General features: G+C 38.3%; 1 protein-coding gene across 1 annotated transcript; it reads left to right on the top strand.

Annotated features, from left to right (window-relative positions):
* Window positions 1-30925: 30925 nt before the first annotated feature.
* On the top strand, window positions 30926-55293 carry fgf2.S (fibroblast growth factor 2 S homeolog). Its single transcript, XM_018243334.2, has 3 exons — window positions 30926-31746; window positions 42343-42446; window positions 53767-55293. The coding sequence occupies exons 1-3, from the start codon at window positions 31569-31571 to the stop codon at window positions 53950-53952; spliced, it is 468 nt and encodes a 155-aa protein (XP_018098823.1). The 5' UTR covers window positions 30926-31568; the 3' UTR covers window positions 53953-55293.
* The last annotated feature ends 16796 nt before the right edge of the window (window positions 55294-72089 follow it).

Genomic DNA, 72089 nt, shown 5'->3' with positions numbered 1-72089 from the left:
TGCCTTTAGTCTGCTAAAATCATTTAAACGTTAAATAAACCTAACAGGATTTGTCACCAGCAAAATGTAAAATAGCAAATATACAGCAAGAGGCTAACCTGCAGCTGTCCAACTAATTCTACTCCCAAAGCCAGCAGTATAGTAAGGAGTTAGTGTGTATAAACTACAGCTAATAACATTATATCACAGAAAGAGTTCTGCCTCAGGGTTACCAGGTCTAATTTTCAAAACCAGCCAAAGTCAGCTACAAAACCAGCCCAAAACTAGCCAAAGGGCAAAAAATAGCAAAACATGTACAGTGAAAAAAAAGTCTGAAAAATAAATGAATATATGTCAAAATACACAATTTTCAAATTTTCACTGTTTTGTAAATTTTTCCATGAAGACAGATTTGCCCGTCATTTGCGTAACTATAGAGGGGGGACCAGGAGGTATAGGGGCCCCATGAGACCCTAATACATATACAATTTCAATAAATATTGGTAAAACAGGTCAGCCTTAAAACATTTTGGTGGCCAGCAGATTTTTGCCCCAAAATTGTCTGAAATTGAGGAAAATCACTGGAAAATGCGAGAATGCTTAAGAGGGATGAGAGACTGGCGTACAGAGCCCAAAATCTGGTAAATCCCAACTTCTACACAAGTCAATCCCATTACATGCTGGGTATTAAACTTGGCAGTTGGCAAATTGTTAAACAAAAACTACATTACCCAACATGCATTGGGAGACACAGGTTTGGCACATTAGGGCAAGAAAAGACTTTGGCTGGTTTCCAAAGTACAAACCAGCCAAAGGCCCAAGAAGTAACCCAAATCCGTACCTTGGCTAGTTTGTACTTTCAGAACCAGCCCAGGCTTTAAATTAGTAACCCGATTTGGCTGGAAAACCGCCAACCTGGCAACCCTGCTCTGTCTCATGTTTCTACCTGCTCAGATAAGGAAGTGAACTGCTTCTTCCCCTGACATCACATCCCTCTCTGTCTCCGCCCCTGGGCCCCGCCATCTTCTGCTTTAATTTATTCCTTTTCACCTAAACATAGCTGTACCCATCTCTAACCTAGACCAATATAATTTGGCTGCTGGTCATTCGGATCCCTTGTCATGCAGCCCTTACGCTTATAGCTCCAGGGCTTTCATTTCTGAATAATGGGTTACCAGATAAGGGATACCTTTATATAGATTTAAAAAAGGTGACTTTTGAGGAAAATGTGAAAAAGAGAGAATGTGAAAAAGAGAGAATGATCCTTATGTGAAAACCTCCTGACTGACATTGTCTGAGTCAGGCTTTATCTGTGTCAGGCATTCCCCTATGTTCAGTCTGGCTCTGATTCACCCTTTGTTTTGCACTTTTACATACAGATAACTGACAGATCTGAGCAGAACCACCCAGCAGTGTATGTTAGCTACAGATGCAGCCACTTTGGTTTGTCTGTTTGACACAGAATAACTAAACACAGATATCCCATTTATCTCATTTAACACAGAAAACTGTGTCACAACATCCCATCTAATTAAAGCATTCACCATTGTGAACAATGGTGCTTTGGTATGCTAATGAAAAGGTTAAATGCATTAAATGAGTTAAGATAACTTTAGATAACACAGTTTCTTCAATTAACTCTGAGTCATGACGCATTTAACTCACAAATCCAAGTGGCTTCATCTGTAGGTAACACTCAAAGTAAACTTGCTTTAGTATCCAATAGACACACAGATTTAAAGAAGCAGAGACTGATACAACTTAGGCCAGCATCTGAGACAGCCTATAGCTAACTAACATGCTATCAATTTGGCTACCTCCAAACCAAGTCCATCTTATTAGCCTGTATATGGGACCTGCCAGACTGATTTATCTTTTCAGTATCTATTGCGCAGATTAGAAAAACCCAACAGACCTTCAAAGCCATCCATTATGATATGATCATTGGTGTGGAGGCCAAACAGTTGGACCAGTCTTATTTGGCTCGCAGTTGGGTTGCTAGTACTCAACCGAGCATATCTATATTTATCTTTATGCCTAGTTTTAATTAGAAATAGGCAAATTCTCTTTCCAGTTTCCACTATACTGTACATTGAACATTATGTATCCTGCCAGGCTGCCAAACCCAGACTTGTCCATCAGACCTTGATAGTGAATTGTAATTAATTCTTTCAGAAAACATTTACATTCTATGATGTAAGTCAGCATCGGACTGGGATGTGGGGACACGGAAAAAAACAGGTGGGCCCTAGCCCTCCCGCTCCACATGACCGCTGCTCCGGATCTCCACCGCTAATAGCATAAAGAATCCAGGTACGCTCTGGTGGGGCAGAGGGAAATTTGCTGCTGGGGAAGGGGCCCTGATATAGCAGCCCTGGCCCAGATGGAGAAATTATTTAGAAAAGTAAAAATTTTTAATTAAAAATAATGTAGCTGGTTCTATAAGTAAGCTTCTGAGGTTTAGGTTCCTGAATTTCAGTTAAGAACCTTTTGGCCACAAGGTGGCAGCTGTGCTGATAAAATGACAAAGCCTAAACACAGAAATGGTGTCAATTATGCTTCATAAATTTGTGGTCTCTTCAACTGATAAATTAAAATTGTTAATGGGAGTATACTGTTAATTTAAATCCTACCTGCTATCTTTAAAAATACTCATAATATTCAAACAGATTAAATATTTCATAACAGCTGCTATCCAGCATTTATACTGTCCCCAAGCTTTGTGCAATGTGTATAAGATATATAATGTAGGAGTGGGAGAAAGGGGTAAGCAAATTAGCAAAAGAAAAACAAAGAGCAGTACCAGGAGCAGCACTGTATTAGTATGGCAAATGTCATTTTGGTCTAGCTAATTGTAACAGGATATTAGATATTGGGGAAGTCACAATTTTACAATTACTTCTATGTAACCCAAGATGCAAAATTAAAATTGGAAAGATTTCTTGAAATCCTTTTATGATATTTTTTCATGATTCAATATCTACCACTGCGTGTGCAAATAAGAGAAATTTTCAGACTCTTGCCTGGTGTCATTTGTGATGTTCGCCATGAGAGTGACATGAGTTGTGCCTATTGACACAGGGAGCAAGGAAACCCTCCAGCTACCACCTGGTCAGGAGGTAGCTCCAGGATCGCCTGCCTGAATAAGTGCAGCAGAACACAATTTGGACCAGAACGCAGGTGTCACAATCGGCACCCCAAATTCAGAACAAGTGCTTGGATCCCTGGTCACTGCTTTGCTTCCGCCTGTAGCAGCCGCCTTTGGCCTCGGGAGGATCCCTCAGCTACTCAGATGCCGCCAGGTCTCAATAAGAGAGGAGCCAAGCAAGAGTTCTGGATGAGCAAAGGGGCACAAATGTTTACAGTACAAAGGATTTACGACGGAAGGCCGGGTCGATACAGGCAGAGTTCAAGGAAGGTCAGACAGGTTGTGTCGGTACCAGGCAGAGTACACAGGATAGTCAGACAGCAAGGATCAGGATTGGAGTGTATAGAATAGTCAGGCAGGCAAGGGTCAGGATTGCAGAGTTCAGAATAGTCAGACAGGCAGGCAAGGGTCAAAACCAGAATACACAATAGAATTCACTAAGAATAAGCACCCAGGAACTAATCAACTGGCAATGAGTTTTAATTCAAAGCCCCTTTAAATACCTTTGAATTTTGCTCCAAATCGCATCACGCCGCCATGCAAAACCGTCCGCGCCATAGAGGAACCCGGAACCAGAGGGAACAGAACCACTCGGCGGGCGTGCAGGGTGCAACTATACAGAAGTGTAAATGTATCAATGTCAATGTATGAATTCAAATGAGCTTTAATTCTATCTTTGGGGCAGATTTACAAAAGGGCAAAGTTGTTGTCGCTAGCGAAAATTCGCCAGAAATCCATTCCGCAGGCACATCGCCAATTTACTAACAGGCGTAGAGGACAATTCCTCTAGTATAGTTTTGCACCCTATCTCCAGGGGTATTTTCACTCAGGCGAACGATCGTTACTCCGCAAATTCACTAAAGTGTGAATTTTACATTACGTTACCTCATTTGCCAGAGTTTCCTTCACCACCTTAGACCTGGCGAACCAACAAGATAAAGCTACATCCTCCTCAATCTTATGTCAGTGACATCATATTCTGTATGCCAAAAAGACATACAAGTTCTAAAGAACAAAAGCATTTTGTGGGCTCTGACCATTACTTGCTGTAACAGGGATGCCATAATATGTTTGTCAAGGCCATTTTGGCCTTGCAAGAGTCACCTCAACATAATCATGGATGCAAACAAAACCAACAGTCACACTCAACCAAGAGTAAAGGAAGCTGAGATACAGACCCTGAGAAAATGCAACATTATTTTCCTTTAGAACTTAACTGAGGGGAAAGTTCCACTATTTGAAATAGGAAAGTCCTTGAGTGCAGGAGATGACTGAATATGAGCCCTGCAGTACTCCGGCAGGGAAGGATGTGGGCAGAAAAGTCTACCTGATAAAATGCAGTGTTACATAAAACACCTACTGTATGTAATCCTTGGGTAAATCAGACACGATTTGTCTGTAGCTGCGTATAATCTTCAAAAACCACCAGACCGCAGTCTGCATGATTACAGTTGAGCCAAACAAGTGAAAAGGTTCAGATGCTTGTTAATTCTGATTTAGCTTAATAATTTCTAGAACACGGAAGAATGACAATAAATATATACTATTTTTTTTGCAGCTAGTGTGATTGCTTTTTACTGTAAATGCACAACCAGTGTCGGACTGGCCCAATGGGATACCAGGAAAACTCCCGGTGGGTCCAGGTGTTAGTGGGCCCTTCTGCTCACTTAACTATTTGCCTTGTATGCCTGTACAACAGCAACAGTGAGAGACTGATTATATTTAAGAAGTGATTAAAAGAATAAAGAAAGTGAATGACAAAAGAAGGAAAAATAGCTTGGAGAGGGGGCCTGTGGCCAAAGGTTTTTCTGGTGGGCCCAAGGCATCCCAGTCCAACATTGTGCACAACTGTACTATCGTCCTTGCAAATGTTGACGCTGGCATCAACAACTGGGGCAAGAAATAGAATAAAGGCTCACTAAAGATAACCAATGTTTCTTTCCTTTGATGTTTCAGAACTGGTGCACATTAAAGAATGTTATTTTTTTCAGCTTTATGTGAGGATGCACTGCTTTTTTTAGATGAACTTGAAAAAAAAAAAAAACATTATAATAGATTCTATGTTACTGTTTAGTGTATGTGTCAGCCAGGACACTTTCCTTCTTATTAGATGGGGCACCAAGCAGACCTCAGATGTTATGTGTCAGCCAGGACACTTTCCTTCTTATTAGATGGGGCACCAAGCAGACCTCAGATGTTATCATTTTCCTGGTGCCTGAAAGCAGAACTTTACTTACATAGCAAAGCCTCGTTATTAGGAAATGCTATTTAAAATAAAGAGTTGTTTGTTTAAAGCATGCCTCGAGCCTGAGATAGCAGGTAAACATGTAAATCCACACTCCTCAAAAGTATGCAGCACCTTGAACAATGATCTAACTTCTAAATAATTCCTCCACTTAAATTTGGCCTTGCTAACAACAAAGACTCAACACATTGCTCAATATACCAAGCACAGTGTTGTGGGAGCTCTCTTTACATAGGACAAAAACAATCCTACAAGTGATACAATTGACTAACAAATGTTTTGTTCTTGTGTATGATTTAAATAAGTGCCAGACGTCAGAAATGCCAGAAAAGTAGCAGAGGTCCCATGACATATCTGAGGAGAAACATACTGACTGATCTGAAACTCCTGCTTGACTGCTTAAAAGCCATAATTACGGTAGGTTTTTATTTTGTTCCACTCCTCTGCATGCTTTCATAAATGCTCGCACAGGTATGGGATCAATTATCCAGAAACCCATTATCCATAAAACGTGTGTATTATAATAAATAAAGTACCCCCAGTTTCAAAATATGAGGATATTAGGATATTAGAAGTTACCTTGGAGTTCCATGACCTGTATAAGAACATATATGGTCATGAAACTCCTCGGTAACTTATAATAGCTTTATATTTTACAAGAGGGGGTACTTTATTCACTATATAACACACAACAGCTATAAATATCTTGTAAATTTTATTCTTTATTTTTATATGGTCATGAAACTCCTCGGTAACTTATCACTATCACTATATAATTTATATAAATATAATTATAGGAAAATGCTATAATAACCAACTTTTCAACATGCATTAACAATGTTTAGTTATTTAAATTCTCTCTGTTTTACAATTTCCTACTGGTACCATTGAAAAACTGTCAGCTCATCATAACTGTTCATCATAACATTACCTATCTAATCCCCCATGTTCTTTTTTGAGGCAGCTGCCATATTAGAGCTTCAGTAGTATTAGTTAGCATTAGAAACTCTCACTGACATGTTGAGAAGGGACAGTCAGGTTGGCTAAACAGTCAGGTTTAGGAACTTCAGGGAACAATTACTAGCAAAAGCAGAACTATCAGAGAAAAACGATCAACACGAGCTATAGGTAACTTTTGATGTACATTAATATTTTGAATAATAATTTTTTAGTGTCAGTATCACTTTAAATTAACAATACACAAATTGACACTAACATTAGTTAGGTAAAACATTAGTCATTGCAATTGTTGCTGCAAACCACTTTGGGAATACAGCATCAGAAATCAATATAATAATAAAAAACAAACAAATAAGGACACAATTTTCCTGGTACAGTAGCCCAAAGAAGCAAAAACAGTAAGGGTTTATAACATTACATCGCAAATATCAATCCAAGTGAACATCCCCATTTTAAAAAATTATTACATTTTTCCCTGTAATAAGAAGATAGTAACTTGTACTTGACCCCAACAAAGATATAATTTATACTTATTGGAGGCAAAACAGTCCTGTTTCGTATAATTAATGTTAAAATAAATGGCATTTCATCATCTAGCAGTAATAAAACACTGGGTTTGGCAGATGCCAGGAGAACACTGTGTGCCTGAATGCTGAATATACAGTTAGGTGGGGAGGCATATTGGTCCGGGGCTCTTTTACATAGTTTGGGCTTTGGTCTCTAGTTCCGTTAAAAGCAAACCTTAAGGCTACAGTGTACAAAGACATTTCTGTGCATCATACATTGTGGCAACATTTTGAGGAAGCTTCTTTTCTGTTTCAGCAAAGTAATGCCCCCATGCAAAAGCAAGCGATGGGAGTTGAAGAACTTGACTTCCATAAAGAACTGACCTCAACTCAAATGAACACCTTCGGATCAATTGGAATGTTGACTGTGAGCCAGGGTCGAATGGAAGAAAATCTCTCCAACAATGTTCCAAAATCTAATGCAAGGCCTTCCCAAAAGAAAAAAAAAAGCTTATACAACAGCTACATTATTTTAGCTTATCAGATCTCATTGCCCCCACTTCAAAACAAGGCAGGGTAGAAGGCACATGATGTCCAACACAAGAAAGTGATGGGGCAGAGTAGAGGAAACAATTTAGTTTTAGTAAAAATCTTTTTAAAAAGTTATTTAAAGTCAAACTGAAAACTAAAACGTGGAACATGTTAATGTCACTTTAAAATAATGTGTCTAGTTGAATTTAATGTACAGCTATTTCTGGTTTATATGTTGTTTTATTTCAAATCTCAGTGGCTTAACTGCAGGATAGATTTGCCTGCCACTTTATAATGCAGCAACTAGTTGGTGAAGATGCAGTACCTGCAAATGATGTTTGATAGAACTTTTAAATGAAGCATTACTAGGTAGAACTTTTAAATGAAGCATCACTCAGCAACCATCGTATTTTACAACATATCCATTATGAAGAACAAATTTTGTTTAAATGAGGGCACATAGAGCTACTCTGAAACAAATAACATATTGTGTAGTGAAAGGGCTGACTGTTAAGTCACTTAAAAAAACTGTTCCCTAGAAAATAACTGCAAACATTAAAGAGAAAATATTATTTCAGAGGATTTCTTATGAACAAGTGTTTCATTTGATACATTTACTAAGGCTGATTTTTTACACATGCTTTCCTGGCTAATGCTGTAAGCAAACATGTTTTTCTATTAGGTAAAATGAAATTTATAAAAATGAAATTTACTGTTGTTCAGAAGAAGGAATGCTCTAATTTCAGCACTGTATGCAAATGAGCTGTCAGACGGCAATAAGATAGTCAGAAGAAGGAAATACAGTATGATAAGCAAAGTTATCAAAATGCGTCAAGAAATACTGTAACCCAAACTCAAGCAGAGGGTCAGGGCAGGCATCCACAGCCCAGGTACTCCAGTCCTTATAGTAGTACCCCCATCAGGGGCCATAGAACTCTTAGAGACAGATTTAACAGGGAATTTTTTCAACAGGTGTTCTATGGCATGTCACTTTTTTGTTAGAATGTATTAATTGATACAAGCTTGTGGTACTTGGGCAATTAAACACAAATAGTGCTTAGTCAACAAGGTGCTTATAACATTTGGCCATATTTAAATTCAGTCTGTTGGAGAAGAAATAAAACTTACTAAAAATTATTTTAAAATGTATACATTTTAGATGTTTAGGTTAACTTTAATTCATATTTTTTTCAGGCTTTGTTCCACCCTGCTATGCCTGAAGGATAATAGGGGTTGGACTGAGCCAGTCCAGACCCACTTCCTGCGAGAAGCCACTAGTACAGCTTCTAACCTCCCTCCCTGGCCCTCCGTGTGCCTGTAAGAAGGAGAAGGTAGGCGCTGAGGTGCCAGGCCCAGAGGTGGTTATGGCTCGAGCAGTGGGGCACTTTGTGGCTGGAGTTTGGGGCCCAGGGAGGGGTGTGGTGGACCCCAGTCCAACGCTGAGGATAATATTATAACAATTACTCCAGTATATATTAAATCATACACTAGACATTTTTAATTTTGCAGTGACAGAATATTTAAAACAGTTTGCAGTTCAGACGAGAAAATGGATTTGAGAGGAAACAGAAAAGTCAAACACTGGCATGGCCAGACTCCGCACCACATCAGAATGCACTTCACACCGGAGAGTCAAACATAGAAGTTTCAAATGATCAAACTTTTATTGCAATTTGCACAGCATGCTTTGGATCACAGGATCCTTCATTGGGCATTTATTGTGACATTAACCCAAACCAGTATTTATACACAATTAAAAACCAGCACGTTTGCCAGCTTCACCGTGTGCAGTGTCTAACTGGGTCACTAGAGGCCTACCCAAAAACCTTAGAGAAGGGGCCCAACAAAAAACAGACAAAGGGCCCACTCTCAGTACAGGTATGGGACTGTTATCCACAATGCTTGGGCCTAATGTTTTCCAGATAATGGATCTTTCCATAATTTATACAGAATTAAAAATTTCCAATAAAAACAATATCTCCTTTAAAATAATATGAACTATATTATAATTAATACACTGTATTATGAACAATACATTTTATTATGGCCTAATACATTGGTACTGTTAATGGTTCCATATACCTTACACCAAACTGTATTGACACATGACCTGCCATGATGACCTCACAATACAGCACCCAGCTGTTGCTGAGGAAATCCAGTTCTCTGCACCTGTTTTGTCACATGACATGTCATTATGACATCACAATGCCAAAGAAGGATATATAAACGTCACAGCCACATATGTGTCAGTCTACATTGAGAATCGTGACTGGCAGAGGCAAGTGTATTTTAGAGCAATTTAAATAGATTTTTAGCTGTATTCATTGATTAGTAAGTGTGATTTATAGAGAAATCAAACAGGGAAACCTCATACAGCACACAACAGCATTCAGTTGCTGAATAAAATAAGTGCTGGTATATTTCTATATACATAAGTAACCTTATAAATGTTGAAATCATTTTCAGATGATGCCGTCTTGGTTTTGTGGGGGGGATTTTAGCTAACTTTAAATATGAAAATTAGGATTGGATGCATTCTGATCCGATATCCAGAAACCCGTTATTCAGAAAGCTCTGAATTACAAATCCAAATTTTTTAAATTATTTCCTTTTTCTCTTTAATAATAAAACAGTGCCTTGTAATTGAGAGTCAAACATAGAAGTTTCAAATGATCAAACTTTTATTGCAATTGAGTGCACAGCATGCTTTGGATCACAGGATCCTTCATCAGGCTTTAAGTGTGACATTAACCCAAACCAGTAATTCTACCCAGTTAAAAACCAACATGTTTGCCAGCTTCACCATGTGCAGTGTTGAACTGGGACACTAGAGGCCCATCCAAACACCTTAGACCAGGGGCCCACCCAAAAACCTTAGACCAGGGGCCCACTCTCAATACAGGTATGGGACTGTTATACACAATGCTTGTGGCCTAATGTTTTCCGGATAATGGAACTTTCCATAATTTGTACGGAATTAAAAAGTTCCGATAAAAAAGAATATCTCCTTTAAAATAATATGACCTATATTATAATTAATACACTGTATAATGAACAATACATTTTATTATGGCCTAATACATTGGTACTGTTAATGGTTCCATATACCTTACACCTGTTTTGTCACATGACCAGCCGTGATGACCTCACAATGCAGCACCCAGCTGTTGTTGAGGAAATCCAGTTCTCTGCACCTGTTTTGTCACATGACATGTCATTATGACATCACAATGCCAAAGAAGGGTATATAAACGTCACAGCCACATATGTGTCAGTCTACATTGAGAATCGTGACTGGCAGAGGCAAGTGTATTTTAGAGCAATTTAAATAGATTTATAGCTGTAATTATTGATTAGTAAGTGTGATTTAAAGAGAAATTTAGTAGATCTTAAAAAATATAAGATATTATGACATTTCAAATTTAATTTGTTAATGTTTTCTGTGATTTACAATAACATGATGCTATCACAATAGCAGGGATGTACCGAATCCAGTGTATTGGATTTGCCTTTTAGAGCCATCAAACAGGGATACCTCATACAGCACACAACAGCATACAGTTGCTGAATAAAATAAAACACATAGTGCTGGTATATTTCTATATACATAAGTAACCTTATAAATGTTGAAATCATTTTCAGATAATGCCGTCTTGGTTTTGTGGGGGGGATTTTAGTTAACTTTAAATATGAAAATTAGGATTGGATGCATTCTGATCCGTTATCCAGAAACCCGTTATTCGGAAAGCTCTGAATTACAGAAAGGCTGTCTACCATAGATTCCATTTTATCCAAATAATCCAAATATTTAAAATCATTTCCTTTTTCTCTGTAATAATAAAACAGTGCCTTGTAATTGAGAAGCAAACATAGAAGTTTCAAATGATCAAACTTTTATTGCAATTGAGTGCACAGCATGCTTTGGATCACAAAATCCTTCATCATGCATTTAGTGTGACATTAACCCAAACCAGTACTTATACCCAATTAAAAACCAGCACGTTAGCCAGCATCACCATGTGCAGTGTCGAACTGGGACACTAGAGGCCCACCCAAAAACCTTAGACCAAGGGCCGACCCAAAAACCTTAGACCAGGGGCCCACCCAAAAACCTTAGACCAGGGGCCCACCCAAAAACCTTAGACCAGGGGCCCACTCTCAGTACAGATATGGGACTGTTATACACAATGCTTGTGGCCTAATGTTTTCTGGATAATGGAACTGGGCCCACCCAAAAACCTTAGACCAGGGGCCCACCCAAAAACCTTAGACCAGGGGCCCACCAAAAAACCTTAGACCAGGGGCCCACTCTTAGTACAGATATGGGACTGTTATCCACAATGCTTGTGGCCTAATGTTTTCTGGATAATGGAACTTTCCGTAATTTGTACGGCATTAAAAAGTTTCAATAAAAAAGAATATCTCATTTAAAATAATATGACCTATATTATAATTAATACACTGTATTATGAACAATACATTTTATTATGGCCTAATACATTGGTACTGTTAATAGTTCCATATACCTTACACCAAACTGTTTTGTCACATGACCTGCCATGATGACCTCACAATACAGCACCCAGCTGTTGTTGAGGAAATCCAGTTCTCTGCACCTGTTTTGTCACATGACATGTCATTATGACATCACAATGCCAAAGAAGGGTATATAAACATCACAGCCACATATGTGTCAGTCTACATTGAGAATCGTGACTGGCAGAGGCAAGTGTATTTTAGAGCAATTTAAATAGATTTTAGCTGTAATTATTGATTAGTAAGTGTGAATTATAAAGAAATTTAGCAGATCTTAAAAATATAAGATCCGGTATTATGATATTTCAAGACATTATAATTTAATTTGTTAATGTTTTCTGTGATATACAATAACATGATGCTATCACAATAGCAGGGATGTACCGAATCCACCGTATTAGTATTTGCCATATATATATCTATACTTTCTCTAAGTGATGAAGTTTAAGACAATTGAAAATCTTACAAATGTGACAATTTGTAAAAAATTTTGAGTATTCCAAACATGAGGCTGTTAAGCCTTTTAGAGCCATCAAACAGGGATACCTCATACAGCACACAACAGCATACAGTTGCTGAATAAAATAAAACACATAGTGCTGGTATATTTCTATATACATAAGTAACCTTATAAATGTTGAAATCATTTTCAGATGATGCACGTCTTGGTTTTTTTTGGGGGGATTTTAGTTAACTTTAAATATGAAAATTAGGATTGGATTCATTCTGATCCTTTATCCAGAAACCAATTATTTAGAAAGCTCTGAATTACAGAATGGCTGTACCCCATAGACTCCATTTTATACAAATAATCCAAATATTTAAAATGATTTCCTTTTTTCTGTAATAATAAAACAGTGCCTTCTAATTGATCCAAACGAAGATCTAAATCTTTATTGGAAAATTTAGTTTATTTAATGTTTATATGATTTTTTAGAAGATTTAAGGTATGACGATCCAAATTACAGAAATATCCATTATCCAGAAAACCCCAGGCCCTGTGCATTATAGATAACAGGTCTTATACCTGAATTCAGAAAAAATCTGTGGTAGAATATTCTGTATATAAAAACTGATGGATTTAGTGCTTTTCTAGTATATATATCAGGAATGCAGGCCTTTGCCTCTTCTTTAGTTGCTTTTGTGACAACATTTAGGCGGTTATTTATTAAAGTCCAATTTTTTCTGATTGTACTTTTAAATGGGAAAAAAAAATTCATTACTAATTTTTCATTATTTATTAAACACTGATGGTGTTAAAAGCCCAAATAAAAAAAGTACTTCAACTCAGACCTGCCAAGTTCATGTAGAAGTCAATGACAGATATTTAGAAGATCTACTGATCTGCCCTGGGTTTCACAGTAATTCGGGCATCAAATCCCTATAAATTGCGCTATTCGGTAGGATTTTTTAATGATTTTAACAAGTTTACACCCGCACAAAATTGTATTGATAAATAGGGCTATTTGGTCAGAGTAGTTTTCTGGAAATTATGAGAACTTTTTGGCTTTTGATAAATAACCCCCTTAATGTAATCATACTGATGTTACATCTTTCTATTACCCAAACTTATTTCTGCAGAAAGGCTTTTTGGATTAATGAATCATTATATAAAAATAATATATAGAAAATCAGTAACACACACGTATGACCATAATTCATATAATCAGTATAATCATCTTATTCATGTTTTGCAGCCAACTTTATATTAAGATTTGGTGGCTGGCAGAGATGAGGAGAGGGTAGGAAATGTTGCCATTTAGAACCAAAATTCTTTATTATTCATGCTCAAATAATATTTTATATTATTTGTTATATACAGCAAACCATTGTGTATAGTTGTTATTGCTGCATTACATTAGCAAACAAATGAATGAGTAGCTTTTGTAAGACTTTTTCTCACATTAATATACTTAACTCATTATAAAGTGTATTTTTTTCCCTTTAGGTTAAGGTTATATCATGGCCTCTACTGGAAACGTTTCTTTTTTTAGACGACTTCTTAATCGTTTCAGAAAAGCATATACCATACAAATATTTAATTGTTTTAAAAAGCGTAATCGCAACAGAAAAGAGACCAGCAAAGATGAAGTTGAAGTAATTGTACAAACTTGCACCAAAGAAGAAGAGATAATCAACAACATCTCAACCACATGTATAAAAGAGGAAGAGAGACATGAACCTCCTGTTAATTGCAACAAACCAGAGCAAGAAATAAGCAAGGACTCTGATACTTACAGAAAAGAGGAAAGCGAGCATGACATCACATATGCAAAGGATGACCAGGAAACCAATTCCTGCGCAAATACCTTTGCAAATGTGGAACAGGAAAGTGAGCCTTTGGTGGAAGCAGAAATAAAAACCCGAACCTGCAAAGATGAAGTTGAAGTAATTGTACAAACTTGCACCAAAGAAGAAGAGATAATCAACAACCTCTCAACCACATGTATAAAAGAGGAAGAGAGACATGAACCTCCTGTTAATTGCAACAAACCAGAGCAAGAAATAAGCAAGGACTCTGATACTTACATAAAAGAGGAAAGCGAGCATGACATCACATATGCAAAGGATGACCAGGAAACCAATTCCTGCGCAAATACCTTTGCAAATGTGGAACAGGAAAGTGAGCCTTTGGTGGAAGCAGAAATAAAAACCCGAACCTGCAAAGATGAAGTTGAAGTAATTGTACAAACTTGCACCAAAGAAGAAGAGATAATCAACAACATCTCAACCACATGTATAAAAGAGGAAGAGAGACATGAACCTCCTGTTAATTGCAACACACCAGAGCAAGAAATAAGCAAGGACTCTGATACTTACATAAAAGAGGAAAGCGAGCGTGACATCACATACGCAAAGGATGACCAGGAAACCAATTCCTGCGCAAATACCTTTGCAAATGTGGAACAGGAAAGTGAGCCTTTGGTGGAAGCAGAAATAAAAACCCGAACCTGCAGCGATGAAGACAAAAGAAACAATACCTTGACAAACGCAATAGAAGAGGAAAAGAAAAATGAGGTTTCACCTATTACAATTTGCAAACCAGAAGAAGAGAGAAACAATGACTCCACCAATTGCGCAAAGAAGGAACATGAAAACACCTCCTCCACTAGCTGCCTAAAGGAGGGAAATACCAAAAAGGCTGCAAGGAAACAAAGGAAAAGGAGAAAACAGACTACCAAGGTTGAACAAGAACAAAAAACTGATCTCTGCACAAACAAACCAGAGGAAAACAAGCTCTCAAACAACGGTAGAATTGAAGAAGAGAAAAATGGGGCATCTGGTTCTTGCAAAGCAGAAACAGAGAAAAATAATGATTCCACCACTTGCCCAAAGGAGGAACAAAAAAATAATTCTGAAACCACTTCTTGTGTAAAAGAAGAACAGGAAAATGAGTCCTCCACTATCTCCTTAAAAGAGGAAACCACAAAAAATGTGGACAATGTGGAGCAAAATACCCAAGAGAAACAAGAAGAAATACCAAAACCAGAAGAAACAGACAAAGTCACTAACACTGACCTAAAGGCAGAAGATAGAAAGAAGCCTTCTACAGTCTGCAAAAAGGCAAGAGAGCCAAGGGATGATGTCTGGATCCCTGAACTAAAACTAACTCAACAACATAAAAAGGACCTGAATAGTAATGTTTGGTTAAATGAGATAATAATCAATGCAGCTCAGCACCTGCTAAAAAATCAGTTTAGGTGTGAGGGGCTTCAATCTTGCACCCTTTCTAAGGCTGAATTTAATTTTGTACAAGGAGCTTCTGTACAGATACATTATGACAGCAAGAGAAACCACTGGTTAACAAGCTGCTTTAAAGCAAATCATGTAGAGATTGCTGACAGTTTGCAATCGCAACAAATTCCCAATCTAATCAAGAAACAGATATGGCATTGTTATCGGAATATTGTAAAGGATCCCATAAGATCAATGAAAATACTTACTGTTGATCGTCAACTGCACGGTTATGATTGTGGGGTTTATGCTATCGCCAATGCATTTGAGTTTTTGTCCAGTGGTAACCCCATGTGCAGCTATGATCAGAAGAAAATCAGAAGACATCTCATTCGTTGTTTTGAGAAGAGAGCGATGACTGCATTTCCTAAAGTGCATCATGAACCTGCACCGGAAATAGCAATACCGGGCAGCATGAAACAAAAACCCGGCAAGAAGGGAAAGATTGGGACAGGACAATCCTTCCCAAAATATAAAGATGACTGGCTCCCTGAGCTCAAGTTAATGCAGAAGCATAAAAACATACTGCATAGCAACGAATGGTTGGATGATACAATCATTGACGCAGCTCAACAACTACTAAAAGAGCAGTTTGGGTGTGAGGGACTTCAGTCCTGCATCCTCTGTGAGCTTGAATTTGATCCTGTTAATGGACCTGCCGTACAGATACATTGTGACGTCAAGAGAAAACACTGGTTAACAAGCTGCTTTAAAGAAAAGCACATAGAGATTGCCGACAGTCTACAACAGCAACAACTTTCCAAGACAGTCAAGAAACAGATATGTCAATGTTATGGGGAAGTGATGTGTAATCCAACTAGTACAATGGAAATACTCAATGTTAATCAACAAACCAACAGTAATGACTGTGGACTCTATGCTATTGCCAATGCATTTGAATTTCTGTCCAACGGTAATCCAACTCTCAATTATGACAATGAAAAAATGAGAGAACACCTCATTCGTTGTTTTGAAAAGGGAGAGATGACTGCATTCCCTAAAAAGCGTTATGAACACAAATTGAAAATAGCAAGTTTGGAGCATCTAGAAAAAGCCAAAATTTTACTCCAAGAAACAGTTAAAAAGAATGAAGAGAATTGGAACGGTAACGACGATTGGATTCCTGAACTCAATCTGAAGCAGAGGAATAAAAAGGATCTGCAAGGTACTGAATATCTAGATGATACAATAATTGATGCAGCTCAGAACCTGCTAAAAAAGCAGTTTGAGTGTGAGGGACTTCAAAGCAGTCTACTTTCACAATGTGAATTTATGGCTGTTAATGGACCGTCTGTACAGATTCATCATGACAGAAACCATTGGGTAACAAGCTATTTTAAATCACATCACGTGGAGATTGCAGACAGCTTAAGGAAAAGTTACCTTACTGATACACTGAAGAAGCAAATAAGAGAATGTTATCAGGCACTGGTGAAGGATCCTGTAGAAACTATAAAAATACTTGATGTTGATCAACAACCAAACAGTTATGACTGTGGGGTTTATGCTATTGCCAACGCATACGAGTTCCTTGCCACTGGAAATCCCACCTGCAACTACAATAATAGGGAAATGAGAGAACACCTCATTCATTGTTTGGAGAGGAGAGAAATAACTGCATTCCCTAAAATGCCTGCCACGGAACTGTATGTGATATACAATAAAAAACAGAGAGTGTACAGATAAGGAATTTAAGGCAAAGACCAGCCAATCAACATATTCTCCCAGTGACATTTAAGTTTTAAGTATTCCAGTGGGAGAAAGAGAAAGAAAACTTTTCAGCTGGAAACCGGATAAAGCTTCATAGAGGAAAGAACTAAATGGTTTGGGGCTCAACAGAAGAATGTAAACATCTTACATAAACTCTAATAAAAATCTAAGTGTTTAACTTTGTTTCTATTTATTATGGTATTCTATTCATTCATGATTCATTATTTTATATGGCGTAAATCAAGAGGGCATCTAAAGAATGGCATGCTGGTAACCCCTAAAATGCTTAAGGTGCAGTCCCCATTAGAGATTCCATCCCCAATTGCTGACTTAGGCCAGAGCCTTTGTGGTCTGCTCACAAATTAGGGCCTGAAAATGGTTCCTGACTTTTGTTACTGGCTGGTAGGTGTCTGGGGTGTGTGGCTTTAGCAACGCATTTGGCAAAAAAGCCTACAATCTAGAAAAGGATGTCAGTCTTGAGGCCTCAGTGTATGAAATATTTACATGAAATATCAAATAGTATATTCAGATTGTTGAGTCTTCTTTCACTTATAAAGCAACAGTCCACTCTTACTTTATGGCTGAGATTCTTCTGAGAGCAATCTCACACACGTAAAGGATTCTATGCAGCAGTCCTTTCCTGGTTTGTGATGGAGATTGTATCTACACAAATGAGGAAAAAACTAATGACGGTTTCCTTTTTAATAGTTCCATTCCTAGTATGGTGGCAAGAGACTGGCGTATTGCTAATGTGGTGCCTCTGTTCAAAAAGGGATCTCATTCTCAGCCTCAAAACTAAAGGCCGTTTAGTTTGACATCAGTAGGAAAGATTTTCAAAAGGGTATTAAGGGATAAGATACTGCACTTAATCACAAATCATAATACTATGAGTTTGTTCCAGCATGGTTTTATGCACAACAGATCTTGCCAGACTAATTTAATTGTCCTTTACTCAGGGACAGCAGTATAAGTTATATACTTAGACTTTGCTAAAGCATTTGATACAGTAACACACAGAAGGTTAAATTAAGTAATATTGGCCAGTTTCGCCTGTAAAGGCTTTCTCAAAGGCCTTTGAGCCTTTGAGAAAGCCTTCACATGCTAAATGCGCGTCAGGCTTTGCTCCACTGTGAGTCTCAGTATTTTTGATTGCATTGGTGGGGGTGACAGTACGTTAGAGGGTGGCGGAATGGTGGTAAAAACGTTTTCTATTTAACCCTTTAAGTGCCACAGAACATAGAATCTACGTTCTGTGGATCAAAGGACCAAAGTGCCACAGATTGTAGATTCTACGTTCTGCAGCACTTCCGGGTTTGCGAGCGGAGGAGCGGCTGTTAGAGCCGCTCGCTCCGCTCCTTCACGATCCCCTGCCCCTAGACAACGAGCAGAGCAGGGGATCGTGTGGCCCCTGGGGCGCGATCGCCCAGGGGCCCCAAAGCAGCAGCAGGGACGCGTTTCCTATGCGTCCTGCTGCTGCCTGCGCTGCACTTCCGCCCAGCTCCGCCCCCCCATGGCTGCTGTCCGTTGGAGCTGGAGATCTGCTGCGTGGGACCCTTTCTCATGGATCTGATGCATCTACCCCAGGTAAGTGTAACATTTACACACACAAAAACACCAACACACACTTATTACAGTAATATACACTTACATTCACACTTACACACACTCACACATAGATTTTTGGGGATTGGGGGGGTCACACACACTCACAGCACCCATGTACACTTGCACACGCGCACACGTGCAAATAACATGCAATTTACCCGTTGTGCACACGCATATGTACATATATGGCTTTGTGGCTTTTTTTTTTTTTTTTTCTTATCGCATCGTCTCTTTTTGGGCTAAAAAAAATGTTTTATTGCCGTTCCGAATAGCGTATTCGCTAACCGTACTGTGCAATAGCTTTTGTATGTTATTTTGGTGGTTATATTTGGGTATTTTGGTGCATTTTTAGCCATTTTATTGAATTTTTAGCCATTTTATTGCATTTTCAGCTCTGCATTTGTGTTGTTCACTTGTTTCTGTCCGTATAATCGATTTGGCCCAGCTAAAATATTCAAACGGTAATTCTGGTGGCCGATTACACTAGTGTGAAAAAAAAAAGCATTGATTTTTGTGGTTTTATTAGTTTTTGGTAATTTATTTGCATTTCACACTGTTCTGTGTTAGTTTGTTTTGCCTATGTAAATTTTATCTACTATATATCCATTTGTGGGTCTCTGTGCGCCACATAGTTTGGTATATCTATGCATATTGGGCATCAAAGTGTTCAGTAGACCCCTGTCGTTCATATTTAGGATGTTTTATGCTGATACGTTACGAAATGTGGGGCATATAATGGGGTAAAATTCAAGCTTTGTGACGATTTTCAGAAATTTGATAAAAACCATTATGTTCAGCATTGCTTTGCAGTTTGGCAGTTTGCAGTAGAAACACTTATTTACCCATTTTGGATTCGTCAGAATGTGTACTTTCTGAAAATATATGGTTTTCTGGGGTCTCTGTACTGTTAGGGGGGGTCTAATGTCGCATAATACACACACCAGGTGCTTATATTGCAGCAGCCAGCGCGTCAGCTGTGAAAATGTATATACATATTGTCATTTGGGGGTCTCTGTGCGCCACATACTTTGGTATATCTATGCATATTGGGCATCAAAGTGTTCAGTAGACCCCTGGTGCTCATATTTAGGATGTTTTATGCTGATAAGCTACGAAATGTGGGGCATATAATGGGGTAAAATTCAAGCTTTGTGACGATTTTCAGAAATTTGATAAAAACCGTTATGTTCAGCATTGCTTTGCAGTTTGGCAGTTTGCAGTAGAAACACTTATTTACCCATATTGGATTCGTCAAAATGTGTACTTTCTGAAAATATATGGTTTTCTGGGGTCTCTGTACTGTTAGGTGGTCTAATGTCGCATAATACACACACCGGGTGGTTATATTGCAGCAGCCAGCGCGTCAGCCGTGAAAATGTCTATACATATTGTCATTTGGGGGTCTCTGTGCGCTACATAGTTTGGTATATCTATGCATATTGGGCATCAAAGTGTTCAGTAGACCCCATGCACTCATATTTAGGATGTTTTATGCTGATAAGTTACGAAATGTGGGGCATATAATGGGGTAAATTTCAAGCTTTGTGACGATTTTCAGAAATTTGATAAAAACCATTACGTTCAGCATTGCTTTGCAGTTTGACAGTTTGCAGTAGGAACACATATTTACCCATATTGGATTCGTCAGAATGTGTACTTTCTGAAAATATATGGTTTTCTGGGGTCTCTGTACTGTTAGGGGGGTCTAATGTCGCATATTACACACACCGGGTGCTTATATTGCAGCAGCCAGCGCGCGTCAGCCGTGAAAATGTATATACACTATTGTCATTTGGGGGTCTCTGTGCGCCACATAGTTTGGTATATCTATGCATATTGGGCATCAAAGTGTTCAGTAGACCCCTGGCGTTCATATTCAGGATGTTTTATGCTGATAAGTTACGAAATGTGGGGCATATAATGGGGTAAAATTCAAGCTTTGTGACGATTTTCAGAAATTTGATAAAAACCGTTATGTTCAGCATTGCTTTGCAGTTTGGCAGTTTGCAGTAGAAACACTTATTTACCCATATTGGATTCGTCAGAATGTGTACTTTCTGAAAATATATGGTTTTCTGGGTTCTCTGTACTGTTAGGTGGTCTAATGTCGCATAATACACACACCGGGTGATTATATTGCTGCAGCCAGCGCGTCAGCCGTGAAAATGTCTATACATATTGTCATTTGGGGGTCTCTGTGCGCCACATACTTTGGTATATCTATGCATATTGGGCATCAAAGTGTTCAGTAGACCCCTGGTGCTCATATTTAGGATGTTTTATGCTGATAAGCTACGAAATGTGGGGCATATAATGGGGTAAAATTCAAGCTTTGTGACGATTTTCAGAAATTTGATAAAAACCGTTATGTTCAGCATTGCTTTGCAGTTTGGCAGTTTGCAGTAGAAACACTTATTTACCCGTATTGGATTCGTCAAAATGTGTACTTTCTGAAAATATATGGTTTTCTGGGGTCTCTGTACTGTTAGGTGGTCTAATGTCGCATAATACACACACCGGGTGGTTATATTGCAGCAGCCAGCGCGTCAGCCGTGAAAATGTCTATACATATTGTCATTTGGGGGTCTCTGTGCGCCACATAGTTTGGTATATCTATGCATATTGGGCATCAAAGTGTTTAGTAGACCCCATGCACTCATATTTAGGATGTTTTATGCTGATAAGTTACGAAATGTGGGGCATATAATGGGGTAAATTTCAAGCTTTGTGACGATTTTCAGAAATTTGATAAAAACCATTACGTTCAGCATTGCTTTGCAGTTTGACAGTTTGCAGTAGGAACACATATTTACCCATATTGGATTCGTCAGAATGTGTACTTTCTGAAAATATATGGTTTTCTGGGGTCTCTGTACTGTTAGGGGGGTCTAATGTCACATATTACACACACCGGGTGCTTATATTGCAGCAGCCAGCGCGCGTCAGCCGTGAAAATGTATATACACTATTGTCATTTGGGGGTCTCTGTGCGCCACATAGTTTGGTATATCTATGCATATTGGGCATCAAAGTGTTCAGTAGACCCCTGGCGTTCATATTCAGGATGTTTTATGCTGATAAGTTACGAAATGTGGGGCATATAATGGGGTAAAATTCAAGCTTTGTGACGATTTTCAGAAATTTGATAAAAACCGTTATGTTCAGCATTGCTTTGCAGTTTGGCAGTTTGCAGTAGAAATACATATTTACCCATATTGGATTCGTCAGAATGTGTACTTTCTGAAAATATATGGTTTTCTGGGGTCTCTGTACTGTTAGGGGGGTCTAATGTCGCATATTACACACACCGGGTGGTTATATTGCTGCAGCCAGCGCGTCAGCCATGAAAATGTCTATACATATTGTCATTTGGGGGTCTCTGTGCGCCACATAGTTTGGTATATCTATGCATATTGGGCATCAAAGTGTTTAGTAGACCCCTGGCGTTCATATTTAGGATGTTTTATGCTGATAAGTTATGAAATGTGGGGCATATAATGGGGTAAAATTCAAGCTTTGTGACGATTTTCAGAAATTTGATAAAAACCGTTACGTTCAGCATTGCTTGGCAGTTTGGCAGTTTGCAGTAGAAAGACTTATTTACCCATATTGGATTCGTCAGAATGTGTACTTTCTGAAAATATATGGTTTTCTGGGGTCTCTGTACTGTTAGGTGGTCTAATGTAGCATAATACACACACCAGGTGGTTATATTGCAGCAGCCAGCGCGTCAGCCGTGAAAATGTCTTTACATATTGTCATTTGGGGGTCTCTGTGCGCCACATAGTTTGGTATATCTATGCACATTGGGCATCAAACTGTTTAGTAGACCCCTATGTTTATATTTAGGATGCTTTATGCTGGTAATGATACATGGACAATACGATGCTGGAAAGTTGAAGCTTTGAGGCAATTTTCCGAATATTTTACCCATTTTAGATTCGGTAGAATGTGTACTTTCCAAAAATATATGGGTTTGGGGGGTAAACATATATTTCTGTGTTTTTACCCCACAAAAATGCAGTCAATGTGTTGATTTTTCATTAGCTGAAGTTACCCACGGGACTGTTTGTATGCGCTAACTTCATTTTGGGGCCTCTAAATGCCAGATACTTTGGTAAACCTATGCACAGTGGGCACCAAACTGTTTGGAGGACCCCTGGCAATCACAATCTGGGTGCTTTTTTGTGATACATAACGATACATGGGTGATATGGTGCTGGGAAGTTGAAGGTTTGAGGCAATTTTCAGATATTTCACCAAAACCGACAATTTTGGGAAAGCCTTGCGACTCAGTAGTTTGGAGCAGAAAGGTATGGGTACCCATTTTAGATTCAGTAGAATGTGTACTTTCCAAAAATGTATGGGTTTGGGGGGTAAACATATATTTCTGTGTTTTTACCCCACAAAAATGCAGTCAATGTGTTGATTTCTCATTAGATGAAGTTACCCACAGGACTATTTGTATGCGCTAACTTCATTTTGAGGCCTCTAACTTGCAGATACTTTGGTAAACCTATGAACAATGGCCACCAAACTGTTTGGAGGAACCCTGGCAATCATATTTAGGGTGTTTTTTCTTGGTGCGTAACGATACATGGGTGATATGGTGCTGAGAAGTTGAAGCTTTGAGGAAATTTTCAGATATTTCACCAAAACTGACAATTGTGGGAAACCTTGCGACTCAGTAGTTTGGACCAGAAAGGCATGGGTACCCATTTTAGATTCTGTAGAATGTGTACTTTCCAAAAATATATGGGTTTGGGGGGTAAACATATATTTCTGTGTTTTTACCCCACAAAAATGCAGTCAATGTGTTGATTTCTCATTAGATGAAGTTACCCACAGGACTATTTGTATGCGCTAACTTCATTTTGAGGCCTCTAACTTGCAGATACTTTGGTAAACCTATGAACAATGGCCACCAAACTGTTTGGAGGAACCCTGGCAATCATATTTAGGGTGTTTTTTCTTGGTGCGTAACGATACATGGGTGATATGGTGCTGAGAAGTTGAAGCTTTGAGGAAATTTTCAGATATTTCACCAAAACTGACAATTGTGGGAAACCTTGCGACTCAGTAGTTTGGACCAGAAAGGCATGGGTACCCATTTTAGATTCTGTAGAATGTGTACTTTCCAAAAATATATGGGTTTGGGGGGTAAATATATATTTCTGTGTTTTTACCCCACAAAAAATGCAGTCAATGTGTTGATTTCTCAGTAGCTGAAGTAAAGTCCTGAACAATTTGGATGTGCTAACTTCATATTGGTGTCTCTAAATGCCAGATACTTTGGTAAACCTATGCATAATGTGTATCAAACTGTTCAGTGGACCCCTGGCAATCATATTGCAGGTGCTTTTTCTTGGTACCTAATATAGTTTGGGATATGCGGAGCAGCAAAATAAAACCTTTGAAATGATTTTTCAAAATTTTGAATTTTATTTTGAAAAACCGCTATGTTCAGACAAGCTTTTCTGTTTGGTAGTTGGGAGTAGAGAGACATAGTTACCCATTTTGTAATCGGCAGAATGTGTACTTTTCAAAAATGTATGGTTTTCTGGGGTAAACCTATGGTTTCAGGATTTTTTGCCTTGGAATCTAAAGCATGCCGTTTTCTGCCTTAGTGCTTTCAAAATTCAGTAATATACTGCCGGGAGTTTTTGCTGTACAGAAGTCCTAAATCTCCCTAAAACTATACATATCTGGTATTGGCACGTTCGAGAGACATAAGGCTTTCCAAATCAGTTGGATTTTCATCTGTAAAATGAAATATTTTTCTGGTATAAATTGATATACGATGAAAAATGGTAATTTTTCTTTTTTTTTTGGTATTTAGCACTATAAATTTTTTTGCACAGGTGGAAATACATGAAAACTCAGGCAGATTTAGAAAGCTCAGTTTCTACCGAAAAAAACAATGTATAGTTTTCCTAGGTAAACTATAGGTTTCCCCTCAGAAAATGCCCCTAAAGTGAGAGAGCACAAAATGCTTAAAAACGGCTGGCATTTCGCGTAACCAAAATGTGAAATTCTGCTGGCACTTAAAGGGTTAACAGAGGTAACGCCGGACAGACCCTAGGTAATGTGATTATGCCAATACAGACTCAACTTGTGGGTAACCATTTGTTTCCAATCATTGGAGCTGGATTTATACAAGTAATAGAAAGAAGCCCTGCGTGTTCAGACCAAGGGTCTGACAAAGGGGCATGCCCATGAAACTTTACGTTGAATAAACACGCAAGGCTTGTCCCACTTGCATGGAGTTCATAGTGCCTGTTTATTTTCTTTCTATTACGACTAATTGAGAGTGCCGATCCCTGTTACTGTGCTCCGGACCAACTTTATTGAGAGAGGCCAGGGTCTGCTGGTGGGCTTGGTTTTGGACTATTGTCTTTCAGCATCTATACAAGTTACAGGGAATAGGCCAATCTACTTTAAGTTCCTCTGAGAGGACAAAGTGTCAGTTAACTTCTTCTGTGCGCACCATATTGGATTTTATGTATGTAGTGACGCACTTCCAGTTTACCAGGTGTTGGTCTGTCCTCCTTTACCCCTTATAGTAGCAACCACCTAAACCCACTTTGCCATAAATACCCTCCTGATCCCCACCATACTTCTCACTAATTACTAGAGGGGACCAGTTCTATAATTTTTCAGATACAGCAATCCCTATAATCGTGACACCAGAAGTTTTAAGTGTTTTTAATTTTATGTTTTAATGGGTAATTTATTTTGACATACTAGTGGAATGTGAACTGCTTAATGTACAATTAGCACTTTATGCACCCTTGCAATTTATAATTATCAATTGATTCCCATGGGACAAAATTATGATACTGAGTGTATACAATCTATTTCACAATCATTAGAATATAGACTGTGCGACCTTGTTAACGCTTCTTGGATGTTCCTCTCTTTTCGGTACAAACCCATTGTTTATTTTAAGAGTTGTCTACATTCAATTAATGAACTTCCTAATAGTGGTGGCAAATGGTTAGAAGGTGCGGAAAAACAAACAAACAAACAAACCACCTAAAATATATATTACTTTGGCCTTGGTGCAATGATAATAGAGGTTGATGGTTGATGGTTAATTATGGCAACACATGCTAAGTTCAGTTGGATTGACTGAAATGCATGACGATCTGTGCATTATTGGCATAACTGGCTTTTATTAAAATATCTTTTTGTTATCATAAGACCAAGCTTACCTTGAAACGTACGGTTTGTCTATCAACTAAAAAGACTATTTCAAGCTAGTCTAGTGGAAGCCAGGAAAACTGTGGGTAGCTGCCTGCTTGGCCCTGCAGACAATTGGACAATGGATAAATTCACTATGAATGACGACAATGTTCTAACCTGACCAATGTTTTGACTGATAGCAGACGGAAAATCTTTGATGCACGATCTTTCGGTGCCAACTAACCTCATGATGATTTGATGGATTTGTTGGATTGCACTAAAATCGGTCATTAGGGAGAGAAAAACCTCTATTTCCACCTTAACTGTATGATGGCAAATACATCTACTTGCTATGGGTAGCTGCACCAGCGTCATTAAAGAGGTTGTTCACCTTTGAATTGACTTTTAGTATGATGTAGAGAGTGATATTCAGAGACAATTGCTAATTTGTTTTAATTTTGTATTAAAGCTTTGTATTCAGCAGCTTTCCAGTTTGCAAGTTGACTAGAATTGGCTATTCTATAACATACTAAAAGTTAAAGGGATCCTGTCATCGGAAAACATGTTTTTTTCAAAACGCATCAGTTAATAGTGCTACTTCAGCAGAATTCTGCACTGAAATCCATTTCTCAAAGAAGCAAACAGATTTTTTTATATTCAATTTTGAAATCTGACATGGGGCTAGACATTTTGTCAATTTCCCAGCTGCCCCCAGTCATGTGACGTGTGCCTGCACTTTAGGAGAGAAATGCTTTCTGGCAGGCTGTTGTTTTTCCTTCTTAATGTAACTGAATGTGTCTCAGTGGGACATGGGTTTCTACTATTGAGTGTTGTTCTTAGATCTACCAGGCAGCTGTTATCTTGTGTTAGGGAGCTGCTATCTGGTTACCTTCCCATTGTTCTTTTGTTTGGCTGCTGGGTGGGAAAAGGGAGGGGGGTGATATCACTCCAACTTGCAGTACAGCAGTAAAGAGTGATTGAATTTTTTTCCCATGACAGTATCCCTTTAACTTAAAGTTGAATAACCCCTTTAATATATATATACTGTATAAAATAACTAAGATTATAGTTTTATGCCCCCTGCCCCCCCCCCAAAATTATATAACTGTGCATAAGGTAAATAGCCTGTGGACTCTGTTTCACTGGCCTGCAGTTAAACATCTTAAAAAACATGAGATTACAGCAGTGTAATCTCGACTGGGCGCCCTAAGCAACCCGGCCAACTACTTCGCCCCCTGCCGCTCGCGCATGCGCAGAAGTGTGCGAGCTGAAAGGGCGCGCGAGTGCGCATGCGCAGAAACTGCGTGAGTGTGCATGCGTAAACTACATACAAGTGCGGCGACAGCTTCTGCGGTCCGAGCTAGGGGAAGGCATCAGAAGAGGTACGTGCCTGGCGCCCCTGTGCCTTTGCGCCCTAGGCAAGTGCCTCTTCTGCCTACCCCTAGTTCCAGCCCTGACAGCAGTCAGTTTGGCAGTGGGCTGAAATATTTTTGTTAAATTCTATCTTTTTTTTTTTAATTCAAATTTCAAATTTCCTACCAGGCTGTGTGCAATTCTACATGGTGATTTAAAGTTCATCAAGGTGGCAACAAATATCTGTTTTGCCAACATCTTATTTCAGCCCAAGAACAAAACAATTAAAGCCAAGTGAAATATTGGTGGAAAGTAAAAAGTAATAACCAATACAACATACAGTATTCCTCAAAGAGTACTTAACTGTACAGCTGGCACTGGCACATGCAGATATAGTGCTGGCCCATTGGCAATAGAAAGGATCCAATTATTTATATATATTAGAATTTTAGGTGATATATGATACAGAAGGCCTTTTGTACTGTATACAGGTATTTGTACATTAGTTACAAAACTGATATTCCCAAATAATATGAGGAATTGATATTTAGTTTTGTCTCAGTGGTTAGGACTTCTGCCTGGCTGAGCTTGGGTCCTACGTTTGATTCTGCCCTGTGTACTATATGCCTGTGTGGGTTTGCTCAGGGTATGCCAGTCTCCTACTAACAATATACAGGCAGATTAATTCGCTCATGATAATATATATACTGTATATTTGAATAATATTGGGCCTTAGATTATAAACTCCATTGGGACAGGCACTGATTGATGACCAATCTCTGTAAAGCACTGCTCAAATCTGTTGGCGCTTTATGGCTCTGTATAAATATAAGATAATAATAACATAGACACAAACTATATATATATATATATATATATATATATATATATATATATATATATATAAACCAACAAAATGGAGTGGAGATTAACCCTGGTCTGTGACCTAGTCCAAAGGACAAATTATATATCAATCAAAAAAGTCCAGACAACTTGCTTGTTCATCAAGAAAAAACTTTTATCAAGCAAGTAATAAGTACAACGTTTCGAAGCTCCTGCTTCTTTATCAAGCAATAAAGATTTAAATGACATCACATCCTTTTAAAGCCATAAGTACAAGACACACCCATAAGTGGGATGTGGCCATAAGTACAACAAGCAAGTTGTCTGGACTTTTTTGATTGATATATATATATATATATATACACACACACACTCACGACAGATTCCAATGATGGTTCTGGGTGCAGTCCACTTAGTAGGTAGGTAGAAATCGTTAGAAAAGGTTGCACACGTAGGTCTTATATAAAGTTCAAGTATTTATTGGGATTGCTTAACGTTTTGGCTGTAACATCAGTGACATAGCAAACAAAGCAACCGGTTTAAAAGCACAGTTTGGCGGGAACCCGTAGTGCCATTTGGGAAAACATGAAGTAATAAAACAGCAACCCCTGTTTATGTGTAATAAGGGGTCAAAGAACAGTACAAGTGTAATACTGTATAAGGTGACCACGAGTGAAAGAGGAGAAAGGAGGGGAACTGAGTTATTACCAGTATGGGCTCTAATGTTGCCCCGTTGTTTACGAACCTTTATATATCAAAATATGAACAGGAGTACATTTTCACAAAATTTGGGAAACATATCCATAGGATGTTTAGTTTTATAGATGATCTGTGTATCTTCTGGATTGGTTCCACCAACCAATTTTTGACCATGGTGGAAGAACTTAATTCACTACCTGCAACTATACGATTTACGCCCATGACACATGACATGCAAATTAACTTTTTAGATTTATCCTTGACCATTCCTCTAGTCATCCGCCACACATTTTGAAAAGTATCTCATTTTCACAGATGATAAGAATGGCCAGAAACAACTCGGAGTTACCTCAATTGCACTTACAACTGGATGAGCTAATTGCAAGATTTCTACAAACGTGATACAAACTCAAAGACCTCCTGAATTGTAAGGAAAAAGCTTTACTTTACACACAAAAATATCTCCTTCAAGACACACCACGTAAGTCGCATATACAGGAAAGACACCTTTCTAACCACCTTTTCACCGGACAAAACATTTTTAATACACGCCATTCATGATCACTGGACTGTACTTGCATGGTATAACTCCTTGCCACCCATCTTCAGAACCTAACCCCGTATCGCGTACAGGAGGGGATGAAACCTTAGAGACATATTGGTCAAAACTGACCCTCTTTATTGTTATCAACTGAACACTGAACACCACAATGACATGGTTAATTTTGGAAAAGAAGGGCTGCTACAAATGCCCCTCTTGTATCACCTGCAGTAACCTTATCTCTGGATCATCCTTTTACCATCCACACACTGGCAAGTGCATCAATATTAAACATAGATTGATGTGCACATCAAAATCTCTCATATATTTTACTAAATGCCTGTGTGAACTATTCTATATTGGTAAGACCATTACCACTTTCCATGTATGCATGACCACCAGTAGCGATCCACTTCCTTACACAGACACATTTTGGCAAGATCCAGAAGGCTTTAAATTATGGAAAGGCCGTCTTCCATAGACTCAATTTTACCCAAATAATCCAAAAAATGATTTCCTTTTTCTCTGTAATAATAAAACAATACCTTGTACTCGATCCTTACTATAATATAATTAATCATTTTTAGAAGCAAAACCAGAATATGGGATTTATTTAAAATGTATATGCTTTTCTAGTAGACATAAGGCATGTAGATCCAAATTAAGGAAAGATCTGTTATCCGGAAAACCCCAGGTCCCGAGCATTCTGTATAACAGGCCCCATACCTGTACTATCATTTACAGATAGCAACAAGTAGAAGCTGGGAAATTGACAACATGTCTAGCCCCATGTCAGATTTCAAAACTGAATATAACAAAATCTGTTTGCTCTTTTGAAAAATGGATTTCAGTGTAGAATTCTGCTGGATCAGCACTATTAACTGATGCATTATGTGAAAAACATGTTTTCCCATGACAGTATCCTATTAAGGTAAGATGCTCAGACATCGAATTCTGAATTTCACATCTGCTACTTGGCCAAATGAGCCGAATAATCAGCAACAATCAAGCCAATCCTGAATTCAGCAATCAAAAATACTTTTATTCTGCCATAAAACTGCCTTTTTACACAGGTATATTTCTGGAAGAAAAATATTATTCTGATTTAAAAAAAAAACTTTCCTGATGGGGCATGTTTTACAGAAATAAAAACACATCTTCTGGCGACATATAACCCAGATGTGCTTTTCAGGTCAATATGGCTTTGATTCCTCTAGCAGTGGGTCTGGCAGGCTCTTGTAGCTGAAACCCCACCGCTTAATGGAGTTGTCTCTCCCTCCTCCTCCTCCTCCTCCTCCTCCTCAGATTGCCCTGAAAAGTAATTGAGTTCTTAGGGAGGGAGCTGAGTACTCAGAGGTGACTGGCAGAGACACTGTAATCCTTATTACTCTGCGTTGCTTTCCTGGCACTGCTGCCTAAACTTCAGGGGCAGGGAGCTCCCCACCAAATCAGTGAGAGCCAGAGGTTGTTGTTTGTAGTTGCCCTCAGCAGCAGCAGTACAGAGGGGCCGCACAGCAGGGGAGGAGGGACAGTCCTGTATAAATAAATAAGCCCTGATGGCAAAGGACTGGATGAGAATGAGGAGCACACTTCACCCTGCCTACACTTGCAGCAACCTCACTTTGCATGTATAAAAAGGCATTGAAACTTCAGCAGCAGTAGTGTCAGCCATCAGCAAGAGGCAGGCACAGAGATGCTACAGAAGCCTTTGAATTACAGGAGATGACAGACTCACTGAGGGCTGCTGAAAGGCGACTTTTCTGATGCTGCTGGGGCACTGTAGAAGAGCTGCATGTGAATTCCTCACTGAGGGAAAAACTTTGCCAGCCCTGCAGTTGCAATTGAATGAACAGTGAGGCCCTGAGCAGGGAAATTGAGGCGAGACACAGGGATATTCATTTTATACGATAAAGCACTGCTGCCTGCTGAACCTCGGCTCAGAGAGGCTGCTGGGAAGGCAGGGTTGACGTCTGGAACATTGTTGCAGGAATGGCGGCAGGGAGCATCACTACTCTGCCAACTGGATCTGAAGATGGGGGAAACACTCCTTTCCCACCGGGCAACTTTAAGGACCCCAAGAGGCTCTACTGCAAGAATGGGGGCTTCTTCCTCAGGATAAACTCAGACGGGAGAGTGGATGGATCAAGGGAGAAAAGTGACTTGCACAGTGAGTGCTGGAGGGGTGAGGGGAGAAGGTGCGTGTGGGGTTTGGGGGTAATTGGAACCATATATCCTTTCTCTTTACCACTGATTTATCAGTTGTGCTGACAAGCTGCATAACAAGTACAGTATCTCTGAGGCATGATGTATAAATATACATTTATTGCTTTCAGTGAGTTAAAGCAGCTACTGCTGAAATAGGTCTCCCAGCTTTCAGCTGTGGTGCGGCGGGTGCTCCATCCACAACACATTGTAAGACTGAAGTTTTTATCAATACGTTATATTGAAGTGCACATTGTGCTTCCATTTATTCACTTGATTGTTAAAGCACACCTCATAATGTGTTATTAAAGGGTATAGTTCCGAGGGGAGTATGCATGTAGCAAAGCATTAACAACAGATAGGGAATACGATACCAATTCAGTTGCGCAGATTGCATCGGATTGAATGTGGTTATACAACTCAATATACAATGAAGCCATAAGAGATGGCAGAATACCAAACCAAATCTAAACCCTAATTTACCTTTTAAGATTCAAGTGCTGTCAAGTAAGGTGCATTATCAGTGTAGAAAATGTGTTGTGGTCAATTGTTCAGTGCTTTTAAGTTGATGACAGGATTGGGGCCTGGTTCAGAACTTTATTATTTTGTGCAGCTGGTGCTGTCAGGCTTGGGGACACTTGCTTCCACATACTCTGATTGAAATGAATGGGAAACAGCTGCAGGTGGGCAAGGGCATTTTGACAGCTGCCATTCTCCCCGGGGGACCTAAGTGGTCAAAGCATATGAGTGTGCTATAAAGCTACAAGTCAGGGTTATGTATATGTATACTGCATTCAATTAACCAGAACAATCTGTTGTGTATTCTTCAAGATTAGATTCAATCCAATGTGCAGCACAATCTTACAACACAACCCTGTTGCCTTTTATTGTGCATTATTAACGTGACCATAAGTTATACTACAAAACACAGGCAGACTTGCCCTTTACTGTGTATTTTTAATACAGATAGAACAGCAATTGGTATACTTCAGCCTATATGCATTTTCCTCACATCTGATTCACACTAATCAGGTGGTGGGTATAAGCATCCATATGAGAAGGATCCCTTCTCCCATGTGCAATACCTCTTGATTTTAATTTGGTTTTATTAAGTGCATTATGACATGGTTGTGAATAAATATTGCCTTTTTACTTTCAGGCTCTGATCATTTACAATAATGTGTTACTTATGGGCTCAGGGTTAGGGACTAAGTCCCATTTTTTGTATATATATATTCAAAACTATATATTAACCAGTGGCGTAACTATCGGCGGAGCAGGGGGTGCGATTGGGCCAGGGCCCGCACCCCCTCAGGGCCCCCCGGCAGCTTGCGCGCCACTGACTCCGGCGACAGAAAATGGCGTACGGAGGGGGGCGGGGGCCCGGCTGCACGTCCCGCGCCAGGGCCTGCCCCCCTCTAGTTACGTTACTGGTATAAACTTATTAAAGGTTTCATTTAATTGCCCGGTTTTAGGATACTTACTCCAGGCTAGTAAATATTGCAAAAGATTGAATTGGAACTTTGCTCTAAAGAAAGATCACTTATCTGGGAAACTACAGTTCCCAAACACTGTACATAATAGATCCTATTAATGTAAAATGGCTTGTGATTCAGAGTAAAATTTAAGCCTTTGCCAGTGACCTCCTGTAAATTTATTACTGTTTGTCACAAAAAGCAAAAACTTGCCACTGAGTAATGTAAAGGAAGTACAGAATTGGTGCAGTTTTGGTTACCTATCCTAGGGGCATAACTACAGAGGAAGCAGACCATGTGACTCGGAGGTATAGGAGGCCCCATGAGGCCCTATTTAATGAGTAATTTCAGTATATATTGGTAAACTTGTGGATATTTTGGGGGCCCTAAAATAAATGTGCTGTTGGCCCAGAAACATCTAGTTACACCACTGTGGTTACCCATAGCAATCAATCATCAGGTACAATTTACTGGCGTGATGTTCCAAAGCAAATCTGATTTGCTTTGTGTTACTAGATTTGGTGTTTTTTTCTTTATTTTTGTAGTTTTTGATTTTCCTTGTACCTCCCCTAAAAAATTAATCTTGTTTGAGTCACACTTTGATATTTGTGCAGAAGAGGGTGGTTTAGTGGTTTATGAGTTGGGCTAAAGTACTTAGGTTTGTGGGTTTATCTTTAGCCATTGCCACTTAGTCTCTGTATGATGTTAGACAAATCATTTTACCTCTGTGCTCCTTGGCTTCCTTCCTGCACGGGGGAGTACAAATATGTTTTCCTTTAATCCTTTGGGATTTTACTGTGTAAAGGGAAACTTGCCAAAATGTTCTGGTTGGCTTCTGTCCAGTAGCGCTATAAATGCTTTTGAAGTATGCCTTAAAGAAAACTTTATGTACCACAAAATATTTTATTATCTAGTTTATTAAACTCAGTTTTAGTTGTCCGTTTATATTGTGGTATTGACCAGAAAGCCTCCATTCATTTCTTTGTTTTTTTTTTTTAAATTTCCCTTAATTAGACATAATCATTTGGATATGTTATGCAAATTACAGCCTATGGATGCAAGATAACATAAGCATTTCCAAGGGGGTGCTTGTACTGTTGTTTATACAGTTGTATACCAGACCCGGTAGACACCCCATAGGTAGCAAATTGCCATTAAATGAGAATCTCACATTGAAATATCATTATATTTATTTATATATTTGTAAAAATTGTTCCAGTTATTTATTTATTCATTGCTTTTTTCTGCCTTTATTAATTATTAATTCTTAGTCAGAATTTTCGGATATTGTATTTCAGTTTACTTTAGCTTACTGCATAGTTTCAGTAGAATGAACCTCAAATATTTTAGCACAGCTGAGAAAAAGGTTGGCATTTTATTTACTCTGCAGGACAACAATGTGTGCATAGGTTTATCTCATGATATAGGGCTTTAGTATCAGACTGTAGGTACTGCTGTCCAATGGAAGTGATTAGGACTGTCCCAAAGTTCCCCTCCATATTTTCCATTGCAATTATCCCTTTCAAAAATGTCATGTTATTTAATTTCACAGGTTATAGCTGTTAGGATCAGCATTCGTTTGAGTCTGGATTTTTTACCAGTACAGGTAATATTTAATATAAAGGACTATGCATCTTAATGGTGTGGCCTATTGTAGTTTTTACAGCTTGGTTTTAACCCATATCCTAAGGCTGCTCCACTTATATGAGCCCAGTTTCCATTCAATAGTGGATCATTTGTATAGCAATCTCATCTCTGGGTTGTGTTTCAGCCTATTGATTTACACAATGTTTTTTTAACAGCTGTCACATTTCTTTTTATGTTACTGGACTTCCTGAAAGTTTAAAAAAAAATAAAAGGAAGACAAATAAGCCAGGGAAATATTATAATGGATCACTTGCTATACCAATTAACAGATTAAACAGGCTGAAAGTTTCTTATCTAGTTATATGAACCAGGGTATGAGGATGCTAGTTCCTATCCTGTATCTAATGACAATATCTGTATATGTAGATCAGCTTAATCAGAACCTTGTGTGTAATTGTTGGAACAATATTTATTCCTATTATGCAGCATAACAGATCTATTTTAAGGTACAAAAGGACAGGCAAATAGGGAGCTTTGTGAGGGTGGGTTCACAATGATCTTAATTGGTGTATGGTCCTACTCATTTGGAGACTCTGAACTTTTGCTTGGAGTCCAAATACTATATGTCCATATCCAGGTAAGGTGTAGATTTGTGAGATGAGAAGCACTTTTATCACTCTTTTAAAAAGTCATTCTGTTTATAAATTACACTCAAAACAAAGCAGCTCCAAATAGTCTTTATAGATAAGCAATGAACCCAAAAACATCAACTACGGAATGTGACTAAGCGTGTTTTCGTGTCTAGTGCAGATGCACAGCTAACGCTACAGTAGCTTCAGGATTAGGAAACAATTTTTGGAACTGCATTCATATTGAGGTAGTGCTTTTTTTTAATGACTGCTATGTGTTTTTGCAGGAAAAATATAGGTAAGAGGACCATAAAATAGTGGTTGATCTAATAACTTATAGTCAGATGATTCAACACTTTCAACAAGTTCATTCTTTCCATCTTATTTTCGTGCCTCTTTACTTTTCAAAGCCGGAACAACTCTTTATAAGGCAGTTGAGTGTGATGCTCTAAAAACGCAGTATAAGTGGTTTCCTCTGGCAGATGATTGGAGGTGTGGGGGTAGGATCTGCATGACGCCATGACAAATTTTGGAAGGGAATGAATAACAATGCCACCGCAGCACGCTGCATCTGGGAGAATTACTCATTTCGGAATCATTAACCATCACAGTTCTGCTGGTATAAATACTGTGCTAACTGTTTTGTTTAGCAGAGCTGTTTTGGATTCTGTTTTCTCCTGTCCTGTAATCACATCTGTAAGGCTTAATGCCAAAATCTGGAGGCAGAGCACACATTTCTCAAAGATACTGTATGCCTTTTTAATTCATTATGTTAAAGGGATACTGTCATGGGAAAAAACATTTTTTTCAAAATGAATCGGTTAATAGTACTGCTCCAGCAGAATTTTGTGCTGAAATCCATTTCTCAAAAGAGCAAACAGATTTTTTTATATTCAATTTTGAAATCTGACATGGGGCTAGACATATTGTCAATTTCCCAGCTGCCCCAAGTCATGTGACGTGTGCTCTGATAAACTTCAATCACTATTTACTGCAAGTTGGAGTGATATCACCGCCTCCCTTTCCCCCCCCAGCAGCCAATCAAAAGCACAATGGGAAGGTAACCAGATAACAGCTCCCTAACACAAGATAACAGCGGCCTGGTAGATATAAGAACAACACTCAATAGTAATAATCCATGTCCCACTGAGACACATTCAGTTACATTGAGAAGGAAAAACAGCAGCCTGCCAGAAAGCATTTCTCTCCTAAAGTGCAGGCACAAGTCACATGACCAGGGGCAGCTGGGAAATTGACAAAATGTCTAGCCTCGTGTCAGATTCCAAAATTGAATATAAAAAAATCTGTTTGCTCTTTTGAGAAATGGATTTCAGTGCAGAATTCTGCTGGAGTAGCACTATTAACTGAAGCGTTTTGAAAAAAACATGTTTTCCGATGACAGGATCCCTTTAAGATAACCTTTAAACACAAGGACCAAAAAAAAAATAAACCATTTTATAATGTTTCAGTCTGTGTTTAAATAGTTTGAAAAAATATATTGGAGTATTACATGCAGAAATACTACAACTCTAACTGTAACAGGAAGAAGTGTGGAAGCAAAAGACAGATTTTCATGATTTATATATATATATGGTTTATTGGTTTCCTACAAACTTAGGACACCTAGTTAACAGTAACGTCAAAAAATAAAAGTATTTTAAAGTAATGAAAATATAATGCAGTGTTACCCTGCACTGGTAAAACTGCTGTGTTTGCTTCAGAAACTCTACTATTGTTTATATAAATAACCTAATATAATGACAGAATCTCTTTAAAGGTTTTGTTAACTGTTGAGATAACTTTTAGTATGATATAGAAAGTGATATTATGAGACAATTTGCACTTGATTTTAATTTTTTATTATTTGTGGTTTTTGAGTTATTTAGCTTTTTATTCAGCAGCTCTTCAATTTGCATTATAAACAATCTGGTAGCTAGGGTCCAACTTACCCTAGCAACCATGTATTGATTTGAAGACAACCTTGCTAGAAATATGAGAAATAAAAATTAGCAATAACAATACATTTGTAGCCTTACAGAGGCAGCAACGTAACTAGAGGGGGTGGGCCGTGGCGCGGGACGTGCAGCTGGGCTCCCCGGCCCCAAGTACACCCGGAATCCGCCCGAAGTCAGTGGCGCGCGAGCTGCCGGGGGGCCCTTAGGGGGTGCGGGCCCTGGCCCAATCACACCCCTTGCTCCCCCGATAGTTACGCCACTGTACAGAGCATCTGCTTTTTAGATGGGGTCAGCGACACACATTTGCAAGCTGGAAAGTGTCAGAAGAAAAATGCAAATAATTATAAAACTGTAAAAAATAAATAATGAAAACCAATGGAAAAGTTGCTTAGAGCTGGCCATTCTGTAACATAATAAAAGTTTATTTAAAGTTAAACCACCCTTTTAAATAAATTTCCTAAATAAACATTAAAAAATTTTAAAAATACATTCAACAACTTATAACTATGAAAGTATACTGTTCTTCTAAATAAGTGAGTGAATCTGTAGAGACAATATTGTGTATTGTAACTACAATAAAAAAAAACAAGTTCATGAAAAACTTTTATTTCCAGAAAATCAGGATTAATTTTTGGGTCTGTTTACTTTGCAGTTAGGATTTTGCCATTAAAATCTTAGTACTCTAAGTACTTATTAAACTCTAAGGGGCAAAAGGTGGTCTGGAAAATCCTGTGAATAGCTCTCTGTGACTTTCTTAGATATTGTGAAAGCAGTATAACATAAATGACCTGAGTGAAGCAGATACACATTATTACCATTGGAAAGTGTTAAAGGGGTGGTTCACCTTTATGTTAGTACCTTATAAGGCCCTAGTAACCACATGGCTACTGAAAGACCTGGAGAGCTGCCGAACAAAAAAGCTAAATAACTGAAAAACAATAAAAGATAAAAAATGAAGACCAATTGCAAATTGTCTCAGAATATCAGTTGAAATCATACTAATATTTAAGAGACAATAAGGCTGCCAACTAGCCCCATATGTAATACTTTTCTTACACTGACAAACATACAGGAGTGTTTTGTGTTGTCTTAGTGAACAAATAACAACCTATGTGTCCTTAAAGGGGTTGTTCACCTTTACATTAACTTTTAGTATGCTGTAGAGAGTGATATTCTGAGACAATTTGCAGTTGATTTTAATTTTTTATTATTTGTGGTTTTTGAAATATTTAGCAGCTCTCCGGTTTGCAATTTGAGCAATCTGCTTGCTAGGGTCCAATTTACCCTAACAACTATGCATTGATTTGAATAATAGACTAGAATATAAATTGTAGAGGGCCTGAATAGAGGCGAAGTACCAAAAACCATAAATGTGTAGCCTTACAGAGCATTTGTTTTTTAGATGGGGTCAGTGACTCCCATTTGAAAGCTAGAAAGGTAAATTATTCAAAAAGAAAAAATTAAGTTGCTTAGAATTAGCCATTCTATAACATATTAGTTTTAACATTAGGTGAACCACCCCTTTAATAATAGCTTTATGTTATTTCAGTTTAATGCCTCTATATTGCGTCTATACTTTCTTTTTTGTTCTTCTCATTTTCTTTTGCCCCATACCAACCTCCCGTCACACAGTCATGCCCCATTAGGCACAAGCACAGCTATAATATAATTTAAATCTCTCCATGTTTTCTGTACGCCCCTTCTTTTTATGAATCCACTGCTGTCAATTTTTATATTTCTGTTGTTTAGATGCAGTTACGGGGAGTCAAGAGCTGCCGAATACAAAGTGGGGAAACATGAGTAGGATATGATACACTGAATATTAATAATGCAGAAGGTGGAGCCCACACTGAGGTAGCAGGTATTAATGGATAGAACACTTGGGAGAATCAGGAGTAGTACATTTCAAAAACTCTTTATTACAGCAAATCTGTTGCTGCACATGTATGTGCATTAATATACCAGTGATTCAACAGCTCCCTAGAAGCTGTGTTCACTCACAAATGAATACAGCAAGGTACCATTACATTTCTCTAGTATACTGTAACTTTTTATATCATTTATTACTGGTCTAAGACAGTTTGCAATAGATCTGTTATTTTTCTTGTGGTTCTTATGGTCTCTAGTTTATAGGTTCTCTAGTTCCCCATTGGCACTAGCAATACAATGGTTTTACCCTTTACTCGCTGGCAAAGCTTGTTGCTCCAATTTTTTGTGTGCCTTTGGATCATGAAAAACAACAATTGGATTGCAAGACACAATCAATAACAATTAACACGAGGAACTGGTGCCCTGCATTTTATACTATAAACAAGTTTTATGGACCCATATGGGATACCTGGAACTTTTAAACTGAAGGACTGTGATTGATATGGGGCAACTATATTTATTTGTTAGGAAAGACTGACAATTTATAGATTTTTTGATGTATTGAGGGGTATATAGGATATATTTTGATATTTCTTTGACTGTTTTTAAATCTTGATTTTATTCATATATGAATTTGATATCTATATGACTTTTTATTCCCCTCTTAGATGGAATTTAGTGTTTATCATTGAGTGTCTGGCTGGCCAGTTTTATTTGTGTGTTTAAATTGATTATTGATTGTGCAATACATGAATTAAATAAGGAACTTTATTATTGGATTATTGGGCTCATATAAATTGTTATTGTTTTTGGATCATGCATGCTGCAGCTGTAATGTTTGTAATTTTAACATTTAATCATCCCTAGCAACCAGGCAGCACTTAAGAAGTCGGTACAAGCTTAAAGGGGACCCGTCACCCAAAAAAATTATTCCAAATCTTATTTTATCACATTTGTCAAGCAAAATTAACTTTAATTACACTATATAAATTATTTGAATCTTGTTTCCTCAGTCTGGGCATTCATTATTATAGCAAGCAGGCAGGAGCCATTTTGTGGACACTGTTATTAAGACAAGCCTTAAATCATCTCAGATTCTTGTTTGTGCACCAGAATAGGGGACTCAATGTCCATCCCCATGCCCTCGCTTCACAATTAAATGGTGAAGAGAACGGGGGAATTTGAGGAGGGCAGTGACATCTAGGAAGTGCTGAATGGAAAGTGAAAGTAATTTCTTGCCCCGCCTCTATGCCTAAGGCATAGAGGAGGGGCAGACAATATTTGATTGACAGCTGAGATTTTAAAATTAGTTTACAACAGCTATGAACTCTTTAATAAAAAAAAAATATTTGGATTTCATGTTTAATTTGAAAAGGACTTTTATTATACAGTTTTTTATGTCTGGGTGACAGGTCCACTTTAAGGGCATAAAACATGCACAGAAAGATCAACAATAAAAAAATAAGAATGAAACAACAAGGAAAAGTATTTTTTTGGTAGCTGTGATCAGTAACCTCCCCCTCCCCAGGCAGATAGTATTTGGTAATATTGGACTGTGATGGAGGTGAAAGAATGCTAAAATATCACTGAAACTACTGACGGGAGTCCTGCCATAGGAATGAGTTACTTTAATGTAAAAATAAAGTTTGTGTGCACTGACGAGACTGATATTGCAAAACTGATATTTCAAAACTGACAGTTTTTTAACAAGTGGAGAAATTCAGAATTGCTCCCTTAATTGAAGTAACACCCTCCATTTTAAATGCCTGTAAATCTCCCATTTTTTAACTGTGTGATTAGGGCGTAGCCAGGGGCATAACCGGGCAGTACAACCTCCTGGAAATATACTCTGTGAGGTTATTGTCTCTGAAAATAGCATGTCTTTTTAAGTGCTCAGTACTTTACTTGTGTTATTTAAGTACTTGGAAAACTACTTCCTGGAATGATAACTTTATGTAATGGTTATTATAGAAACTCAGCACTGCATCATCTTGTCTCATTTATGTGAATCTGCACCTGTTGCTTCAGTAACTTTAGGGTATTGGCACATACTAAGAATTGTTGCCCGCTGTTGAATAACATCACTGCAAGTAAAACATATACTAATGGTGATCCGACTTAATCGAGGGATAATGCCAAGGGAGGCAATTTGAAATAACTTGATTGAATATTGGACTTGCAACAAAGCTCTGCCAGTAGCTATTCTGTTTTGTTCTGAAAAGATTGAAGCCCCTCTCTTAGCTTCCCATAACACTTCCTCAGACACAAGGGGGGCTATTTATCATGCCGTGTAAAACAGTGGAGAAAACGAAAATTACTAGTGATGTTGCACATAGCAACCAAGCAGATATTTGTTCTTGTTTTCTAACTTGTAGGTGACTGCTATGGGAACTGGTGATCTTTTTCTCGAATGTTTTACACAGTATGATAAATAGGCCCCAATGTGTACAATTGCTAGGCCAAAGATGCTGTTCACAAAGGGCTTTGTTGGGTCCTCAAAACATTAGCAATAATGTGTGGATTTGTCATGCAAGCTGTATGTCATCTTTTGCTACAAAAAAAAAAAAGACAATGGGCATGCTCAGGGTTTGGAATAATTTCCAAACCCTGTGTATAGTCTTCAGCCATGTGCCTTTATAAGGTCATGGAACTCGATGATGACTTATGATATCCTTATATTTTACAATAGGAGGTTCTTTATTCAGTAGATACTGTATATCTACTAGGGATGCACTGAATCCTTTGTGAAAGGTTCAGCCGAATATTGAACCCAATCTGAATTTACATGTGCAAATTAGGGGCAGGAAGGGTAAAAGTGGGGAAAATGTTTTACTTCCTTGTTTTTTGACAAAAGTCACGCGATTTGTCTTCCCCCCCTAATTTGCATATGCAAAATAGGATTTGGATTCGGTTCGGCCAGACACAAAGATTCGCCGAATCCAAATCCTGCTGATAAAGGCTGGCCAAATCCCGAACCAAATGCTGGATTCGGTGCATCCCTAATCTTTATATTAATTTAAAAATTATATTTTTTCCTTTTTTGCAGTAAAATTACAGCTACAAGCTGTAGAGCGGGGAGTGGTATCAATAAAGGGAATCACTGCAAATCGCTACCTTGCCATGAAGGAGGATGGAAGATTAACAGCGCTGGTGAGTAAATTCTGTATATTCTGCATACTAGTGCTGAGATAGCCCTTCTAATTCACTGGCCCACCAAGCAGAGTCACAAAAAGTGGAAGTCAGTACCAGATATGGGTGCCCAAGTACAGCATTGCTCCTGTCTCCCTCCCCATCTACCTTTGAAGTCATTCTACTTTCCTGCGCTTACTTTGCTTACTTTTGCTGCGCAGCTGCTGTTCCTCCAGCCCCCCCCCCCCCCTAGTTCCGGCCCTGATACTCAGCATATGGTAGACACAAACCAGTCTCTGGTCTTCATGATATGAATAACTTTTTTAATAAACACAATTTTTTTTTGTACATGTTTTTGTTTTAGTATGATTGTGTACAGGACAAAAGGATGTTTATTAACAATTTGTTAAACATGACATTATATCCAGTTATTATTACACGATAATTAAGGAAGCCTTCAAGTCTAAAACATCACTCATGTAAGCACTGATTCCAAGTAGAGAATATAAAATGATCAAATAAAGCCTTTGGCACATTTTCCCCACAGCTTAAAACAGAAGCCGGCTGGATAAGTTTCAGTGCACATTTATGTACAAAAGACTCTTTATTCTGTAAGGCATGAGTCCTCCGGAAGCCTTGGGGAAATATTCTACCATTTGAAAACAATTTTCCTTGATTCTTATTCCAAACACATATGAGGAAGATGAATGGGAAAGGGCCCAAATTGAAATATTAGAAGGAAAAACTAGTGTGCATTTATTTTGCTTTTTGGTTGCTAGAGTAACTAACCCTAGCAAAATAACAGCAGTTTAAATTCTAGATTAAAACACACACAAGATATATAGGAATTAAAAAGTTGCTTCAACTTCAGCTAGGGTTGCTACCTTTTCAGGAAAAAAATACCAGCCTTCCTATATTAAGGACATTGAGATAACATTGGGATTAACCACATTTTTACCAGCCAGGCCGGTAAAATACTGGCTAGGTGGCAACCTTAACTTCAGCTTGGCCTCCCCTGGAATTGTTGCTTTTGAAAAAAGGCTAAACCTTACATATGCCTTTTTTAACATAATTGCAATGCTGAAAATTGCTGAAATGCAATTTCAGGCTTGCGCTGAGCAAACTATTGATTATAGTTTTCTTTAGGAAATATCAAAGATTTGTTACTTACAGCTCTAAACAGGGCAACATTTGAAAATAAATCTCAAATCACATTTTACTTGTTGTACTCAACAAGCAAAGTCTAACACATCAGCAGTCCACTGAGCAGCCTCTATATAAACCCCTCCTTTCCCCCAGCTACGGCATTTTATCTTTTTAGATGATGAGAATCTCATTATACGAAGGCTTCTCAGTAGATTGCTCATTTTGTTTTGCATTTGCTTATTGGCGCAGGAAGTAGAACGTAACTTGATTACGGTAGCCATAAACCCTCATTTTAAGCCACTCTCCCATGGCCTCCCACATGTCTGTCTCCCACTGTAAGAGAGTGTTGTGCTACCAACAAAATGCACCATGTGCCATGGCCCTTGGTGAAATGAGGGAAGTGTCTGAAAAGTGTTATAGAAGTCCAACTTGAAGGTAAATGATGGTGATTATTGGTGACAGTAGTTATAAGTTTGTGTTTTTACATACTGTATCTGTAACCTTGTCATGAGTATTTGTAGACACTGGTAAATGACAGTGTACTCTTGTAAACCCTATTTGTAATGTCACTAGAGATGTTTGACCTGTACTATATTGGCTAAGTCAAGGGCATTACAAGTGTTGTCAACTACCAGAGAAGAACTCTCTGGCAGCAAAATGTTTGGAATAGCAATTCTCCCATTGGCTGTAGCAGAATGAGAGAAATAAGAGAATAAGAGAAATAGATAACAAAAAGTGTGAGGAAAAAAAAAAGGGACAAAAGGGGCAGGAGAGTAGATGTATATGGGTAGTGGTTTTCACAGAATGTTACAGTTAGACAAGATCAGTTGAGGATCCATCTGATTACAGTATACATTTAGACAGGATGTATAGTGCAAGTTGAAACACAAAATTATAAAGCTATTTGATGCATATTAAGGTATTTTTAATAACTAAAAAGACAAATAGAATTATAAACTGTATACAGTATTTAAATACAGGTATGAGTTCCGTTATCTGGAAACCTTTTCTCTAGAAAGTTCTGAACTACAGAAAGGGTAGATTCCATTATAATCAAATAATCCATATTTTTTAAAAAATAATTTCCCTTTTTAATAATAAAACTGTAGCTTGATCCAAACTAAAATATAATTAATCCTTATTGGAGGCAAAACCAGCCTATTGGGTGTATAGGTGTTTATAGGTGGTATAGGTGTTTCAGCCTTTGCCGTAATAAAACCTTTTAACCAGAAGTGCCGTCCTGCTGTTTACTCTTGAGATATTGGGTTTATTTAATGTTTACATGATTTTCTAGTAGTTTTAAGTTGTGAAGATCCAAATTACAGAAAAACCCATTATTTGGGAAGCCAGAGGTACAGAGGATTCTGGATAACAGGTCCCATACCTGTAGCTAGATATTTTGTCCTTTCCCTTAGTTTACATTTTGTTTCTATGTTATATATGCTATAAATATGAAAGTATTTGAAAATTATAGTTGTCCAGTAGGTATGCCATTGTGTTTCTTTTAAACTTCCTGGCTATACAGGCCTTTTGGCAGAGCTTAAACTAATGTGGCAACAGTGGCCAGGGCCCGCCCCCTCTAGTTACGTTACTGTGTGTCAATATTCCCGGACTGGGTTTTCTATTCTCTGTGCTAGCGCTGATAAATAATGGGGCATATGTACTGAGCATTGTGTTTTGTGGCAAATGAAAAGTCACTTCACGGAAAATTATTTTGTGCTCTGGCCATGCTCAGAAAACATGGGATAGACCTTATAATTTGGCAGCAAGATATAACAATGCAGACTTGAAGGCTTTCCCAGTATTTCCTGTAACAAGGAATACGTCTGGGGATATTAACGCCAATATGACTTGCCTCACAAGCTTGTAATGCTATTAAAAAAGAAAACATTATATGTTCTTTTAATAATGTTTTCTTTATTCTTACACTTGCTCTTATGTTTCTTTTATCATTGAACTTAAATCACCCCCCTCCCCAATCCTTCAAGGGATACTGTCATGGACAAACATGTTTTTTTCAAAACACAGCAGTTAATAGTGCTGCTCCAGCAGAATTCTGCACTGAAATCCATTTCTCAAAAGAGCAAACAGATTTTTTTTATATTCAATTTTGAAATCTGACATGGGGCTAGACATTTTGTCAATTTCCCAGCTGCCCCTGGTCATGTGACTTGTGCTTGCACTTTAGGAGAGAAATGCTTTCTGGCAGGCTGCTGTTTTTCCTTCTCAATGTAACTGAATGTGTCTCAGTGAGACATGGGTTTTTACTGTTGAGTGTTTTTTTAGATCTACCAGGCAGCTGTCATCTTGTGTTAGGGAGCTGCTATCTGGTTACCTTCCCATTGTTCTGTTGTTAGGCTGCTGGGGGGGAAAAGGGAGGGGGTGATATCACTCCAACTTGCAGTACAGCAGTAAAGAGTGACTGAAGTTTATCAGAGCACAAGTCACATGACTTGGGGCAGCTGGGAAATTGACAATATGTCTAGCCCCAAGTCAGATTTCAAAATTGAATATAAAAAAATCTGTTTGCTCTTTTGAGATATGGATTTCAGTGCAGAATTCTGCTGGAGCAGCGCTATTAACTGATGCATTTTGAAAAAATAAATTTTCGCATGACAGTATCCCTTTCAGTATTCCAGAGCTTTATATGGAAGTATTAAAACAGTCATGGCATTGTTTATTTCTTAGAAACCAAATGCTTAATAAGATGCCGAGTGATCTAGGTGTAACTTTGCTGAACATTGGGTTGGGCACTAGGTAATTATGTAATGGTGTGCTATGAAATGTGATGTAGAAACAGTGGGAGTTTATGGAAAGCTTTCAAGGGGGTACCAACTGCTTTACATTATGTACTTTTGAAGCACTAAAGAATGTTGGAAGACCAAATATATATTGTGTTGCATTGCACATGTTGAGCATGCAAAGTTTAACAAGACTGAAAGTAGATCAACAGGCAGAAGCTGATAAGATGATAACAGCACCCTACCATTAACCAGTGCCATGTATAAAGCTGACAGATACAGAGTAGTTAAGGGCTCCAGTTCTTAAAGGAGTGGCACCAGTTCTTAAAGGAGTATTCAACCCTTAACTTAAAAAAAACCCTACCCTACATAGATCCCCCTCCCTCCTCCCCCCAGCCTAAGTGTTACCCCGGGCAAATGCCCCTAACATTTTACTTACCCCCCTTAGGCTGGAGGGAGGAGAGTGCGTGGTCTATGTAAGGTTGGGGGTTAGGGGTTTTTAACTTTAGGGTTAAATGCTCCTTTAAGAGAGATATTAATGAACAGGAGAGAGTGCAGAAATAATGAGGATAGACTGTCAAGGTTGGGGTTGTTTTCTCTGGAGAAAAGGTACTTGCGAGGGGACATAATTACACTTTGTAAAGACATTAGAGGACATTATAGATGGGGATCTTTTCTCCCTTCAAAGAAGGGGCAGCCCTTTAGACTAGAGGGACAGGACTTTCATTTGAAGCAGAGTAGGCTGTTCTTCATGCTGAGGACAGTGAGGTTTTTATGGCAGATTCTAATAATATTCAAGGCTATTGTTATTAGGGATTCATCGAATCCTGGATTTGGTTTGAAATTCAGCCTTTTTCAGCAGGATTTCAATTCGGCCGAATCCTGCTGCCTGGCCGAACCAAATCCCAATTTGCATATGCAAATTAGGGGTGGAGAAGGAAAATACATGACTCTTTGTAACAAAACAAGGAAGTAAAAAACGTTTCCCCTTTCCACCCCTAATTTGCATATACAAATTAGGATTCAGTTCGGTCAAATGCTTTGCGAAGGATTCAGGGCTTCGGCTGATTCCAAAAAGTGGATTCAGCGCATCCCTAATTGTGATCTTAAAGATCTACAGCTAGTACAGAGTGGATACCATCAACTAATGAGCTTTTTTTTTTACATACAATGGTTCAGTCTTGGTAAAGAAAGGTTTTAATGTGAGCAAAGAAAGCCCTGCCAAGAAAGGTGACAAAACATTAATGGGTTATGTAATATAAGTGGTTGGTTGCTATAGGTTACTGCACCTGGGCAAACTTAATAAAAGTACCTTTTATTACATTTGGGTGTAAGTATGGCATTTTGAAAGGGGTGAACTTTATTGACTTGTGCTATTTCGCTATGTCATGGTGGTGCTAAGGAGACCAGATATATTATGACTAAACTACTACTGCTACGATATGCAGTATGTGTAGTAGAAATCCTATCCACAACTGATGAGTCCTAATGTGTAGTTACTGCTTAGGTAGAGGCTTGGTCATCCCTGTTTCTTCTTTTGCTACACAAATAGGGGTGCAAAGGTTCAGATAGAAGTCACATTAAAGCTTGTGTTTGTCTTCTACTTTGGGCAAATGACAATCCAGGCATGTCCAAAGTCCAGCCCGCGGGCCAATTGCGACCCGTTTTAAAATTTACACTGGCCCTCAGCCTCCATCATGAAATTAATAATAATGTGGCCCGCTAGCACAGTGCGATTAGGAATTGCGGAGCCGTAGCAGCAATATTTGGGCACATGATTAGTGAAATGATCGTCCATACTGCTGCCTGTGTGCTGAAGGTGTTAGCAATACTTCTTTAGGGCTGAAGGTGCCAGTACAGTAAAGACGTATGCCAGTCACTATATGCCAGTACGTGTCTATTGCTAACACCTTCAGCACACAGGCAGCAGTATAGACGATCATTTCACTAATCATGTGCCCAAATATTGCAGCTACGGCAACGTGATTCCTTGTTTAAATGAGGGACGGAAAATAAGTCCAAACAGAATCCACTTCTCCACTTCCTAAACGCTGTGTACACGTCCATCTCCAGGAGTGAATGATCCTCATCGCAAGCTAGAGATGTCAGGCTGAATGTTCGGCCCCCACACATTTTCACCTCACCAAATCTGGCCCTCATTGCAAAAAGTTTGGACACCCCTGACTTAATCCCCCTTACACCAACACACCTGAGCAGTAATATACTCCGCACAAGCTTTGTTTAGAAGCACTTATACAGGCCCGGATTTGTGGAGAGGCCACCAAGGCCCAGGCCTAGGTTGGCAGGACTTTAGGGGGCAGCATGTTGCCCAACTACACCCACATTGGTTCAGAAACACTGGGGATTCGCAGGATATACGACAGTGGTTTAAATTTCCTGTGCACCAATCTCCATTGCTCTGGTCCCGATAAAAATTTGAGTGAATAAAAGGGAGGGGGGGACAGGGGCGACAAACGACAGCAGGCCTAGGGGCGCCCGGTATGTAAATCCGGCCCTGCAATTATAGTAATATAGGCTTAACAATTCCAGGCACTCCAATTGCTTTTCTGTTACAGTTTACAGAGTAGCACAGCACAAGCTAGAGGAGCTACTGGTAGTATATGAAAGGCCATGCGGATATTTTTCCAGCAGCACTTGCTACTCCTGTCATTATATTTGCAATCAGCGGGCACTGTCAGTCTCGTAATAAGCTTTAATAAAGAAAGAGGAAACTATACTGTTTTCATTTATTGCAGTTTTGTAACCCCCAACGCTATATTTCTAATGGATCCAATATTTCTTCAATAACAAATCACATGCCTGGGGTTTCTCTGGCAATTCAATGTGTTCTATCCAGCACATAAATATAAGCCACACGGAAAAAGCTGTCATTTGTGGATTGAATGTATCTATGTAGAGCAAAAGCCAGGACGCTGAATGCATTCATACTACTTTTTCCGCTTGGGCTCCGATTGACTTCCATGCTGTCAGGAAATTAAACAGTGATTGACTAATTCTAGAATATGATTATAAAATGTAGACTTGTCAATCATATAGTGAAGCACTGCATATGTTTAGAATTAAATCTACCTTCTCCAGAGAATCATTTGAAGTATTAGGTATCATACCTAATTAGTATTATATTTTAGACAGGCCTCTAGACTGATATGTGAATGTAAATACATATTTATTAGGTTTGCAGAACACCCCCAGAGATGTTTCTTGCTGATTCAAGTACTGTTGTTTGCCAGAAGATACTTAAATTGCCCATTATTTTGAAACCAGAGTCCAGGCTGAAATGGCACACCCAACATACTCTTGCTATGGCCCTAATTATGTAATCTTTCTTTATGATGCCTAACTTTGGCATGTGTCGGCATAAACCATTCTGGGCAGTAAAGCACCAGGCAGATAGCAACTAGTGATTGGCAGGTCAGAAAGTGTTCAACCCAAACACAACCATAACACACTACTTCCCAAAACACACTCAAACCATCCTGAAGTCCTCTTCTACTTTAGGGCCTGGCATTTCTCGCCTGATGATTCATAAATGGGCAGATCAGCTATTATAGGAGAGGGGGCAGGACATCACCAATGTGCCAGGGATATGCTTGGAGTTTGACTTGCCACCCGCCCAAACTTGCAACGGAGGTTCTCTTTCTCTGCTGATCCTGCAGGTAAACCCAAAGGTCCATTGGGTTTCAGGCTCACCCCACCCATCACTAGTAGCAATCATAGTTCCAAAAACACCCTACCTCATAGTATATAAAATGTTTTATGTGGTCCTCATCCAACTTTTCAAACCTGTCCACTAGATTTCTAGTCAATTTTTTTGCCTGGATATTTATTAGGGAGGCCATTGGGGAGTGACCCATACAAAGGCTGCAAACTAGGTCTAAAGGAACCAAATCAGCATCTTAAGAAGCCTTACCAGGGACCTATAAAGAGGTAAAATTATGTTTTTCTCAAGTTAATGTAATTTAATTTATGTAAGATAGTTGTTATCCACAAAAATCCTTAGATCCTTTTCAGTGAACTAGCATTTATTATTTCAACCAAAGTACATAACCTTGCAGGTATGCCAGTTTCCCATTTTAATGAAATTGGTCTTCAAAGTGGCAGCATTCTGCATGGAACTTATAGTTTCCCACAGTTTAGTATCATCAGTAAAAAAAAAAAAAGACACAGATTTCATTGCCTATCCCATTTATGAGCAAATTAAAACAGCCTTAGGACAGACGCCTGCAGTACACCACTTACAACAGTGGTCCAATTAAAAATACTTTTCTTTGGTATCTCTATGCTTCAGCCAGGTCTTTATCCAAACACAAATATTACGTTCTAGGGCAATGCATTAGGATATAGTCCTTGCAGTCTTGGTTAACCCCCATCATTCTTTTTACTCATCACATCTGTTTTTACATTCAAATTCCAAGTCTTATCTTAAGTCTGCAAATTGCCATTATTCCCGCAATAGCCACTATATCATATGCAGTTCCCCGAAGTTGTGCCTGAATCAGACTCCTTTCTGCTCATTACCCTGTGATTGAACTTTAGATCTCTGGGGAGTAATTTCTTTTGAAAGTTACTTTTACAGTAAAAAAATGTTTGGTTTTCAGCTTTTTGAAATTGATCTGCTATCATTTTGAGAAATAATTATATTTTCACATTGTTTTAAAATTATTTTAAAATTCTTAGATGCAGGCTGTTTTGTTAATTTTAACATATACTGTAACTGAAAGATTTACGGGTATGGGACCACTGTTCCCTCTAAGCTGTGTTGGCGCACACATTTTGACAGCAGAGCAAACAATAAATTGTGGTGCACACAAAGAATTTTGTGTGAAAAAGATTTTTTTTTTTTTGATTTGCACTCACCAGATTCTAAAAACTGCACACAAAAGAATTTTTTTGTGCACACGGCCAAGAAGAAATTAGAGGGAAAATTGTATGGGACCCATTATCTGGAAATCCGTTATCCAGAAAGTTCCAAAATATGGAAAGGCCCTCTCTCATAGACTCTTTTTTATCCAAATAATACAATTGTTTCAAATGATTTCCTTTTTCTCTGTAATAAAAAAAATAACCTTGTACTTAATCCATACTAAAATATAATTAATCCTTATTGGAAGCACAACCAGCCTAATGGGTTTATTTAATGTTTAAATGATTTTCTAGTAGACTTAAGGTATGAAGATTCAAATTACGAAAAGATCTGCAAAAACCCCAGATCCCGAGCATTCTTGATAACAGGTCCCATACCCGTACTAACAAATTATGGAACCAAGCTTATCAGGCTATGTAACCTTGCATACATTTATAAAAATCATTATACAAAATTTTTTAAATGTCTGGCAAAATTGCGATCACTAAATGGCCGATTTACTAACATTTATGCTAAAATATTAAGTAAATTGTGCTCAAATTAGAGCTCCACATTGCCTGTCTACTTCAATATTAGGTGTGGCACAGTGGTTAGTATTGCTGGTATCTAAAGTTCAATTTTGGCAAGACTCGTGTGGCTTTTGTATGTTCATTTGACTTTTACATAGGTTTCCTAGGCATGCTCCAATTTTCTCCAGCAGCCTTCTGCTAAGTCATTGAATTCTAATTAAATTTGCCCAGTGGTAGGGATACTAGACTGTAAAGACTACTATTACTAAGGATTGATGTATAAGAAACAACATTCTTTGAAAAATACATTTATAGATAATACTCAGGGAGCATGCTTTATTTTATAATCTGGCCCTCAAGGTACACCTTACATTTGCACAGCCTGTCCTACCCTTTTGCATGAGAAATACAGTATAGGACTAGAGGTGTATTAACTGTACCTGACTGTCACCAGAGTATAAGAGAAATACAAGGGTTGTACACCCTTCTTGCGAGTTTACTGTATATGTGTATTATAGAGCTTTTTCCTGATTAAAATAATCATTTGGGAGATGATTTATTCACAAGTTTACTGCAATTGAAAGGGCTGATAGTGTGTTGCTTGTCTTGAAGAGCCTTGGGCAACTGGCCCACCTGGGTAAAAAGTTTTTCAAGACAAACATAATGGCAGTTTAATAAGAGATTTGTATTTCCCTCAAACAAAAACATACATTAAAAAGGCATTTGACAATTTGTGTAGAATCTTTGCAATTCTACAAATTATTTCTTCATCTTTCTTTGCAGATGTGTGATAGTATGTGTTAAGAATGTCAGTGATATGTTTGGCTAGACAGTGATGCAACTATGACAGGGTGTTGGCTTTGGGAGGGAGTTTTCCATATCCAAGGTGAGCCGCTAGACTTTAGGAAATATGGCAAGTGTTTCCTCTATCTGCACTATGAAAACTTCCATTAACCCACTCCATTCTATTTTACACATATCCATGCAAAGGCAGCACTTTCATGACATCCCACTTTTGGGTTCTAGTGAGCCGTAATTTTAAGATCAGTAAGAATTAAGTCAGAATTATTAATGGGCGAATTAAGTCGCCAGGCACGAATTCGCTGCGGATTTCCGTGTTTCATACCAGTGAATAAATTTGCGAAACTGCGGCGAAAATTTACTTTTGCCCAAAAGTTATCTTTAAAAAGGGCTCCCTATAGATCTCATATGGTCCCTGTCCAAGTTTCAAATGAGGGGTGGGAGTATTCTATAGGCCCCTGCCAGAAGCACAGTAGGAGGGGAACAGCCAAACACTGTCCTGCAGTCACACAAGCAAAGACAAACTTAAGTTCCCTATCAGGTCCTGCTAGTTGCTGATTGGTTCCCATCCTACAGTGCCGCCGGCTCCCCTGCACAGCCTGGAAAAGGAGGCAGCAGCAAGTGGAACAGATGGGAGGGACTAGTAGGAATTTGTAGTTATTTTCAATAAAGTAACCAGAAGCACAACTTCTATATCTTCCTTCTCTATCTAAAAGAGTTAAATGCACTGGTACATTCTTGTTTTTTTACATAATATGTTTCCTTTAAGGACATGGTAAAAATTAAACATGGAGAGATCTTGAGACAACTTAACTTAACTTAACAATTTAAGGGGGGGAGGCACGATGCTGCAGGTGAAATCTGCCTATTCAGATTTTTGTCTTAGTTAATCTGGGCTAGTGCATATTGCTCATGATACTGTGCATGCCAGGTAGCCATTTTACATTTGAGCAGTAGATTACATTCATAGGAACATTGCCAAACTTCTGCACATTTAGTCTGGTTTACAAAACCGGAGACATTCTCTCAGAATGTGAATGTTCTATACATTGTTTATGTATTCTCCAGAATTAGTAAAGTGAATCACCTTTTTGCTACCTCGCACAAAGGCTCCAGTGAGGCAAAGATCCATATTTTTTTGCTTACAGTTAGTTGTCTAGTTCACTGCACCATTTTCATTTTACAGTGATTTATTTTAACATTGACAGAATTGAATGTTTGAAATTAGTAACACTTCCATTTTTTTTTGTTTTTTTCAGAAGTGTATAACAGATGAATGCTTCTTTTTTGAACGACTGGAAGCGAATAACTACAACACTTACCGGTCTCAGAAATACAGCAGCTGTTATGTGGCACTGAAGCGAACTGGGCAGTACAAAAATGGATCGAGCACTGGACCGGGACAAAAAGCTATTTTATTTCTCCCAATGACAGCAAAGAGATGATCTGAAATGGCCAATTTTTTTTTAGGTCATAAGAATCCCTTTTATATTTGTAATATTAAATGTGAGGCTGAGGTACAGCATTGGTATAATGTATATTTGTGCAGGCTCTTGAGCCAGTATTTGAGAGTAATGAAACAATAGTTCACTCAGTATTTAATCTACATGTTAATATATTGAATATTATACATGTATTTCGAAGTGTCTGGAATATTTACATGAAAATTCCGTAAAATACTATAAAATTAAAGTACCTGAGTAGAAGGAGAATTAAAATGTGAATCTTATAAATTGGTGGCACTAAATAGGTCTCTGGTAGTGCTTTATGGTAAAGTAAATAAGAAAAAGCCCCCAGTAAACAGCTGGGAATGTCCTCATGGTTAGGTCAACCAGATGGAAGCCTTCGTCATACCCATAGAGTAGGAATTTAGCAACTCTGCTTTGTGATTATGGTTGTATTACTACAATAGGCAAGTTCTAGAAGATCCACCCATTCACACTTCAAGCATTCCTGATGGCAGAAGTTTATAACGTATGACATTGGCTTTAGGCGAGAAATCATGTACATCAGACTTTCCAAATACCCCAGGCTTCTGCCTTATGCTTAAGGACTTAAATTGCAAATGAAAACCAGTCTCTACGATAACTTCCCTAACTGCTGTAGCTCCCACAATGGAAAGAAAAGAACACCATTTGCTTCAAGTATAGCAGCTTTCCAAAATGTTTAGTGTTGCTTCCAAAACAGGATACAGACTGTTGCTCACACTAAGTACTAAGTATATAGTACTACATTAGTACCAATTCATTCTTAGTTTTACCATTTGTCAACAGCATTTTACAGTTCCGTGCACCAGGGGACACAATTCCTATAAACCTGATTATTCTGAGCAAGACTCAAACATTACATTACAAACTTTATTTTAAAATAAAGTAGAACTCAGCAAAAAATAATTGCAAAAAACAAATACTGAATTTCAGGTTAAAAATCTTACAAGGATACATACATAATACTGTATCAGAAGGAAGCTTGTAGCGGATTTCAAAAGTGAAAAATGAGTGAAAAGTATATTACTACATGGCTCTTACATTACTGTTCTTTTTGCATGCTTCGTAGTACAGGTATGGGATACATGATCCAAAAACCCATTATCCAGAAAGCTCTGAATTACAGGAAGGTCATCTCCCATAAACTCCATTATAATCAGGTAATTCACATTTTTAAAAATTATTTCCCTTTTCTCTGTAATGCTAGAAAGATACCTTGCATATGATCCAAACTGAGATATAATTAATCCTTATTGGAGACAAAAATTCTATTGGGTTTATTTAATGTTTCAATGTTTTTTTTTTAAGTAAATTTAAGGTATAGTGATGCAAATTACGAAAAGATCCCTTATCTGGAAAACTACAGGTCCCGATCATTTTGGATAATGGGTCCCATACACCACTACTGAGCTACCATGCAAACATCTATCACTTAATGGTGACAACTATATTTAATAAAAGGCTGTGCGTTGTATGTGGCCCTATGGGGGATTTTTATGGCCCTTATTCTGTTTAACATGAAATGCTCATTATAGTATAATTTGGCCCAGAGCATGTGGTATGAGAAATTATCAGTTTACTACTATTAAAAGTTAAACAGCACTGATTGAAAGCACAAGGACTCCCTCCCCTCAAAACACAAAGCCTATACGCTGGATATAAAGCAAACCGATAATGGTGGCCGGTAATCTCATTTCACTACAGTCTAATGCCAGGTATGGAAGGAAGTGGGCAACCTATGAGTGAGAAACCTTGTTGGGGTTGGGAAAGAAGAAGAAGTATCTAGGCAAGGGGGGTACGTTTTGGTAGGGTTTCCTTGTTTGGTAGTTGTTCCTTTTTTCCTTTACTGAAAAAGAAAGCTCATTCTGCAATTTCACTTGGAGCTGAACAATTTTATGTTGACATGATACAAGAAGTAGCAGAAATGTAAATTTAATAAAATAGACTTTTACTTAAATTAGGATTACTGTTATAAGGAAGGTATACCGCTTTACCTTAGTCTGTGTGCTGTTGGGTGAATTGAATTATATTCATCTATAAAAGCAACATAAAAATCCTCAGAGAACCATGAAAAAATGCTTACATTTTGGATAACAAGGAATAAGATTAATAAAATATATATTTATTTCCATAAAAAATATGAATGAATGAATGAAAACAATTTTAACACCTACCTATATCTTGCCCTTGATCAGAAAGCCCTCCAGGAAACTTCAATGCGTTTACTGTCTGTAATTTTAAAAAAAAAGAAAAAGGTCAGTCCTCTGTATTAAAATGATTACATAACATTTTGAAAAACATTTCTCTTACATTAGGACCGCAACGATACTTGTCACTTTCATATATATATATATACATACATACATACAATCCAAAAGTCCTTAACGCACACCGTTATATATATCTCTAACTGGGTTGATACCTGGGTGCTATCTTTACTGGCAAAATTATCCAAATAGCAAAGAAAAAGATGCACCCCAGGGTTTGTATACAAAAAGTTAAAACTCCATATTTATTGGTTTACATTAAAAAATCGGCCAACGTTACGGTCTGCTCCTAAGACCTTTATCAAGTCTTGATAAAGGTCTTAGGAGCAGACTGTAACGTTGGCTGATTTTTTAATGTAAACCAATAAATATGGAGTTTTAACTTTTTATATACAAACCCTGGTGTGCAACTTTTTCTTTGCTGTTTACATAATAATTATATAAAAAATAAAAATAATTTTCTTTGATTACATAATGCAAATCCCTCTGTCTAAAAAGTCATCTATGTAAAAAGAGGTTCATGCCGCACCATCCACACTCCCCAATGTGGCATTGAACAACTTATGACTGAACAAGAAGATAATACCATGTGTCTGCTGCAAAAGTTGTAAAGCAAAACATTCAGCACAGTTATTGCTGAGTTACAATGCAGTATGGATTACTATGGCCACAGAGAACTTCCAAATATAAATTTTTATGTTAACCTTCACCAATAACTGTAATGTGTCACATACTGAGGCACAATTAATTAACTCTTATCCAGTACTGATGTTCTATTACAACAATGCTGCTAGCCATAGAGATACTTGTAACTCGCACAAGCTGCTATCTCAAAGTAGTATCAGGACTTTTATTAGATATTTTATCACCAAGACATTTTACTATAAAATGATTTAATCCTCTGCACAGATGTTAATGAGTTCTTTTGGCCACTGAAATCAGTGATGTATTTATATTTGTACTTAAAATGTATTTCATGCAATAAATATAATAAAAACAATCTGAATCTGTCAGCTGTAATGGTTTATTTTTTCAAGTAAGCAATAATCAAGAAATGTATATGAGCTATTATTGTGAATAGGAGTATATGTATACAAATAACAGTGGTAAAGAAAACCACCTCCAAATGAGGGCTGTTTAGGCATGTTCGGTATTTTTCTCTAATATCTATGAAATGCTAGTTTCAAAATAGAAAACTACTGTGGGCCTCTAACATTTATAACCAGGGCCGCCATTAGAAATCACGGGGCCCCGTACAACAAATTTTTTGGGGCCCCCTGAGCCCCGCTCACCCAGGCCCCACCCCAGAGTTAAAACAGTGAATGTAAAATTGATGAGAGTGCAATTCTAAGCACTTTTGTAATGTACATTCATTATTTATTTATTTTTTTTAATTCTGAGATATTACAATACCCAGCATGCAATGGGACTGACTTGTGTAGAAGATGGGAGTTAACAGATTTTGGGGTCTGTACCCGTCTAAAGCATTCTGGCATTTTCTGGTGAGTTTCCTTAATTCCAGACAATTTTGGGCAAAAATTTGCTGGCCACTAAAATGTCTGTAGGTTGACCTATTTTACCAATATTTATATATATAATTGTATATATATAAGGGCACCTATACTTCCTGGCCCCCCTCTGTAGTTACGCCCCTGGTGACGGGCGAATCTGTCTCATTTTGCTTCATGGAAAATTTTGAAAAAGGCAAATTGTCATATATATTCATTTATTTTTTAATTTTTTTTCACTGCACATATTGTGCTATTTTTGGGCTACTTTTGAAGTGCCTCTTGGCTAGTTTTGTAGCTGACTTTGGCTAGTTTTGGAAATTAGACCTGGTAACCCTGTTCTTCTCTCACTGTAGCTTTGTCCTGACCAAATTAGCTGGAAGGCCACAACCCAGGATCCCATTGGCTACTGGTACCTTGTGCACTTTCCCTACAGGGAACAACAGGAATCAACTTCCAGCAAACTGCAGTGTCTTCCTCTGCAGCTTAGTGACAGCTTCTCTTTCTGGCTGATCACTAAACTGGCTGCAACATAACACTCCCAGTCTTCCAGCACAGTCCTCCTTGCTGGTTCATCCCCCCTCCTCCTTCCTTCCGGTTCTCTGGGCTGGGATCCTATTGGCTGTCTCTATGCACTTCCTGTAGCAAGGGCTTGTTGGAAATGGAGTTCTTAAAGGAAAACTATACCCCCCAAACAATGAAAGTCTCTATAAAAAGATATTGCATAAAACAGCTCATATGTAAAACCCTGCTTCATGTAAATAAACCATTTTCATAATAATATACTTTTGTAGTAGTATGTGCCATTGGGTAATCATAAATAGAAAATTGCCATTTTAAAAAATAAGGGCCGCCCCCTGGGATCGTAGGATTCACTGTACTCACAAACATACCAACAAATCATACATGTTAGCTCACATGAGCCAATTAACAGACAGAGTTGCGTCTTTTGCTTCCACACTTCTTCCTGTTACAGTTACAGTTGCAGTATTTCTGGTCAGGTGATCTCTGAAACGGCACAGAGATCATCACGAAATGGTGGCTCAAGGCAAGAGATGTAAAAGGGCAATATTTACTTATATATATATATATTCCAGTTTGGTAAGATTCTTTAATATGCCACTTAATATGAGATGAACTATCTGTTGCTTAAGTGTTCATTTTGGGGGTATAGTTTTCCTTTAACCCCAAGCAACAGTTCTGCCTTCAGAAATATCAAATGTTTGCAGTCTCTGTTTTATGAAATCAGGCAGTGTCGGACTGGCCTGGCGGGACACCGGGAAAAAAACCTGTTGGGCCCTGACACTCATGGGCCCCTGCCGGGCCAGACCCCCCCCTCTCCTGATATTCGGAATTGTACAAAAAAAAATTCGGCTCCATGTATGTGCACCAATCGGAGTAGTTTGCACATGTGTGGCACTCAAGAATGGCACATAACAGTTATTTGTAATACGATTAAAAAGAGCCCTCGGCCTGCCGCCAATCCCCTTCAACTTACCTTTTTTTTTGTTTCTTCTAGCGTCCGTGGTGTCCGTGGCCCGCCCCTTTTGAAGTCACGCCCCGCCCCTTTTGACATCACGCCCCGCCCTTTTTGACATCATGCCCGCCCTTTGTGTCCCCGCCCCCCAGCAGCCGGTAAATTTTTTTAAAAAAAGGTGGCAACCCTAATCACAGTAGGGGGGGGCCGAAGGGGGCCCTGGACAGCAGTCCCGGTGGGCCCCAGGCCCCCCAGCCCGACCCTGAAATCAGGTGAATTAGTAGCTAAATTTTTGAGTTATTTAGCTTTTTATTCAGCAGCTCTCCAGTTTACAATTTCAGCAATCTGGTTGCTAGGGTCTAAATTACCCTAGCAACCATGCATTGATTTGAATTATAGGCTGAACTATGAATAGGAGAGGGCCTGAACAGAAAGATGAGTAATCAAGTAGCAATACCGATACATTTGTCACTTTACAGAGCATTTGTTTGGAAGTTGGTAAGTATCAGAAGAAGAAGAAGGCAAATACTTCAAAAACTATGAAAAATAAATAATGAAGACCAATTGAAAAGTTGCTTAGAATTGGCATTCTATAACATACTAAAAGTTAACTTAAAGGTGGCCCACCCTTTTAAGTGGTTGAAACACTGCTTAGGGGTTATTCCTAGCAACCTCCTGCCAGGTCTATGCTGTGACAGTACCTCTTTAAAGGAACAGTAACATCAAAAAATGAAAGTGTTTTAAAGTAATGAAAATATAATGTAGTGTTGCCCTGCACTGGTAAAACTGATATGTTTGCTTCAGAAACACTACTATAGTTCATATAAACCAGCTGCTGTGTAGCAATGGCGGAAATTGAAAAACAGCTATATGGCACAGGTTAACTAATGGATAAAAGATAACACCATTAGACAGACAGAGCTTATTTGCTATCTGCAGTGTAACCTGAGACTTTTCTCCTTTGAATGGCTGCCCCCATTGCTACACAGCAGCTTATTTATATAAACAATAGTAGCGTTTCTTAAGCAAACACAGCACTTTTACCAGTGCAGGGTAACACTGCATTATATTTTCATTACTTTAAAACACTTTTTTTTTTTTTGATGTTACTGTTCCTTTAATTTGTCTGGGTTTGGATCTGCAGTTTTGAAGAATTTTCACTAATTTTCTTCAGTATTCATGCACCCCGAGGATGTTCCGTTTGTTTCTTTGTTTTTGCCGAGCTATTGCATAGCTGTTTTTAATTAGTGCTTGAGATCATTGTTCTGTTTAAGGGTGAAATCTTCCCCTACAGCCAAGAATGAAATAATAGGTCTCTCCCATCTCCTGCCAAACAAAGGCACTGCATGATAAAAAACAGACTGCATTGTCACACTTGCGGATATTAAAAATAAATAAATAAATAAAAAAATAGGCAAAATAAATATCATATTTATAATACCCCAGTTTTGTTTTTTCACGTTCATTTACAACATTCATTCACATTCACAGCGGTCCTAGAAATATTGTATTACAAAGAGTGGCTGTGTTTCTAACTGTGTGTTTGTTTAAAGTCAGACTAATGAATACAACAAATCTATTATTTTACTCCACTCTAGGTACCACATTGAAGGCAATAGGACAAATTCAGCTGTGGAGTGAAAAAAAGGTTTAAAATGCAAAAAATCAAGGCCCATTTCAAGCTGGATTTTTTTCAAACATTTTTTTATTCCAAATTTCTTCAGAAATTCTAATAAATTATTGGGCTATATTAATACACATGCTTTTACACAGAATACTTTGACAGTAAAGTGTTTTTTTACACACCTTTACAAATATTCTGCTCAGTGTGCCTTCCTGGGAAATAAACAAATACCACTGGCTGCTTAAATAACTGACAGTTACAAAGCCCAACACGCAAAACAGCAACAGACCATATTACACAAAACGAACTTACGTTTTTCAGATATAAACTGAAGTTTTGAAACAGGTTCCTGCTGTGGCTAAATTACAAATGCGAGGCTCTAGTTTAAGTTTGGCCCTTTGTGTTTAAAGCTAAACTGACCACATATCTGTTAATATTATGTGTGGCTGTCTTTATAATTAGGGTAGTGCTTCCATTTTCATGTATGGATTGTTAAAGGCTTATGCTTTGTCCAAGCACAATTGCTTATTTAAAGGGGAATCTATACCTCTGATTTTTGCAGGTCTATAAAACACAATATATCATATTATAACCTTGTTAGGAAAAACAGGTTTAGGTCTCCTTTATTTAATATGCATGATAGTGTTAGCATCTATTCATAACAATTACCTCCTAGACACAGTAACCTCTTGTTGGCAAAAATGATCACATATACAGGCCAACATATTCTCAAACACTGTACAATTAAAGGGTGCATACATTAAGGGGCAGATTTATTAAGGGTCAAATTGAAGATTTAAATTTGAATTCTCAAATTTTTTTTATGGTCAAAACTGTCAAATTTGACTAGGTAATTATCCAAACTCGATTTTAGTTTTTTTTTAAAAATTTGAATTTCGAGCTTTATCATACTCTGGCCCTTTAAGAATTTGAATTTGACTATTAGCCACCTAAAACCTGCTGAATTACTGTCCAGGGGTCAATTTGGAGTTGTTTGTAGCATTTCCGAAAAAGAACTCAATCGCGTTTGATTTAATCAAATTGAATTTGATTCATAGTTTTCGGGTCATTTAAATTCGCCGACTTTTACAAATTCAATTTTTTAAATAAATCGCAAGTCGAATTTCAAATACATCCGAATTTAGGGGGGTTTAAAAAAAAAACTCCCATGAATTCAAAATTCCTTGATAAATGTGCCTCTAAATATACAGATAAATATTATCAAACTGATTATTCAGATTAGAAAAACTGTGAATCTGTGAATTTGGGCAGTGGGCGGGGTGGATAATGTATGGGGTGGGCCACTGATGTCGAGAGAGGGGATGGTGAGGTCTGGGGGGAAGGATCTGATGAGGTCAGGGGGAAGGAGCTGATGACATAGCAAATGTAGTGTAGATTCTTTGTGTTCTGCTTTGTGAAATGTAAATCCTTCAGAGGCAGCAACAGATTATTATTGCAGAAACATTGGGGTGATTCTCATTTTTGGCCAGTTTATCCGCTTCCTTATACACCATTTCCTTTGTTTGCATTGTGGTGGTATGTATTTGAACTTTGAATGGTTTGCACTGATATGCACAGTACCATTACTGTGGTATTGCAAATCTCTAAATAAATAAATATTTGCTTTTGTAATACCACCGAGTGTACAGCCCATTATAACAAAAATAAAGGGGTAGACTAGGGTTGCCATTCGGCCAGCCTAGCCTGTAAAATACCAGTCTAGGCCGGGCCACAGATTTACTGGAAATACTGTATTTGCCGGTAAATTTGTAATAATCAGTCAATCCACCCCCCAGCCTGCCTCAAATCTGCACATTTTTGCCTGTCCTAGCTCCTATACCGGTACTTACCTAATCCTCAGCCAATTCCACTCTTCATGACATGCTCTGGCCCCTCAATGTCACACCCCCGCCCCTTATGGACCCACCCAGGCCAGTATAATTCAGCTAAGAAGGCAGCAACCCTATATGGGGCCCCACAATTTTGTATGGCAACCCTGACCAAGATGTGTTTTCCGGAGAAAAAAAAAAAAGGTTTACAAGTCAAATATAATTATACATTTAATAGTTAAAGAACACAACATAACAGAGACTAATTATGAATTTAAATATGTGGTTCATTTTTTTTAATATTGGCCTTCCTGTACTGGCTCTCTCCAGCTTTCAAATAGAGGTTACTGACCCATCTAAAAAAACAAATGCTCTGTAAGGCTATAACATAGAATGTATAGCACTGCTCACAAGAAGAGCTCTAGTTATACAGCTGAATGAAATTGAAAGTCCAATTACAAAGCCAACTTGCACATTGCACGTTCCCATTCCGAGTGCCACTTGCCATGTAACCATCACCCAAATGCGGCTTCCCCTAAGTTGTGCGAGGGCTCCAGTGGAACTGTTACTCCCCCGAACTAGTCTACCTTGCCCCGTACTTCTATACTGGGCCAGGCCAGGCTGACGTTCTTCGCCCTTGTCCCCTCCCCTTTATTCGTGCAAATTTTCATCATCGGACCAACGCAATGGGGATTGGACAGGAAATTTAAAAAATCATTGTATCTCCAGCGCATCCCCAGTGTTTTTGAGCCAATGGGTGTGGTTGGGCAGCATGCCGCCCCCCTAAAATCCAGCCGCCCTAGGCCCGGGCCTTGGTGGCCTTTCCATAAATCCGGGCCTGGCTGCGAACAAAAATACCAAACTCTAAACCCATGAATCCCATAAAGGAACCAAATGCCCAGGTGATGCATCTTTCACAGACACAGAGTAACTAAAGCAAGTTAATTGCCACCCAATAACATGGTACAATAAAACACCCCCTCCCCATGACGCCATCATTACTATGGATAGTCTGTAAGAAATATGGCGCTTCAGCCGAGACGTCTGAATCCCCGGAAAGATGAAAATTGTCAATACAGAGAACAGTACAGAACAACTGGAGCGCTGCATTATGCTGCCGACCAACATCAGAATGAGAAGTCCTTCAGTTACCTAAAATGCTAAGTTTGCCAAAGTCTAGTGTAGGGACCCAAAGGGTTAATGTGCCCCTACAGCTTTAATTCCTTTTACTTCCTGATCTCCATAGTTGCTGGGGCGAGGCTCCTGTAGTTAGAGATACTTTGCACAGATATGCTATTGGCCAGGAGGCACTGTGACCACATCCTGTCACACTCTGGTGATAAGGGGTGAATGGGGAGCCTGGATGCAGCAAGGCCCAGAAGAGCCATGTGCTCTTGAGAGATAAGTTGGGGAGCAGCGACCCAGTGAATGAGGCTAGTAAGTGGCAGGAATATAATTATTATAGACTCTCTAGGAGAGTAAGGTAGAGAGGTGTAACACCTATTTAAAAGAGCAGCTTTGTGCTCCATCAAGGAGGTGTAACAGGGAGTAGCTTCCCAGGCCATAAGATTTGCCTACAGTGAAGCGACACAGTGGATAGGGTGTCAGGTTTTAGGTTCTCCTCCCTGACCACTCCAGTCAATGGTTTATGAGTGTTGTCGCATGGGTTCGCAGGCTGACCCGGAAGTTATAGTGTAGTGGACAAAAAAAAACAAAACATATATATACACACACATATACAAACAACTGGATCGGTGCACTCAAAGTACTAATAAATGCCTATGTGCTGAAACATAGAATCATAATATCAAATATCATAATATCAAAACAGCAAAAAGTCCACACTCATAGGTCTTGTGATACAAAAAAGTGTATATTTATTCAACGTTTCGGCTCTTAAACGTGAGCCGTGATCAGGAAGTGATATATATTTATATATATAATCAACGCTAACTTGGGCTATTTACACCAACGGGGTTAATCACCAGCTAGTACACTAGAGCATGGGTTACACTGGACTCTATCACTTAAAGGTGTTGTTCACTTTTAATATGATGTAGAGAGTGTTATTCTGAGACAATTTGCAATTTGTTTCCATTTTTTATTATTGAAGGTTTTATAGTTATTTAGCTTTTTATTCAGCAGCTCTTCAATTTACATCTTAAGCAATCTGGTAAGCAATCTGGTAACTAGGGTCCAAATTACCCTAGATAGGCAAATAAAAGGGAAGGGCCGCACTAGCTCACCGCTCTCCCCTCTATTCAGGTGCACAGTCAAACAGTGACCCCACTGTATATACAACAAGACATTCGACGGTAGACGGCACTTCTGAAACAAGAGTGGGTTTATTGGAAATCCTGCTGGAATACACCTAACGCGTTTCGGGAGTTACCCCTTAGTCATAGGTTCAAAAATTCATTTGTTACAGCTGGGCTTCTTATACACTAGGTGATAGTGCCCTCCAGTGGGTTCTTAATAAAATTACACCTTTATTACAATCATTTAAAAAAGTGAAACAAAGTGAAACAAAGTGAAACAAATGAAACAATAAAAAAAGTTTAAAACATTTTTCTTTCCTCATTTTAGGAACAATAAACTTGATTTAAAAACCAAACAAACTGTCATTGTAGCCTTTGTAGCTAGGGCAGTATGAATAACCTGTCTCTCTAGTGATTTACCCAAGAGAAAAGGGGGGGGGGGGAAAGAGGAGGGGGGGAGGGGGGTGGGAGCTTTACGTTTCTAGTGTAACAGGAAAAGGCTACTAAAGTGGCCTATCGTATCCATTTAACCATGCTGGGCTTTCATCAGTTAGAGCCTAGGGTAACTTCCTTAGTATAGATAGCTGATATCATGCCTGTAGTTCAGACCCTTCGGGATCCTCGTATCCAATTTGAGGATCCAGAAGGCCTCTCTGAGGTTTAGTCTATGGATAATGTCGCCCCCTCTGATAGGGACCCGTACTTTCTCAATCACTTTCACCCTTAGGTCCTTCAGACCATTGGGTGTGCACATCCTAAAATGTCTGCCAACCGGAGTATTTTCCTCCCTATTGGAGATACTTCTGATATGTTCCCTGATCCTCTCCTTTAGCATGCGGGATGTACGACCCACATACTGCTTATTACAATAACCACACTCAAGTAGGTAAACCACATTCCTGGTGTTACAATTATAGAACGCAGTGTTCTTAAAAACATGCCCTGATGTATTGGATCTGAACTCGGACCCGATAGAAATTACTTGGCACGTTTTACATGTGTTAGCCCCACATTTGTAAGTCCCTTTAACTTTTAGCCAGTTGTCAGCCACATTAGGTGAAGCCGATGAGACCAAACTCGGTGCCAGCATATTTCCTAGAGTTGGGGCCTTTTTTGGGACATATTTAATCTCCGTTTTGGCCCGAATTTCCGACATTTTTGCATCACCATTCAATATAGGTAAGTATTTTTTGATGATCTTGCAAATCTGGCCATATTCCTCACTAAATTCGGTTACAAAAAACATTTTTTGTTTATCTAGCCTGATTGGTTCAACGTGGTCTTGGGTCGACCGTCTTGTGTCATTTTTCTCTCTCTTCAATATAGGTGCTATTCTGGCTTTCTCATATGCACTTCTGATAAGGTGTTTGGGATAACCTCTATCTTCTAATCTTTGTCCCAAGTGCTGGGATTGAAGATCAAATGTAGCATCTTGACTACAGTTTCTCCGGAATCTAACAAATTGGCTATAAGGGATACTGTTCAGAGTATGCTTTGGATGGCAGCTATTATATTTTAAAATGGTGTTACCTGCCGTCGGTTTCCTAAAGACTTCCGTGTCTATAAGGTTCGTGTTTGTGTTACCTGTTAAAGTTAAATCTAAGAAGGTAATAGTCTTCTTGTGACATTCAAGTGAAAGTTGAAGATTATATACATTGGTATTGAGGTAATGATGAAACTCGTCAATCAGCTTTGAAGGACCATCCCATATAAATAACAGGTCATCGATATACCTCCCATACCAAACAATGTGTTCTCGAAAGGGGTTTTTAAATCAAGTTTATTGTTCCTAAAATGAGGAAAGAAAAATGTTTTAAACTTTTTTTATTGTTTCATTTGTTTCACTTTGTTTCACTTTTTTAAATGATTGTAATAAAGGTGTAATTTTATTAAGAACCCACTGGAGGGCACTATCACCTAGTGTATAAGAAGCCCAGCTGTAACAAATGAATTTTTGAACCTATGACTAAGGGGTAACTCCCGAAACGCGTTAGGTGTATTCCAGCAGGATTTCCAATAAACCCACTCTTGTTTCAGAAGTGCCGTCTACCGTCGAATGTCTTGTTCCAAATTACCCTAGCAACCATGCGTTGATTGGAACATGAACAGAAGAGAGCCTGAAACGAAGGATCAGTAATAAAAAGTAACAATAACAATACATTTGTAGCCTTACAGAGCATTTGTTTTTTAGAGGGAGTCAGCGACGCCCATTTAAAAGCTGCAAAGAGTCAGAAGAAAAAGTCAAATAACTATAAAACTATAATAAATAAATAATGAAAACCAATTGGAAAGTTGCTTAGAATTAGTCGTTCTATAACATAATAAAAGTTACCTTAAAGGTGAACCACCCCTTGGTGAGTGGAACGCACAGCCATAAGTATGTAGAATTCTGGGTGCCAGTACAGTATCAGGAACAATTCTATATATGTGTCGTCACTTGCACAAAATATATACAGTCCTATTAAGTGCACTCAAAGCTGGAAATCATCCGTCTGGGTGCTGGTTAAAATTTTTTAGTAATAACACATCACAAAGACGGCTGAAGGTGGCTCGAGTGGTAGAGCCAAAACGTTGAAATAAAGTAGAGTGCAGTTTGTGATGTGGTATATGTTACTAAATTATGCATAATTATACAAATCCCTGAGGGCCAACATGCTAACTCAATGAATTAATCCAGAGATCTCTGTTCCACATTACCACCCCATGGATGCAAACCAAAAAAGGTACATCACTCATTTGGGAACTAGTGCAACTAATATAGTCACATTACAATTCTTTGCAAGATCAGTGAAAGGTGTGAATATTGTGTTACAATAAATAGGCATCAGATTAATTTCAAACGTTAGTGGCCAGCAAGTTTTTCTAGTACATGTATGGGACCTGTTATCTGGAATGCTTGGGACTTGGAGGTTTCCGGATAATGGATCTTTTCAGTAATTTAGATCTTCATACCTTAATTCTACTAGAGAATCATGTAAACATTAAATAAACCCAATAGGCTGGTTTTGCTTCCAATAAGGATTAATTATATCTTATTTGAGATCAAGTAAAAGGTACTGTTTTATTTTTGCAGAGAAAAAGGAAATCATTTTTAAAAATTTTGATAATTTATTGATAAATGGAGTCTATGGAAGACAGCCTTTCCATAATTCTTTGGAATAACGGGTTTCCGGATAACGGATCCCATACCTGTATCACATTCCTTTTGACAGTAAAATAATTTTGGGGACTGTAGAGGCATATGTATAGTTCATTTTTGATTGACTAGGTGACATCCCTAACAGCTGTTAAAATTAAGTGGGGTTATTTATCAAGGTTATCTAAGTATTTCTAATATCCAACTTCGAGCAACTCGAATTCCCGAATGGCCCTTATTTATAAAGAAAAAAAACAGAAAAAAACTCAGAAAACTTCGGAGCTTTCCCGGTAAACTTAGAATTGTTCGGAGTTTTCTACAAAAACTACATGTTTTTTGCTCTGAATCCCCGAAATCAGCGCAGACACTGGGACCTTCCCCATTGACTTATACAGGACCTTTTAGATGCCGGGCTTTCGTATCTGAGTTTTTAGATCATCGGTCTTTAATAAATCTCGAATAATTCGTAGTTTGTTTTTTTTTTTCTCCGAAAACTACAAATTATTCGAGGTTCGGATATTCGGACCTTGATAAATAAACCCCAAAGATTAATTTTTAAAAATCTATATCGCTTTCTCCCTCTTCTGTCTGTAGTGTAGTCCAATAAAGTTGCATAAGAAAAGAACTCTTACTATAAGTAGGGTTGCCACCTTTTATAAAAAATGTTACCGGCTGCTGGGGGCGGGGCCTCAAATGGGCGGGGTGTGACGTCAAAGGGGGCGGGCGTGACGTCAAAAGGGGTGGGGCCATGCGACGGAGACCCGCGGACACTAGAATCGGCAAAAAAAAAAGGTAAGTTGCAGGGGATTGGGGTCAGGCCGAGGGCTCCTTTTGATCGTATTACAAATTTACCGGCAGCTACATTGCCGGTAAATTTGTAATACCGGCCCCGGCCTTGGCAGGTATTTTACCGGCTAGGCCGGTAAAATACCGGCCGGGTGGCAACCCTAACTATAAGTAAGTTTATACCAGTCCAATGAAAAAGAAAGGCTAATGCAATGTGCCTTATATGGAGCTGCACAGCATATTTCAGCATACTCCCTCACAATAAATTTTTCACAGTGGAAAGGTAAAATGCAAACACTATCCTGCATGTGTGATCATTCCGTTCATATAAAAGTGTAGGGACCTATATGATCTACATTCCCTATAGATTTAATCCCCTGCCTGTGTTATAGTTTCCTATAGCCTTTGCTATTGGGTATAAGTATTTGTAACATTTCTTATGTGACATCTACATCTATTGGACAAAGAGTGTAATGACACTCCCCTGCCACACTGCTATATAGTGATGTGTAGGGAGTGGCCTCTTCCTCCTTGGCTGATGATCCTGTTGCTACTAGGTGATTCCCATTGAGCCTGGGATCACCATAGGCCCATCTGCTGTTGCCTACAATTTGCTGTGAGTAAACCTGATGTCATTTGCCTCTGGCATAATAAACCTGTACCATCTGTTTTACCATCAAAGAACCTCCTGGCGTCCAATCAATCTATCTTTTATAGCACTTAACCTGCCTGTGTTGTGTAGTTCTACTACCTCTTAAAGGGAAAGCTTCCACTTGGCGAAGGCCCTGCCCTGTAGTGTAGGTCACATGTAACCCATGCTCATACCTCTTTAACTATTTGTTTGCTATACAGCCAAATAGGTGTTACAAAAGCCACACAGGCAGTATGAAGATGAAGAAAAATAATGTACATGTGTTTTTTTAAATGTGGGAACAGGTACTAATTTCATTAATTTCAGGTATCTAATTTCACACTAGATAAATCTGCCCCTAAATGTAAATTGGCACATGCCAGAAGGCAAGAGGATCCTTTAAGCCTTTGTGGACAGGATCCTTATTATCTGCTTTATGTCCATTTTTATAATACCCTTCAGTAGAGCGCTGTAAAGTAAGGTGGCACTTTATGAATGAATACAGTAATAATTAAAAGGCAAAAGAAGAGAGAGTGCCTGAATGACATTTCAATTTGACATGGTAACAACACCATCTTGTGGAAATCTTGTAAATTTCATGTAGAGAATGCATTTCTTTATTGGAAAGGCAGCGCTTAGTTATTTATTCAGTATATAGTAGTATAGTTAGTTATTCAGTATATTGAACAATGAACTTCATGACAGGTATATGTAGCTTAACAAACTGAACTCATTTTGCAGGTCGCTTTATGCTAGTGATGCTAATCAGACTCTATAGGACTGGCTTTATAGGACCATTTAATTACATGCCTGAAACATTCAAGCTATTGGGGCTATTGTCACATTTTCAATCCATAAATAGTATCTACCGTTTAATTCTGTGTGATTGAAGATTTTAACATTGATTTACTAAGACAGTTTCTAATAAATATTTTTTAAATATATGCTTGAAAGCAAAAGTTTTGGCACCCCTGGCTACATTATATATTTCTTGAATTTCATAAGTGAAAAGTAGGAAACAACTATCACAGCAACCGGTGTGTTGAAAATATTTGCACAGTTACATTTTATTTGGCAAACTTTAAAACACAGGAACAAGGAGATAATACTAATTGTGGCATGTGCAAAACTCTGGACACCCTTCTACTTGTCCAGCGATAAACACTGGTTTTGCAAGGTACTTGTTAGGACTTAAAACTTGCAATTTCTCCTGTCTGTAATGTCATCCAGATATGACAGTTAAGGCAAAATTTGGAGGCAAACTTTGGAGGCAAAGGCAAGAAAGACTTTAGAGAAAAATAAAAAACATCATTTGGTGCCGATTGTTAAACCTGGAGTTGGATCCATTATAATTTGGGGATGTGCTCAGCCAGTGGCACAGGAAACTTGTCCATGTGGAGGGAAGAATGAATATAGCAAATTATCGGTGCCAATGTGAAACATCAAAACTGAAAAGGGAATGGCTCCTACAACAAGACAAAATCTCAAAAGCTACCATGTGCTCCTTAAAGAGATACCAACGCCAGAAATGTACCTCTTTTTTTTATCTCTCATAATATTGTTTTTGAAAGCAACTTATAATTTTGCAACATGACTTATAGGTAACATTTTATGTACATTCATATTTTAAAATAGTTTTTTTAGTGTCTGTATCACTTTAAAGAAAAGAAAGCTGAAAGTTTTAGAAGGGCCCTCACAGTCCCCTGACTTAAATATTACTTAGATCTTAAACAAGGAATACTGCTAATGACAAATTAAAAGGAACATGCCACAGTTAACATAGCTTTTCCAAAAATGTTATTTTTTTTTCAGCAGTAATATTGAATTTGTAAAGGGGCACTCACACTTTTGCCTTCAAATCAGTAATGATAATAAGAATGGAAGAATAAACTAGGTGTCAAGTACTGTGATCTCCAAGATTCATTCTCATTGATATAGGTCTGCCTCTCATATATATGTGTCTGCCTTCTCCACTGCATGAATAAAGATGCCAGCAATATTAATACTGAAGAATTTACTTCTTCCTGGTGAAGTTAATGAATAAGTAGGTCCAGCAATTTTTTTTGGTCAGCTCCTATTAAAGGGTTTGTTTACTTTAAAATTAACTTTTAGTATGATGTAGAAAGTGATATTTTGAGACAAACTGCATTTGGTTTTCTTATTTTATTTGTGTTGTTTTCAATTATTTTGCTCTCCAGTTGGGCATTTCAGTGCATATCTGGTTGCTAGAGTCTTAATTACATTAGCAACCAAGCAGTGGTTTGAATGAGAGACTGCAATATGCGTAGGAGAGGGTCTGAATAAAAAGTAACAAATATTTTTTTGGCTGCCGGGGTAAGTAACCCACATACCTTGACATGTCTCGGCTTTGTTGATATGGTTATACTGTTATGTGATATTTTAATATGAAATGGTAAGAAGAGTCTGTTTTTTAAGGAACACATGGGTAATTTGTGACATTTGTAAGAAAGAATACTTTTCTGTGTATGCAGATTCCCTCGGGACACCCCCCCCTCCCCTGACTTGGATGGATTCTTTTCTCAAGTTAGCTTAGTCATTATCACCTTGACCTTGAGGAA

The sequence above is a fragment of the Xenopus laevis genome, chromosome 1S (genome assembly GCF_017654675.1).
Source record: "Xenopus laevis strain J_2021 chromosome 1S, Xenopus_laevis_v10.1, whole genome shotgun sequence".
NCBI classification, from domain to species: domain Eukaryota; kingdom Metazoa; phylum Chordata; class Amphibia; order Anura; family Pipidae; genus Xenopus; species Xenopus laevis.
Note: the sequence above shows the minus strand (reverse complement) of the source record. Positions and strands in the feature narration are given on the sequence as shown.

Excerpts from the sequence above, each read along its gene's own strand:
- fgf2.S (XM_018243334.2), top strand. The coding sequence starts at position 31,569 with ATGGCGGCAGGGAGCATCACTACTCTGCCAACTGGATCTGAAGATGGG. Across the intron at positions 31,747-42,342 it reads GGAGAAAAGTGACTTGCACA|TAAAATTACAGCTACAAGCT; the intron begins GTGAGTGCTGGA and ends CCTTTTTTGCAG. Across the intron at positions 42,447-53,766 it reads ATGGAAGATTAACAGCGCTG|AAGTGTATAACAGATGAATG; the intron begins GTGAGTAAATTC and ends TGTTTTTTTCAG.